This window comes from Camellia sinensis, chromosome 15 (genome assembly GCF_055761805.1).
Source record: "Camellia sinensis isolate YWXY chromosome 15, ASM5576180v1, whole genome shotgun sequence".
Classification (NCBI taxonomy): Eukaryota; Viridiplantae; Streptophyta; class Magnoliopsida; order Ericales; family Theaceae; genus Camellia; species Camellia sinensis.
In genome coordinates this window covers 128,602,804-128,674,892 of record NC_138975.1, presented here as the reverse complement: position 1 = coordinate 128,674,892, position 72,089 = coordinate 128,602,804, and the positions used below count along the sequence as shown (strand labels likewise).

The following is a 72,089-nucleotide window of genomic DNA, read 5'->3' as shown; positions in this document are numbered from 1 at the left end:
CAATGTTGTGGTATTGAAATTGAGACTTAGGAATTGATTCTTCTTGAATGTTATGTGTGTATTTTATCTCATACAATGTGAATACTTGTTGATTGAATGAAAGTTTGGTAAATTGACTATGAGTCCGGGTTAAGAGTTGATTTTGATGTTGTTGAATTGTGTTGGTACCCGCTCGGTGAGTCAATGTGTCCAATTGCCTTGTCTTGAGCTTATCGCCGGACGAATGTGACAAAATGTTTTTGGGTGTCCATTGGTCCTGCCTAATTGTAGTCGGTAAAAGTGGAAGAAATGATGATTTTGGGTGCCCACATTCTGCCGTATAATAGTCGGTAAATGTGGGGATGGTTTTGAATGAAAATGATTTATGTGAAAATTATACGGCAAGACATGGGCACCAAAAATCATCCGTTTTTCCATTTTTACCGACTACAATACGGCAGGACCGGTGGACACCTAAAACATTTTCCCACATTCGTCCGGCAATAAGCTCAAGACAAGACAATTAGGCACCTTGACTCACCACGCAGGTACCAACACAATTCAACAACATCAAAATCGACTCTTAACCCAGACTCATGTTCAATTTACCAAACTTTCATTCAATCAACAAATATTCACATTGTATGAGATGAAATACACAGATAACATTCAAGAAGAATCAATTTCTAAGTCTCAATTTCAATACCACAACATTGTTCATATGTTTTATCTCATCATTATTCACAACATCTCAAGATATCAAGAAAATTCCAATCTTAATACCATTTTCTTCTCAATTTGAAAACTAGGATTTTTATCAAATTTGGGAAGATGGTGTATATTAGAATTTCCCTTTAAAAAAATCAAATTTTATCTAGTACCAATCAGTAACGAAGCCAGGATTTTGGTTCAAAAGGGGAACCATTGAATTGAAATAATAACAAAAAATCATAATTTAACTTAATTTTTATTTGATGGTAAGAATAAAAATTAGTGCGATGCAAAAGTTAGATTTAAATATAATGTATGATGATCATCACGGTCTAAAAAATAATTACATATACCTTCATAAAATATGAAACAAAAATTATCTTAAGATGCACACACATAAAGAGATATGGTGAGGATAGAGAAAGAAATGAGAAAAAGATGAATAAATAATATACAAAGGCTATTATATATGTGGGGATATATTTCTGAGTACCAACACATGGCAAGGCGACGCTGATGTGTCAGCCAAGGTGCCACGTGTCCTGGTCATTATGCCGAGGTTATCTCGGCATTGCCGAGGTTATTTCCGAAGATATCGGAATCCGAGATAAACGAATAAGGGACAAGAGCCCTAGAATAAAGAGGAGACTTAGTCAAGATGAGAATAAATCTCTTAGGGAGTTTATCTTTATCTCTTGAGGAGTCCAAAGTAAGTACTGAATTAGAGTCCATAGAAGTGAGGCTTCTAGTGGGACTAGGATTAAGTAAACTATAAAAGAGAGGCACCCCCGTGGGTCTAAGGTACGCAATTTATGCTTTAAGTAGTGAGTTTAGCACTTGATTTATCTTTGAGAAATATACTGACTTGATCGTCGGAGTGCCCCCGGGTGGAAGAGCCACTGTCGGAGCCTTCTCTTTCTGTTACAGGTTAACTGAAGTTATCTATTCTGCCGGTGCTCTCTAGCTGATTACTAAACGGGCAGTGTGACCAGAAAATCACTCACACAATTTGGCGCCGTCTGTGGGAGATTAGAAGAATAGATGGCCAGTAACGGACAGAAGGAAAAGATTGGGGACGACACTCCTGCTGGGAGTAGCAGACCTATCGACCTTGATATTGAAGGAGACAACAATAATGCAGAAACTCGTGACCAGGGCCACGGAGAGAAAGACGTCGGCCAGGAGGGCGACATTTCGAAGAAGGCAGACCAAAACAAGTACTATAACGAAGATAACCTCTAGGTATAGAGGGATAAGTGCCTGCGGAGGGATGAAGAAGTAAAAGAATTGGCAAACAAGTTGGCAGACCTACAGTCGGTCGTCAACTTCATGATGCAAAACAATGTCATGTAGCCACTGTACCCGCTGCATGACACACCGATTCTAGCAACTAATACCCAGAAGGGAGGAAGGAAAACAATCCCCGAAGGCCCTCAGCACACCAAGAGCGGAAGGCACTCTCACCGACCTTCCAGGGAAATCGGACGAGAGGAGCCGAGATGAGAGGAGTCCCGCAAGACGTATCACACGAAAGACCCAGAGCCCAAAGAACATCGGCATGTTCAAGGGCAGGCTCTCTGCTTTGACACAACCCATGGAGAAAGATCAAAACGAGCCCACCACGAGGCCGAAAGTAGTGTGCTGAAAAGATTGAAGTCCAAAGATGGCCGAGCTCCAGGGAGAAGTAAAGAAGACTTGAGAGATTACCTCAAGAGGAAGCAACAGAATACTGAAGCCGAGGTAACTTCCCCGGTTAAGCCGAAGACACCATTCTTGGTGGAACTGGACAAATTTGAAGCACCAAAGAGATTCAGTATGCCGAGGTTCCAAATATATGATGGTAAGTCAGATCCCAACTTTCACGTTGGACTATATCTGAATTCAATGGTATTATATAGTGGGAACGAGCCGTTGCTCTGCAAAGTATTCCCCTCATCCTTCGGGGAGATTGCATCAGATTGGTTCCATAAACTACCAAAGGGAAGCGTAACGACTTGGGAAGGCCTGGCCGAGATGTTTGTGGCCAGGTTTGTGACGAACAAACTGTAGCCCTTAAGGGTCGACGCACTGATGGCTTTAAAAATCACCAAGGATCAAGGCCTTAGGGCCTACGCGAAAAGGTACTACGAGGTGTTCAATCGAATACCCGAATGCAACCAAGAGGTGGCGGTCGTGTCTTTCAAGAACGGCCTGAAAGATGACAGCCCACTACGGAAGTCTTTGGCAAAGACATTGCCAAAAAGTATGGAAGAACTCATGGCGAGAATCGAGAAGTACGCCAGAGCCGAGGAGGATACGTCGGGAAACAAAGAGACAAAGCAGGAGAAAGGAAACAGCTCGCCGAAGCGAAGCCGAGGTAACAATGGATCGATCAAACAAGAAACGGAATTGAGGGCTAAACAGGCAGTGACGACTATGTTCCGAATCCCGGTCCACAAAGTCCTGGATCAAATACGAAACCAACCCTATTTCAAAGCACCGACAAGAACACCAGGGGAATTTATGGGAAGAAACGTCAGTAGGCGTTGTGCTTACCACAATGAAGAAGAGCACCCAACTCAGGGTTGCAGAGCCCTAATAGCACACTTAGAAGACTTGGTGAGGCAAGGCCATCTGAGGGACCTTGTCGATGAAGCCAGGACAAGGGAAGAACAGGCAAGATTGCCTCAAGCACCAGCAGCTCCGCCTCCCCTAGCACAGCAACCACAGGTAGGAGGACCACGGGTGGTTAATGTAATTCACTCAAAAGTGAACGAAAACGACATACGAGGGGAGACCTAGAAGGTAAAACACCTACAGCACATAAACCAGGTCGGACATAAAAGACCTCGGCCTGAAGAATGCCAGGGACCGACGATAGCCTTTACTGAAGCTAACCTAGAGATGGTCCAACATCCACATAATGATGCCTTGGTAGTATCCCCCCAGGTTGGGGAGTGCCAAGTGAAACGCATCCTGATTGATCAAGGCAGCTCTTACGACATCATGTATGTTAGATGTTACAAAGAGTTGGGCCTTCATCCTGATGACTTGAAGCAATCCAATGGCCCGATGGTCGGCTTTAATGGAACGCCGACGTGGCCACTGGGTGCAACAAGCTTGGAAGTACAAGCCGGCACTAAGAAGATCAAGACAGAATTCATGGTGATTGACGCACCCTCCCTTTACAACATCATCTTGGGAAGGCCATTGTTGCATGCAATGGAGGCAGTTCCCTCAACATTGCATCAACTACTGCGATTCCCAACAGAGCATGGGATAGAGGGAGTTAGAGGCGATCAGCTACAGGCGAAGAATTGCTCCATGGCAGCAATGAAATCTACCTGCAACGTGCGAGAGCCAGAGAAGGCAGAAATTGAAGATGAGAACGTGGAAGTCCTAGAAGACGTCAGCAAAGAACCAGCCGAGAAGAGCGAAAAGGCACTAAAGAAAATCCTAGTCCAAGATGGGGATGAAGAGCGCTTCTTTCTTCTTGGCTCGGGCTTAGCCAAAGAAGAGAAAAAAGAGTTAGAAACTTTTTTTAGAGCAAATATTGAGGTGTTCGCTTGGACACCTTACGAAATGCCTGTCATTGACCCCGAGGTCACTTGCCACAAACTGAATGTTGACAGGTCGGCCAAACCTGTAATTCAGCGAGCCAAAAAACCGACGTTGATACACATCGAAGCAGTAGAAGAAGAAGTAGACAGACTTCTGGAGGCCAAGGCCATTAGAGAAGTACACTACCCAACATGGCTATCCAATACAGTGGTGGTAAAGAAGAAGAACGGTAAATGGAGGGTCTGCGTAGACTTTACCAGCCTCAACAAAGCCTGTCCCAAAGACAGCTTTCCCCTGCCCAAAATTGACCAGCTAGTAGATGCCACTTCAGGGCATTGAAGAATGAGTTTTCTAGATGCCTACAGGGGGTACCACCAGATCGCCATGTACCCCCCAGACGAAGAGAAAACCGCATTCATCACCCCAAAAGGCCTATACTGTTACAGAGTAATGCCTTTCGGGTTGAAAAACGCAGGAGCAACTTACCAAAGGCTAGTAACCAAAATGTTCAAACACCTAATTGGCCGAACAGTAGAGGTCTACATCGATGACATGGTCGTAAAGACCAAGGAACCTAAGGGTGTAGACACCCCATTTTTGACCGTCCTTAAGACTTGGACGTCATCGTTTGAACACTCGGTGATCATCCTTGTTTGTGTTCGTTTGGAGTTCCCGGAGGTCTTGGTTACGCGCCCTGCCTCAGGATCTCCGAACTTGACCGTTTTGTGTCTGGTTTTGCACTAAACACTTGTGTTTTGCCTTGGAGGGGCAGGGAAGGCCTTGTAAGGCATCCCCACACACCACCGGCAGTGGCTAGAGGCCACCGGCTGGTCTTTTGCTTCCATCGGCACATTTTGTTGCCGGTCGGCACATTTTATTGCCGGTCGGCATAGTTTGTTGCCGGTCGGCACTTTATTTTGTCGAAATAACTTTTTTGGGCAGCCGACCACTGTTCATCCACTTTATGGAGATATTTTGTGCCAGCTGTGATAGCTGGCACCAACTCTGCCTCCCTCCATACACGTGTATGGAGGGATCTCCCTCTAAGCAAGCTTGTTGTATAAGCTTTGCAAGAGGGAGTCTTATAAGAGGGAGGGTCTTCCTCTTTATTCTAGGTTAGAATTTTGGAACCAAAAACCAGAGCTTTGAGGTATAGATACACTCTATCTCTATATCTCCCTCTCCCCCCTCCTTTGTGTGTGTTTCCTTGGCCTAAAGGTGGTTTTTACCTTACTTTTGCACCATTACACACACTATTACACCTTACTCCGAGATTGAGGAACTTGGGGGGTTGATTCTTGAGTTTTTGGACTGGTTTTGATCAAAAGAAGAGGGCTAGACCATTTGTTCTTCAAGGGTTCTTCAAGGGTGAGCATCTTGCTTTATATTCCCCAAACTTGCAATAGTTTTTTACCTATCTTGCTTGCTGTTTTAGCTTTTGTGTATAACATGAAAAGGGCCTATATTTTCATGCTTTAGAACTTTCATTAAGGTTGTTTGGTGTTTTGAGTGCAAACTCACTCTATTAGGCCTTGTTTGGCCACTTTTGTTGCCTCTTTGGTTAAGCTTTGGTCATCTTTGTATTTTGATCTCTTCACCACTGAAAATCAGTGTATTTTTAGTATTGAAGAGGTCAGTTTGAAGTCTTGCATAGGGGGGGGGGACACCCCTCTCCTTTTATTGTCTTGTTTCCTTGAGTTGTGGCCCAAAAGGGTGGCATGCATGCTTGCTTGGTTTTTACTTTATTTCAGAACTTTTTGGGTGTTTTTAGGTCATGTGGGATCTCTGTTTTTGGCCGGATTTGTGCCTCCTTGTATGCTTGTAGCACTTGCTTTGTATTGCTCCATTTGGCCTAGAAATGTCCCTTGTGTTTGGACCATGATTCTTGTGTGTGTTGGCTTAGTTCCATGAAGCTTTTAGCATTGTTTTTCCATGCTTAAAGTCTGTTGGTTATCCATTTGGTCATGCTTGACATGTTTGTTATAGGTGCTATGTATTTTGGCTTGAAAGCTTTGAGCATGTTGACCTCTAGCATGCATGGTTGTGATCACCCTCATGATTTAACATCATTTAGGACATATTTTAGTCCAAGAACCATGTTTGTATGTGTGCATGCATGACCCCTTTTGTGTCTTGAGGGTGTGCCCTTTTATGCCTACATTTGAGCCTTGGTGCATACACTCATTTGGAGTCATTTTAGTTGCCATATTAGGAGGCTTTGGAGCCCCATTTTGCATGTAAAAGGGCTGCCTTTACTTGTCTTAGTCATGCCATGAGTAGTCATGTTGGTTGGGGAAAAATGTCTTTTTTTATGCCTTAACCTTGGGACCATTAGTTTGCTTGTTAGCATGAGTATTGGTCCACCTTTTAGACATCTTTTGGCCGCTGTTTTGGGATGGTTTAAGGTCTGCCCCTTTATGGTTCTAGGCCCCCATTGCATGCTTGTTTCATATTTGTTGCATGGTTACTTCATTAAGCCTTGTAGTATATTAATCCCATTGTCCAATTGGTCCATATTTGCCATCACATTTTGCACCTTGTATGCTTGACATTACACATTTGTCATGTTGGTTGCATAATGCTTGTTGTGCCTTGCATCTTGGTATCATGTTGCATTTTGAGCCATGTTTACATAACATTGCATTGCATTTACTTGGTTTGGGGTGTCAAACCAAGTGTGGGAATCAAAGAACATTCATACTTCAAGTGATGTAATGTGCCTCGATTCCCGGTCACCGGGGCCTTTGACTCCAACTTGATAAGGCTTCGGTTTTCATTTTGTTTGTTGCATGCGTCTTTATATCAAATGGCAAATTTGATCCTTTGAGCCACCATGCGCCATTGATGGTTCGAGGATCGAAGGACATGCCTCATTGAGTCCAAAACATGATAGGAAGTATGACCATGCTTACATGTGCCTGAAAACCCCATGCCATGCACTGTCTATTCTCTGTTTGCTGTCAAAACTGTCTCTGCAGGAAGTTTCTGCCGACCGGCAACATTCAGTGCCGACCGGCTATTTATTCAGTGCCGATAGCTTTATCTCCAGCCGATGGATATTGTACACGGCCGGTGGCTATTCCTCCCAGCCAATGATGTTCTGCAATGCTCATAGAAGGTTCTCTGGGACTTTGACAAGTTTTCAGAGAAGAAAAGGCAGTGAAAACAGAGGCAGTAGTGCTATGGCAACGAGTTTCCAGGCAAGTTGGATCGAACGTGCATTATTCACGCATTCCAAGGCGGGGGCTGCGGCCATCTTCCCTTGGCACCTTTTTTGATTAGACTAGAAGTTTTGTAATAATTATTCGGGTTGTATTATTATTTTGGTCCCTCCGAGTGAGGGCGTGTCTGTAATAAGTGTGTGTGGGTGGTGTGCATGTCTTCCAACCTCCACTTCTTTCTTCCCTTTTATTTACTTGCTTATGATGGTAGATTAGGGCACATTTATTTTAGCATACCTTATGCTATGCATGCGTGCATTCATGCATTTGTTGACATGCACCGGGCTTGGTACATCATACAAACTACATTGTACTTTTCAATTCCAAATTGAATGCATGTTACTTGTAGCATTTCATATGCCATTTTATGGTTAGCCGAGCCTGTTTAGATTGCATCTTTGCATGTGTTGCATTAGCCATTTTTAACATGAACTAGGATCATGCATATGATTACTGACTAGTTTCTGTTTTGGCTTGGAGTACTAGGTAAGCTTTTATGCTTTAGCATATCGCATGCGTGTGAGTGTTGCCATGACAGTATGATTACCATGAGGCTAGCTGCTTATGTGATATAACTGCTTGAATGCCTGTGGATGGAGGTTGAATTACCTAAATTGGAATAATGCATTGAAACTGTGAGTTTTAAGCCCACTAGATAGTGGCAAAATCATCTCTTCTAAAAGCCCACTTGAGGGTGGCAAAATCTGCATTTTAGCCTACTTGCGAGTAGCAAACCATTTTCAAAACAAACATGAAATGTTTTGTTCCAATTTGGGCGATTTGGTCTATACTTGTTTGCTGCGCGCGTAACATAGTAATTCTAGGCTAACAATTGGTTTAAGAATACATAAAGTTTTCAAAAACGGATATCACGGTTAGAAGAGGCCGGTCTTCGGACCGGGCGAAAGGGGGTGCTCATAGCTGACCTTCCCCGATCGTACCCAAGCTCCCGAGCCGAGACAACTCCGGTGATGACGGACATGTGGCCTTCGGCACCGAGTCAGGGATTCCTAAATTCTCCCATAAAAAATATTTAGGTGGCGACTCTGTATCTGGCAAAGCAGTCCATGTTTGGCACTACTTTTTCAAAAATCTGTTTCTCAAAACGATTTGCCAGATTTGGACTCTTTGGTTCAGATTTAGAACCGTGATACAAATCGAGAGTCCGAACTGTAGTGAGGGTCCCTCGCGGACTTGTTACAGTTTCTGGCGACTCTGCTGGGGACTTTAGAGAGCTTGACTCGAACTCGTGATATCCTGTTTTGATTTCACTTATGTGTTTCTTTGCATTGCATGTGCATTGGTGCGCCTAGGACACCGTGTTTGCCATCTGCCATTCCTGAACGGTTTGTTGGAGGCTTGTCTTGTCAAGGCATGACCATAAGGCTGATCGGTTATGGGCTCTGACAGCATGGGAACACAAACCCCGGTTTTACTGGGGCACCCTTTTTGACCATTCGACCTAGTGCATATTCAGAATCCATAGTGACCATTCCAAGCTAGGACAGGTTGCTTACCCGATTATAGGTTGTTTAATGCTGGCCTTAGTAATGGCTTCAAAGAAGCTGAACCATTACTTTCAAGCGCACAAGATTATAGTGCTAACAGAGCACCCACTGAAGTTCTTGTTACAACAAGGAGACTTAACTGGAAGAATAGCAAGATGGGCAGTGGCCTTGGGCCAGTACGACCTGGAGTTCGGGCCGAGAACAGCAATTAAAGGCCAAGTTTTGGCCGACTTCGTGGCCGAATTCATGTCAGAATCCATCGAACATCGGGCTCCGTTGAGCCAAGATGAACGATGTCCAAGCAAACAAGGAGAAGCCCAGCCAAAGGCAAAAGAACAAGGAAAAGAAAAACTCAGACCCTGCAGCATTTACATTGGCGACTCCTTTCGCCTGTTTGTCGATGGGAGCTCAAACCGACAAGGAGCGGGGGCAGGAGTAGTGTTAATATCTCCTGATGGGGAGATATTAGAACAGTCTATTCGATTAGGATTCAAGGCCTCAAACAATGAGGCAGAATACGAAGCATTGATTGCAGGACTAAAGCTGGCAGTGGCAGCAGAAGCAGATGAGGTAATAATTTTTTGTGATTCACAACTTATAATAAATCAGACAACAGGAGAGTTTGCAACCCGAGATGAGAGGATGTCGGCATACGCAAAGGAAGTCATCAGGCTGGCAGCCTTGTTTCGCAACTGCCGACTTCTGCAAGTTAGCCGAGATGATAACAGCCACGCCGATGCATGGGCCAACTCGGCAAGTTCAATACAAACTGGAAAAACAAGGAGAATAATGGTTGACTATTTGTCAAACCCGAGCATAGAACCACCGATCACAGAACAAGAAACAATGTGTGTGGACTTGGGACAAAGCTGGATGGATACGATTGTTGCATTCCTAAAAGAGAGAAAGCTGCCAGAAGACCATAAGGAAGCACACAAGGTCAGATTGAAGTCGGCAAGATTCAATCTGACAACGGACGGACATCTCTACAGAAGGTCCTTCACTGGACCCCTTTTAAGGTGCATACACCCTTTGCAGGTTGAAGATTTTCTATATGAAATTCATGAAGGGATTTGTAGAAGCCACGTTGGAGGCAGATCACTAGCTCACAGGGCCATTACCTAGGGGTATTGGTGGCCCTACATGTAAAAAGATGCAGAAGCCTACGTGAAGAAGTGTGAACAATGCCAAAGGTTCGCACATTTGATACACCAGCCAACTGCTGACCTGAACCCTGTATCCAGTCCATGGCCATTTGCCCAATGGGGCATGAATCTCATTGGGCAGTTGCCCCAAGCAACTGGGCAAAGGAAGTATTTGCTGGTAGCAACAGATTACTTCACGAAATGGATAGAAGCAGAACCTCTTGCCAAAATTCGAGATGTAGACGTCAAGAACTTCATATGGAGAAACATCATCACCAGATTTGGCATTCCAAAAGCAATAGTTGCTGATAACGGAACGCAGTTTGACAGCAAACTCATCAAGAACTTCTATGCGAAATTCAAGATAAAGAATTACTTTTCAACACCAAGTTTTCCCCAAAGCAATGGGCAAGCAGAAGCATCCAACAAAGTAATTTTGGATAGGATAAAGAAGAGGCTGCAGGCAGCAAAAGGAAAGTGGGTAGACGAGTTGTCCAATGTACTCTGGGCATATCGGACTATGCCGAGAAGATCAACAGGGGAAACCCCATTTGCCATGGCTTACGGCACAGAAGCAGTCATCCCACTGGAGATCGGCATCCCAAGGATCAGAACCCAGGGAGTAGAGAATGGGATTAACGACACACTTCTAGCCCGAGATCTAGATCTCTTAGAAGAAAGAAGAGAGAAAGCTGCAATTCAGCTCGCAGCATACCAGCAGTAGCTTACTAAAGCTTACAATAAGAAGATCAATCCAAGGGATTTTCAGGTCGGCGACCTGGTCCTAAGAAAAGTTGTTGGCAACAAGAAGGATCCCAGGCAGGGCAAGCTTGGCCCAAACTGGGAAGGACCCTACAGAATTATTTCGGTATTAGGCAATGGAGCATACCGGCTTGAAGATAGTGAGGGCAAAGCATTGCCAAGACCCTGGAACACTTGTAATTTGAAATTTTTCTATCATTAGATGTTCCTTGTTATTTTTTGCCGACGTCATCAATAAAATATTAGCAGAATTCTCAAAGACTTGTGAATTGATTAAAGATGCATACTGTTGTTTCTAAATAATGAGAACCTAAGTAGAACTCAGGTTCACATTGGAGGCAGAGACAAGACAAAATGGTTTATCTTCACTTGTTGAAATTTGTAGCAATTTACAAGTTGAAGTTAAATCGAAGTAATGCTTAACGCTTGTTGAAATTTGTAGCAATTTACAAGTTGAAGTTAAACCGAAGTAATGCTTAACGCTTGTTGAAATTTGTAGCAATTTATAAGCTGAAGTTAAGCCGAGATTATTGTCACTTATTGAAATTTGTATCAATTTATAAGTTGAAGTTAAGCCGAGATTATTGTTTATCTTCAATTGTTGAAATTTATAGCAATTTACAAGTTGAAGTTAAATCGAAGTAATGCTTAACGCTTGTTGAAATTTGTAGCAATTTACAAGTTGAAGTTAAACCGAAGTAATGCTTAACGCTTGTTGAAATTTGTAGCAATTTACAAGTTGAAATTAAGCCAAGATTATTGTTTATCTTCACTTATTGAAATTGATGGACAATTTACAAGTTAAGTTAAGCCAGTATGATGATTCAACATCTGTTAAAAGTTTACAAGAAATTTGTCTTTCCGAGGTGTGTCACCTCGAGAAGATTGTACAAAGAGGGAAAAGTATGTGAAAGACATGCAGAATATTCTAAGTATAGAATCATACAGAAGCAATAGAGAGAAGACAAGAGTACAAGCATTCAGAAAAGAAAAGTTGTATTAGCATTCAACAAGAAAAGGGCACATCGGCCACACAAAAGGCTTATATTGTTCCAAAAAATAAAGAAGAAACAAAATGCAATTAAACAAAAGAAAAAGCTAAGACTCCTCTCCATCAGTTGGTTGAATTTGAAGATCAGATGATTGTTGAGAAGACATCTTAGCAACCTTATCCGTCGTGACCTCGGCGTCAATTTCTGCAAGAGTGTCTTCAAGGTTTTTATCAGCAAGGATGGCATCGGCTGATTCCTTCTCATCAGCAGTATATTTGTTAACCTCACCGCCTTCTTCATCCTGAGTCAAGTCTAGGACTTGCTCATTTTGAAGAGGGGACTTGGCAACATCTTTGGATTTCCTTACCAACGCCTCATCCTCTTCCTCATCACCATCCTCAGACTCAGACTCGTCGACGTCTTGACTTGGAGGTTGAGCTGGAGGGAATGGAAGAGGAATGGCATCATCTTTCCTCAATGGTGAGTCCTCTGGGACATTAAGTTTCTTTAAAAGGGACATCCAACCAAGGGTGAAACCCTTGTTGCATGCCTCATTCACCTACTGTTCATAGGCCTCAGTAACATCGGCCATGCCTTGGGCATACGCCTTCTCGTCGGCATCTTTTATTTCAGCTTCTTTGGTGGCCAGGCCTCTTGAAGCTCCTTTTCGGCCTGGGCCATTTTTTCCTCAACTTCTCTCTTCTAAGACTCAGCCAATTTCCTGATGGCTTCAGCAGCCTCAGCCTTCTCTTCGGCATTGGTCTGAGCTTTTATTGCGGCCTCGGCTTAGTCCTCCAGTTTTTTCATCTTTGATTGAAGACCTTTGTTGGTCTTTTGGAGGGAAGATAACTCCCTCTTCATCTCGACAAGCCTCTCCCGATTCTCAAAAGACTGCATTGAGAAAGAGTGGGCATACTGGATGGCCTGAAAGAAAGCAGAGGTATTAGAGAATGTTCAAAGTACAAAATAAAAAGAAAGAAAGAAGAGAATTACCAAACAGAAGACATCTACCTGAACGGAGTGCTGAAGCTTCAGAGCGTAATTCTCATACTCACTGTACTGGGCGTTTCGCTCCAAATCGCCTGGTAACAGCAGAGCAGTGCTGAGCGCAACGCCGACGTTTATATCCTCGGCACTATCACGTGCCATAACAGGCTTGCCTTCCAGAGTAATTAAGGGGGCCCATGGGGCATCAGGTTTTTTTGATCCCGAGGTTGTGGCAGAGGAAGACCTTGGCTTTTTTGGGTTTTAGGATTCTGATGGTTGAGACTCAGAGCGCCTCTTCCCAGCAGAAGGCTGAGATTTATCACTCTCAGCCAACTTTGAGATCGGCAAGGTGTCTTCAGATTTAACCTGAGTTATCTTAGCCTTTGGTTGAGCCTTCTTTATTCTTTTCGGCTTCGGTGGAGGTTGGTTTTGTGTTGGCTGCTCATCAACAGATGATGGAATACTAGCCAGAAGATCTTTTGCAACAGGCTTAGGGCGACCCATCTCGGTAGTAAGGACAAGACGTCGCCGATGTTTTCTTTCTAATATTGGGACCAGGTATGGAGCCGAAGTTGATGGCTGATCAGCTGGATCAGATGTTGATCCTCGATCTGTTCGTAATGTGGATGCAGTCAACAGAGTTATAGCAGAGGGCGGAGAAAGGCTTTTCTTCTTCCTTTTGGGAACGTCGGGCAAAGTTGACTTGTATGATGGAATAAAATTGAGAAGCACAGGCGCTTTCCTTTTATGGACTGGCAAGTCCAGAAGTTTCTTCAAATCCTTGCTGGGAACAAAGGATTGGCGAAAATTTTTCGGTGGCTGACGAATAGCTGCAAGAAAAACAGACGTCAAAAACTGACAAAGTATTTAAGACTTTGAAAGAAAACAGGCAAAGCTGAATACTGGGTTCTTACCTTTGTCCTCTAAAACTAATCGGAGAAGAGGGTAGAGATGGATGTCCTCGTCTGGAGCAAACTCCCAATTTCCCGAGGTAATGAGATAGTCATCTCCAGCCCCCTTGTTGAAGTCTGGGAGGTCGGCTACGATTTTGAATTCTGTAGACCTCGGCTTAAGGTAATAAATGTAGCCTTTTTCTTTCAAATTAAGGGCACACATGGTATAGCAATACTGGATATCGGCTAGGGTGATCCTAGCATTTTTCTGTTTAGCTAAAGCTATGATGCCATTGATCACTCGGTAGGAATTGATTGCCAGTTGCATGGGGTTCAACTTATTATAATGAAGAATCTCACGAAAAAGGATGTTGAGTGAGAGCCAGAGTCTGCACTCAGTGAAAGCTATAATGGGAAAAGGCATCGAATCATCTGTAGGCATGATGGAGTCGTTATCTCCAGCCAGCCTCAGATGGACATCGGCAGGGATAGAAAATTCTTGCCTAAAATACTCAAGTTTGGTCGAGGTATCTACCCTATGTCTTCACATACCTATGATATCGGCCTGAATTAGAGGGGTTGGATTTCAGAGAAAAAACTGTCACGAGAGGGTTAATAAGACCTCGGCAAAAATTTAGGTACAGTACTAGTTTCAGTTTTTTCCTAAATCATGGGTTCTACACAACAAATCCCAAACCTAGATCTATGAAAGCAAGGGTTGAAGGCACGGATCTGGAAGACAGAAAGGCAAAGACGTGCTTTAGAATCAAGAACAGGAATGGGCTATCAAGAGCTTAAAGAATACGAGAAATAAATGGTCAAGAATAGTAACAAGAGTGTAAGAAAGTGGTGAACAGTAGGTATTCAAGATATGGGCAAAATCAAAACCATTTGAATATATATGTTCAGATATGTGATTCGCAAGATTTGAAACAATAATGGCAACAAGAAATAAAGAATATCAACAGAATTGAAAACAAAAGGAATAGTGGCTTACCAGAAAAAAGTGAAGCCGGTATGAAGATTGCCGAAGTCAGTCGACAGTAACGGATGCAATGAGAACGACGAAAGCTTCACAGGAAGGGAGAACGGAAGGCAGTTGCAGAGCTTGAAAACTGGAACAATGGCGTATCCGGAAGCTAGAGAGAGAAAAAGCGAAGAGAAATCGAATACAAAAGTGAAAAATGAAGAAAGGGGGAAAGGTTTTTGTTAAAAATTTGAAACGGCAGCAAAAACGTAATCAATATGCCTAAAAGAACGTATGCGTCAGACGGCGCACATGAGAGAGAGACGGCTTGCAAGTGCGTCATGAGCACGGTTCAGTAAGGTGGAGACGCCTGAATAAAACGGTTGGGTAAATGATACGTGACAACTCACACGCGTGAAAAAATTCACTGGAATTCTTGTGTGCTGAAGAAAACATGTCGGCCATAAAATGATCTCGGCTGAGGAATTCTTGAGCCGATGTACAGAAGGAAGTACCGATATAGGTTCCATCACCTCAGAATGCCGAGGTAATAGAACCTATGAGGCAGTTGTGGGGATATATTTCTGAGTACCAACATGTGGCAAGGCGACGTCGATGTGTCAGCCGAGGGGCCACGTGTCCTGGTCATTATGCCGAGATTATCTTGGCGTTGCCGAAGTTATTTCTGAAGATATCGGAATCCGAGATAAATGGATAAGGGACAAGAGCCCTAGAATAAAGAGGAGACTTAGTCAAGATGAGGATAAATCTCTTAGGGAGTTTATTTTTATCTCTTGAGGAGTCCAAAGTAAGTACTGAATTGGAGTCCATAGAAGTGAGGCTTCTAGTGGAACTAGGATTAAGTAAACTATAAAAGAGAGGCACCCCCGTGGGTCTAAGGTATGCAATTTATGCTTTGAGTAGTGAGTTTAGCACTTGATTTATCTTTGAGAAATATACTGACTTGATCATCGGAGTACCCCCGGGTGGAAGAGCCACCGCCGGAGCCTTCTCTTTCTGTTACAGGTTAACTGAAGCCATCTATTCTGCCGGTGCTCTCTAGCTGATTACTAAACGGGCAGTGTGACCAGAAAATCACTCACACAATATATTACTTGTTTTTTTCACCATTTTGAATAATTGAATTGCATGGTAATAAATTATCAGTTGTCATTAATTGTGAAATAATTATATGTCGTATAAGAGGTAATATTAAACAGTAACAAAATATCAGTGATATATAACATTTCTCTACTATAATATTTATAAGAATTTTTTTTAGCATAATTAAACATTTAAAGTGACAAATTAAACATTTTTTTATAAAAAAAAAAAAAAGAAAGAAAGAAAATAGTGATATAAAAATTTCAAGATATTATTTTAAAAGATTAAATTGAAATATATATTTTTATTAGAGACAAAAGAATAATTTTCCAAAAGTTGAGAGGGCACGTGACCCCTCTAGACCTCGCGTGCCTCCGGCCCTGGTACCAATACTGATACTAAAACTCCCATTTCAAGACTTCAACGCTTCAACACTTACAAACGCTAACAAACATGGTGAACAGAGACCTTACATATAATGCATGCACCATCATGCTCATGAACTTCACTGATCAACGTAGTATTGTATTTTATACCGACACTAAAGCTTTCCAAAATATTCCCAAACACATCAATCCTCAGTCCTACAGGCAACATAGGCTGCTGATTTTGAATGTTGGCTGCAACCCAAAATTCTCCTAGTATAGTCCTTTTAATGTTGTCTGGATTTCCAGGCAAGTATGTTAGAATTTCAGCCGAGTTGGCTTTGGGACCTTTGACCCAAAACCTTCGAATTCGACTCGTGATCAGCTCTGTGACTAGGATGACTGCCCCGTCTTTGCTCACGGCCACACCGATTGCTCCAGAGAGGCCTGTTAGCAAAACTGTTACTTGATTGGTTTTGGGATCGTATTTCAGCAATCGCGCACTTGTGTCGCCACTCTGGATAATTTTTGCGACGTTTCTGAAAGATTGGTGCCAATAATTATCCATATGCATTTAGTGTATCTAGTGATACAAAATTCATTTATATATAAAATTTCTCTTTTTCAGTATATTGTCAATTGTATGACAAATATAGAAGGATAAAATGCACGGTCTTAAAATGTATTTCATGTGCCACTTGGTCCTCTAATATTTTATTTTGTTGATTTTGTCCTTAAAATTTTTAGTTAAATTTTGTTCCAATTTTAGATGGTTGTCTAAATCATTAACAAAACTAATAATAATAAAATTCACCTATGGTCCTTAAAATATGCATTCTGTGTCACTTTTGTCCTCAAAATATTCAATTTTCTCAATTTCGTTCATAAAAACTATTTATGAACAAAATTTTAAAAAATTAAAGACTTCAAAATCAAATGCATATTTTAGAGACTTATATTTAATAATCATTTCATTAGTAATTTAGATAACACATTTACAATTGGAGTAATTTGGTTCAAATTTAAAGATAAAATTGATTAAAATTAAACTTGAATAATCAACTGACACAAAACATATATAAAAACAACAATGATTTAGACCACTAAAAAATACATCACTAATAGCACTAATGTATTGGGAATGGCAAAAAAAATTAAAAAAAATAAAAACAAGGCATAGAAAGTGGCTGGGGCCCACTGCCACATCATTAGTGCTCCCTTTAGTGATCCCTTTTTAGTGCTCCCAAGCATTTTTCATATAAAAAAGTAAAGAAAAATGGAACATGGATATGAAAAGAGTACCCAAGTCGAAACACAGCACTGGCATCTGTAAAATAGACAATTTTGGATACCGGGTCAACATCCAAAGCATCAAGAAAGGCAAAGGGCATTCGTTTGACACCGGTGGCAAGTTGTGTTGCTAGTCCTCCACCAGCTCCGACCGCCAATAAGCCAAAGTAAGGGTCAACGATGTAGAGCTCACCAGTCATATCGTTGAAACCCAGGCCTAATGGCCTTCCACATATTGATTCTAAGTTCTGGTCATTTGTGCCATCACACAATTCCTTTGTCCTGAGAACAACAGTCATGAGTGCAACAAATAGTCAAAAATACATTGTACTTCTAATTTTAACAAAAGGGCCTCTGTGGAGCTTTTGCGACAATAATTTACTGACACAAAAAGATTGCATATTTGTGACAGCGTAAGCATCCCAACACGTTGGAATAACTTAATTTTTCTCTCTAGCAGCGTAAATTTTTATATGAGTTTGTGGTCAATTATTTCACATAGGGTTTGAGCCATCACAAACAATATAGTCGCCCAAAAAAATGTGCAACAATTTTTGTAATTGCGAAAAGGCAGTTATTGCGATGGAAAAAAGTGTCAACGCTAATATCCTCAACACAAAATATCATTTTTCTAGTAGTGAGTACATGGTACTTTTAAGGCCAGTCATGAGTTTTTGAGAGCCTAAGGCAAAATAAAAACGGAAGCCTATATTCAAAAAGAAATAAAATCACCTTATTTCGTATCACTACCGTCGATTGATACCAAAATAGATATCAAAATGTATTCATACAAAAAAAAAAAAAAAGTTACCAAAATTAGGAAAACTTTAATCAATTAAAATGTATATTGGATATGAGAGGGTGATTTATGATCTAGAGTTGTGCCGAGGTAGCGACCGAGCAGGTTGAGAGCCCAGTAGCGCATGGGGCCGAGATGATCGATTATTCGCCCAGAGATGGTCTGCCAGAACTTGGGCCGGGCAGAACTTGGGCCGAGTGCGTCCCGCCCCAGGCCGTAAAGAAGCGGCTCGGCAAGGCAGTGCTCGGTCGGACCGGGATGCTCGGTCCGAGGATAGCCGAAGCCAGACAAGCCGAGTGACCGGCGCCCGGAAAGGCGTGGTCAGCCGAGGTTACCGTTTGACCGGCAGGAAAGCTGACCACAGGGGATGCTTCGAGCTAGGCTTTGCCGAGATGCCGCCTAGCCCGGTCCTCCTTGGTCTTTGCCAGGGAGGTGCTTGGGTATGAAGCACGGCACGGCGCAGCAACGCATAGAGCAGTTCGGCTGCCGAGCTCCAGCTGTGATGGCGGGCAGTTGAGATTAGGTGATGTTCAGCAAGGTCTATGCTGACAGATGGGATAAGCGGAGCCACATGTCAGGAGATGACTGGGAGTAGATATGGGGCACAGAGGATATATAAGCATGTCTGCGCCCCCCATACGCGACGGATGAACATTTTGTAAGGATTTTCTTACACTAAAACACCTCCCTCTCTCTCTCTCTCTATCCTAAGGTGTGTGCTAACTTGATTGTCGAAGGGTTTTTCCGGCCACACACCGCCGGGTAGCTCACCCATACTTGTGCGCAGGTGATCGGACGTAAACGGAGCTTAGAAGAAAGGAGTACGGGCTTGCCGGAATATTTGCTCCCCGTACAATTGGCGCCGTCTGTGGGAAACTTGACAGACAAAACCTTGTCTTCCAGGTTCATCTGATCGCCGTCCATGGCGAACAACGATGAGTTTCCGTTGTCTGCCATAGATGGAGCTACCCCAGAGTTCACCCAAAGGAGAGAAGGCCCTCTCGCCATCCATCCAATGGCGGACTTGGGGACGCCCACTGGAGGACAGTCAGGAGACGCGCGGGACAAGCGCGGAAGAAGTCACGGACATTCACGGAGTCCAGACGGTCACCGGCGGAGGAGAGACTCACACGCTAGGCGACTGGAAAGTAAGTTGAGAGATCAAGATGCTGTCATCCGGCGAATGGCGGCGGAGATGGAAGATCTCAAGCGGCATGTCAAAGGGAAGGGTGTAGTTGGAGCGGGAGACCACAGTGAGCGCACCCCATCTCGCCGTTCAGGCGGTCAGAGTCAGCGACGTACTCAGTCCATATCCATTACCAGAAGTTACCAGGTTGGTGATTCCGACGTAGGTGCAGAGAAGTCTAGCGCGCAAGACAGCACCTACAAACCCTCACGTCCGGAGACGATGTCGAGGTACTCTTACTCTGCTCAGTCAGAGGATTTACGGGTGGTCTTAAAGGAGCGGGCTCGCCGGCGCGAAGCTCAGAGAATACCTGCCTTCCAGCGGCTATCGTACGGGGTTCACGCCAGCGAGGAGGTCGGAATGCCTCCACCCCGCCAAGCAGTGCCAATTTTCGAAGATACAAACTTGGCTAGGCTGAGTGCCACCCCTTTTTCCCTGGATATAGAAACAACACCGCTTCCGGCAGGCTTCCACCAGCCTAAGTTCACACTTTACGACGGAAAAACCGATCCATACATGCATGTGAGCCACTTCCGACAGGTTATGGCCAGACATAGGCGCAATGACGGACTTATGTGCCTAATCTTCCCGTCAAGTTTAGGCGAGCTGGGCTTAAAGTGGTTCGAGAGATTGCCGGAAGGGAGCATACAAAGGTGGCATCAGTTGGCCGAGGCGTTTGTTACACGCTTCAAAACCAACATAAAGACACCAAATGAAGTCGATCATTTGCTAAGTGTCAAGATGGAACCGAGCGACACACTGAAGGTATACAACTCAAGGTACTGGGAAACCTTCAACGAGATCTTGGATTGCCCGGTCAACCTTGCAATCACGCAATACAAGCGTGGTCTCCCGGTCGAACATAGGCTGCGGGACTCGCTTACCATGCACCAGCCGACCTCTATGGGCCAGCTCATGCAGCGCATCAATGAGCACATCCGAGTAGAGGATGACGCGTCAGCCTCTACCGTGAAGGCCACTCCGGTAGCAACAGACAAGAAGACAGCAGGCAAAGTGCACGCAGTTGGGCAAGAGTCCAGCCGCTCAAGTGACCGAGCAGAGGAATCGAACCGTGGTTCGAATCGTAAGAACCGGGGTAGAGGACGTCGGAATGACCGGGATGACTACCCCCGAGATGATGTAGCGGACGCAAACAGAAGGATGAAGGCAAGGACTGGCATAACCACGGTCTTCAAGATTCCAATCTATCGCATACTTAGTGAAATCCGAGACGAGGAGTATGTCCGGTTTCCTGCTAAGTTGGGCGATGGACAAAAAGGCTATAATCCGCGGTATCGTTGCACGTTCCACTGGGAGAGAGGCCACCAGACTGAGGATTGTTTGCCTTTGCGGCAACACTTGGAAGAGCTGGTTGCGGCCGGGCATCTAGACCTTTACATTGATGGCGGCGTGAAGCCGAATCAGGCTCCGGTCGATCCCAGGGGACATGATGACCGAGATGCACCACCACAAGGAGTTATTAATGTCATCCACGGCATCGTGGAACCGGAGCGTGTCTGCGAACTCTGGGGCATGATAAAAAAGGCAGAGCATATGAGGGAAGTTTTGTCGGTACAGCCTGCCATCAAAAGGGGGAAGACTGAAGAAAAAGACGTGATTAGTTTCACCTCAAGGGATCTAGAGCGTATCTAGACGCCGCACAACGATGCCCTAGTAGTAACACTACGCGTCAAGGACTTTGATGTTAAGCGGATCTTGATCGATCAAGGAAGCTCGGTCAAGATCATGTACTATGATGCGTTCAAGCAGCTTAAACTCCGGGAGACAGACTTGGCTCCGGCAACTTCGCCACTGGTCGGATTCAACTCGCAACCAGAGTGGCCTTTAGGAAAGATTATCCTGCCGGTCAAAGCGGGATCCGTGGTCAAACAAGTTGAGTTTTGGGTGCTGCAAGTGCCTTCGACGTACAACCTTATCCTTGGAAGAGGATGGCTACACGCCATGCAAGCCGTGGCATCAACTTTTCACCAAGTAATGAGATTTCCCTCGGCTATGGGGGTAATCGAGGAGATTTGGGGCGATCAGGTCATGTCCAAGCAGTGCTTCGTGGCGGTCAACGGGAGCCGGGCTGCCAAAGGATTCGTTCAAATGATTGAGGGACCGAAGGACCTGGGTGTCTTGGATGATGTGGGCACCGAGGCCGAAGATAAGGCAGTTGAGGAATTGGTTGAGGTGCGAATTGATACAGAACAGCCGGACAAGTTCTTCTTGCTCGGCTCAAGTCTCACAGCCATAGAGAGAACCAAGATGGTTGAGTTTTTGGTGGCCAACATTGAAGTCTTCGCATGGTCGCCTTACGACATGCCTGGCCTCGATCCAAGTTTTATCTGTCATCACCTCAACGTCTTCCCTAGAGCAAAGCCAGTCATCCAGTGAACAAGGAGATCGGCACTACATCACGCCGAGGTAGTTGCAGAGGAGGTGAAGAACCTGCTTGAAGCACGAGCAATCCAGGAAGTGCACTACCCTCGGTGGATTTCTAACACAGTTGTGGTGCCGAAGAAGAATGAAAAGTGGCGAGTTTGTGTCGACTATAAGACGGTCAACCGAGCTTGCCCAAAAGATAGTTTTCCTTTGCCGCGCATTGACCAGCTAGTGGACTTGACGGCTGGACACAATAGGCTCAGTTTCTTGGATGCGTACCGCGGCTATCACCAGATCGCCATGCATGGGCCTGACCGAGAGATCACCTCTTTCACGACTCCAAAGGGAATCTTCTGCTACCAAGTCATGCATTTTGGTTTGAAGAACGCCGGGGCAACCTTTCAGAGGATGGTGACCAAAATGTTTGCTCCTTTGCTTGGCCGGACAATGGAGGCTTACATCGATGATATGGTGGTAAAGAGCGACATGAAGCAAACCATTTGTCCGACTTAGCCGAGATGTTTACCATTCTGAAGAAACACAAGCTGCGCTTGAATGCGTCAAAGTGTGCCTTTGGCGTGGGATTCGAAAAATTTTTGGGGTTCCTAGTCACGAACCGAGGCATTGAAGCAGACCCTACCCAAATCAGAGCCGTACAGGAGTTGAAACAGCCGAGCTCGGCTAAGGACGTGCAGCATCTGGCCGGGATGGCCGCCGCGCTTAATCGGTTTATAAGCCGGTCATCAGATCGCTGCCGCCCTTTCTTTCAAGCATTGAAGTCAAAGTTCTCGTGGGACGCAGAGTGCGGCCGAGCTTTGGCCGAGCTCAAGGAATATCTGTCTACTCCGCCACTATTGGTTACACCAAAGCCGGGAGAGGAACTCTACCTTTACCTTGCCGTCTCTCAGCACGCGGTCAGTGCGGTGTTAGTCCGCGCTGAAGGAATCAAGCACTTCCCAATTTTTTATGTCAGCAAGACCTTGCTGCCGGCTGAGACGAGATATTTGCCGCTGGAAAAGCTAGCGCTAGCGTTGATGATGGCTTCGAGGAAGTTGACGCATTATTTTCACGCCCATACCATTGTCGTACTGACCGAGTTTCCCCTCAAGGCATTGTTTGAACGGGCGGACTTTTCAGGCCGAATTCTTAAGTGGGCGGTCGAGTTGGGACAATTTGATGTGAAATTCCAGCCGCGCACCGCTATCAAAGCTCAGACCTTGGCAGATTTCATCGCCGAGTTCACACCTGGCACTCATCCGGTTTGCCCGATCGATATTACCGTGGCAGATGATGAGATGCACGCAAGCCCATCCGAGATACAACTAGTTGGAGGAAGTAGCGACGCGGAGTTTGCGCGCACCTGTGAAGCACCCTCAGTTTGCACGGTTATACCACCCGGTGATGCGATGACAGAGTTGTGTATCACCAACCCATCCACTCTGTCCGGTCCTGCATCACCAAGGGGGGAAGAAATTGAACCACACCGCTCAGAACCTGATGATTCGCCTACGGACTTGTGTATTACAGATCAGCTTGTCGAGTCCGATGTCGAATCATCAAGGGGGGAAGGAATGGATCCACACAGCTCAGAACCTGCGGCCGGTTTACCACCGCAACCTGATGATTCGCCCACGGACTTGAGCATTCTAGAACTTGCTGAGTCCGGTGCCGAATCACCAAGGGGGACTGAATTGGAACCGGTTTACACCGAGCATGAAACCGCACAGCTGAGCAGTTGTGATCCCATTGCCCTTCGCAACTCTCAGGACCCATCCGACTGCTGGAAGCTTTTTGTGGGGGAAATGTGGAAACTTTTTGTTGATGGTGCGTCCAACCGTCATGGTGCCGGCCTAGGTATCGTTCTTATCTCGCCGGATGGCCTAACCATTGAACATTCTATCACGCTTGGCTTCCCAGCATCTAACAACGAAGTTGAGTACGAGGCACTTCTCGCCGGGCTCAAGAGCGCCATTCAAATGAAGGCTGCCGAGCTCCTAGTATACAGTGATTCCCAACTTGTGGTTAACCAAGTCTCTAGGATTTATGAAGCAAAGGACGACAGGATGGCGAAGTACCAAGCTCTGGTCAGGGAATATATCAAGCAGTTTGAGGCAATTAGAGTCCAACAGATTGGCCGAGAAGAAAACAGCCGAGCTGATGAACTGGCCGGTCTCGCTTCCATGGTGGATAATACTTTTCCAAACCCTCTTTTGATTGACTTTCTTCCGCGGCCAAGCATTGAACACGTCGGGCAGACAGATGTACTCTGCGCCGCGCTCGGTCCTTCCTGGATGGACCCCTTGATCTTGTTCCTCAGAGACCGGACTCTTCCAACTGACAAGAAAGAAGCACACAAAATCCGGGTGAAGTCAGAGCGGTTTTGGCTCTCTCCATCTGGCGCGTTATATAAGAAGTCCTTCACTGGTCCTTATTTAAAGTGCGTGCACCCGAATAGTGTGGAGGCCTTCTTGTACGAAATTCATGAAGGCATTTGTGGCAACCACATAGGGGGCCGGTCTTTGGCATACCGAGCTATTTCGCAGGGATACTGGTGGCCGTGCATGCAGGCCGACGCACAAAAGTACGTCCGCAAGTACGAAAAATGCCAGAAATTCGCCCATCAGATCCATCAGCCTGCTAGGGAACTTATTCCCCTTACCAGTCCTTGGCCCTTCGCCATGTGGGGGCTAGATATAGTGGGGCCACTGCCAACAGCACCGGGCAACCGGAAATTCTTCATCGCGGCCACAGATTACTTCACGAAATGGGTTGAAGCTGAACCCTTGGCAACCATCAAAGAGAAAGACGTGAAGCGGTTTGTCTGGCAGAACGTGGTCACACGGTTTGGCGTCCCCAAGATTTTGATCTCTGACAACGGCATCCAGTTTGACGGTCGCCTATTCAGAGGATTTTGTGAAGATTTGAAGATAGAATTCTACAACTCCACCCCGGCTTACCCGTAGTCCAATGGTCAAGCCGAGGCATCGAACAAGACTATACTGGATGGGTTGAAGAAACAGCTGGAGAAGGCAAAGGGAAAATGGGCTGAGGAATTGCCCAGCGTCCTTTGGGCATACCGAACAACCCCGCGGCGATCTACCGGGGAAACTCCATTTGCTTTGGCTTACGGCATGGAGGCGGTCATACCTTTGGAAGTTGGAATGCCCACCCTTAGAAGCGAGAGTTTTGAGCCCGAGCTGAACGCCGAGGCTATTGCCTTTGAGCTGGACCTAGTGGAAGAGCGTCGGGAGAAGGCCCTCATCCATGTGGCCGCCTACCAACAAGAGCTCTCAAAGAAGTATAACAAGACGGTGCACCCCAGACCGTTCAAAGTTGGTGATTGGGTTTTGAGGAAGATTATGGGCAACACCCTGGTGCCAGGAGAAGGCAAACTAGGGGCAAATTGGAGAGGACCCTAAGAGATCACCGGTCTGGCGGGCAAGAGGGCTTACCACTTGGAGGATTTAGAGGGAAGAGCAATATCCCGGCCATGGAATGCGGCCAACTTGAAACTGTATTATTTTTAAGCTTTTACTTTCTTCTCTTGTGCAAAGAAATTTTTTGGCTTGTGCAAAGAAATTTTTTGGCTTGCACCACAGCATGTAATTCTTTTTGTCAATTTATAGAAGTAATTTTGCTTTAGCACTTGGACTGTTGTTTTAATGTTACGGACCGAGATGATTTACTCCGGTTGGAAGCGTTGGTGTCTCGTCCAACTTCGGATTCCCAACCGAGATGATATACTCCGGTTGGAAGCGTTGGTGTCTTGTCCAACTTCGCATTCCCAACCGAGATGATGTACTCCGGTTGGAAGAGTTGGTGTTTTGTCCAACTTCGGATTTCCAATCGAGATGATGTACTCCGGTTGGATGAGTTGGTGTCTTGTCCAACATCGGATGCCTAACCGAGATGATTTACTCCGGTTAGAAGAGTTGGTGTTTTGTTCAACTCCTGATTCCTAACCGAGATGACTTACTCCAGTTGGATGCGTTGATGCTTTGTCCAGCTTCGGATTACCAACCGAGATGATTTACTCCGGTTAGAAGAGTTGGTGTTTTGTTCAACTTTGTTATTTCCAACCGAGATGGTTATTTCGGTTGGTTATTTCGGTTTATGAATTTGTTGCTTTGTTCTGCTTAGACCTTCAACCGAGTTATGAATTCCGGTCGACGAGGTGTTTCGTTCAAACAATGGTTTATACCGAGATGTTTTGCTGAAGATAGATTGGATGACAACCATGCAAACATTTGGCAAAATTTGAATTTCTCATTGATCAGAAAATCACTACAAAAGGTGGGGACAGAGCCCGGTTACATCAAAAGCGTTCAAAGCAAAAATATAAAAGAGAAAAGAAAACTAAACTAGGGGGGAGAGATTGGTGAACTCGTCCTCGCCAGCATCGAGGTTGATGGTTGGACTTACGTCTTGGGCACCGAGCTCAGCATTACCGGGCTGCTCTTGCACCTCGGCCTCCTCTGCCTCGGAATCTGTCTCACCGTCTCCATCTTCAAGCCCTTCCTCGGCCTCAGCTTGCAAAGCGCTGAAAACGTCGTTTGCATAAGGCACGAGGTAGACCGGTAGCGAAGCTGGAGGGGGGTTGGCAAATACGTCAGTGTCAGATCCCTGGCCGAGGTGTTCGCAGGCGGACTTCCAGCCGGCCTTGAAGTAGATGTCTTGTGTTGCAAAGACTTGCTTTTTGTAGCTCTGCTCGGCCTCGTTAAAACCGGCGTTGTTGGCAGCCCGGCAAGCTTTCTTCTCCGACTTCTTCAGGGTGTCCACCTCGGTTTGGAGCTCATTTTGTTTTTTCTCGGCCGCATTCAGCTGACCAAGCAGTTTGTTATTATCAGCATTGGCCATCTCGAGGGAAGCCTTAGCCCGGCCGAGCTCGGCTTGAAGGCTCTCGACCTGGCTGGCTGTGTCGTTGGCCTTTTGCCGAAGCCTGTGGATGCGCTCCAAGACGAGATGTTGTTTTTGAATGGCCTGCAAAAAAGCAAAGTTGATTAGAAGGGGGACCGAGCAGAAAGGGAACCGCGCAAACACTTGTGAAATTTTCAAAGGAACATCGACTTACCTTGGCCATAGACTTCACTGAAGATTTGACCAACCGGGTGTCGGGGACGTGGTCGCTGCCGACCACATCGCTCGGTAGTAGTAGGGCTTTGGATAGATCGAAGGCGAGCAGATGCTCTTTGTCAGCCTTGATCAAAGCCGTTGCCGGGATATCTTGACCACGGTGCTTCAAATGTGGACGCCAGGCCGGCACTGGGGCGGGGGCGTCAGCTGGATGCTCTGTGGTAAGCTCGGCGACTAGCTCGGCGGACGGGTCTGCCCGGGCTCTTTTACCGGCATGACGTGCAGAGGGTTCTCGGCTGGATTGCCCGGCCGATTGAGAGGCAAGGGCGACCACAGCGCCACTAGATTGACCGGCGGCGGGTGAGCGAGTTACGACGCTCGGCATCTCGGCGGATGTGGCAGTGAGCAGGTTTTTGATTCTGCTGCGCTTGGCCATTTCTTGTTCCTCGGTCAGGCGAATAAGGGGAACGTCAGGAAGGGAAGGATCTGGAGGCGGCGAAGGAGCGCGGAGGAAGTCAGTTACTCTACTCCGGCGCGGAGCAGAATACCTGTAGGTCGGTGTGTAGCCGAGTAGATCGTTGCAATCTCGGTGGGGGTACCGAAGCACAGTCCGAATTGCTTCGACGTTGGGAAATTGATAGTTGTCTTGCAAGGCTTGGATTGCTGCAAAATAAATAGGAAAACCGGTTAGTTACAAAATAAAGAGTTAAGCTAACCGAGCAAAATTGAGTAGCTTACATGAAGAACCGAAGCCCTTGTTTATAAACCAGCCCGGCACCTCGGCCGTTTCGTAATTGCCCGACACCCAGAAAAAATCGTCGTCGTGCAGATCTTTATCCGGGGTGCCGGTTACAATTTTTTCCTTGCCCGGTCTTATCTTCAAGTAATATGCAAGGCCGTCGCCGGTGTGACCCATTGTGTATTGCCTCAATATCTCGGCTAGACCTAAGTTGGTGCCTAGCCGATTGTTCAATTCGTGAAGACCGTTGATAATTCTATAGGTATTGGTGGACACTTGTGTGGGTGCCAGCCCGGTGCGACGAAGGAACTCGGTGATAAGAGGGTTAAGCGGGAAACGGAGGCCCCCTTCGACAATTGAGAGCACGGTGAAGGGGCATTGGTCAAGTCTGCCCCAGGGTGTGGTCTCCTCTTCAGCCAGTTCGAGATGAACATCGGCCGGGATGCCGTAATCCTCTCTGAAAGCAGCTAGCGCGGCCGGAGTATCCACTAGGAAGCGAAATTTCCCCATTTGTGGCCGGCTTAGTGTATCCCGGCTGAGGGGTTTGGCACTGGTTATTGGATGCTGCTCGGTCCTAAGAGCCTCAGGAATGACAGTGGTCCCCTTGGACTCTGCAGGAAAAGGATGGTAAGTGTTAAGTGTGAGCGCGGTCGCGCAAAAGGAGCTGGATTTTAGCTCGGTCATTAAGATTTCCAAACCACCTCGGTTGTCTACTCTATCTAAGGAGCCCGGTCGCCCAAGTTGACCAGATGTTAGCGCGGTTGAGCGACCAAGTCCTTTTGTTATCTCGGTTTTTGCTGGGGTTGAGACAAACATGTTATTTGCTCGGTCAGATTGGTTTTTTGGATCAAAAGAAGACCAGGAGCCCGGTTCGCTCCAGTTCTTCAGTGTTCTTCAGGAAGAAGAAGAACACCAAGAATAGTGGGAGGCTTGGGACGGATTCTATGGCCTATGCCCTAAGAGCTACGTTTTTGTGCCCTAATGTGTGTAATATGAAAGAAAATAGCGACAAAATAAGGGTAGAATGACTTACCAGTGAAGGACAGGACCTAATCCCTCAAACACGAAGAATGGCAGAAGAGGCCAAGTCAAGAATGCTAGAGCTCTGAGGTCGAATATCGAAGTGGCAGTAGGAGGAGTTGGAGTTTGGGGGGGTCTTGTATGTATAGGCAAGAGGGAGTCCGCCCAAATTCAAATTCTAGCAAAAACGGCGGGTTGGCTGCCCGATGACCAATAGCAGGCCGCCACGTGTCCCCATTTATGGCTACGTCAGGACTGAAGCGACGGGTTGAAAAGACGAAGAGTCAACCGAGCTACTTTCGACGAAGAGGATGTCAGCCGAGGAATATAACCGGGCAAGTTTGCAGACAATTATGTTAACTAGCCCGGTCGAGGTTTGGCATCTTGAAAACCGGAGAAATGTTATCTCGGTCGAAGTGAATAATCCCAGTCACGCTTTCGCGGACGGAATTAAGGGGCAATTGAGAGGGTGATTTATGATCTAGAGTTGGGCCGAGGTAGCGACCGAGCAGGTTGAGAGCCCAGCAGCGCATGGAGCCGAGATGATCAATTATTCGCCCAGAGATGGGCTGCCAGAACTTGGGCCGGGCAGAACTTGGGCCGAGTGCGTCCCGCCCCAGGCCGTAAAGAAGCGGCTCGGCAAGGCAGTGCTCGGTCGGACCGGGATGCTCGGTCCGAGGATAGCCGAAGCCAGACAAGCCGAGTGACCGGCGCCCGGAAAGGCGCGGTCAGCCAAGGTTACCGTTTGACCGGCAGGAAAGCTGACCACAGGGGATGCTTCGGGCTAGGCTTTGCCGAGATGCCGCCTAGCCCGGTCCTCCTTGGTCTTTGCCAGGGAAGTGCTTGGGTATGAAGCACGGCACGGCGCAGCAACACATAGAGCAGTTCGGCTGCCGAGCTCCAGCTGTGATGGCAGGCAGTTGAGATTAGGTGATGTTCAGCAAGGTCTATGCTGACAGATGGGATAAGCGGAGCCACGTGTCAGGAGATGACTGGGAGTAGATATGGGGCACAGAGGGTATATAAGCATGTCTGCGCCCCCCATACGCGACGGAGGAACATTTTGTAAGGATTTTCTTACACTATAACACCTCCCTCTCTCTCTCTCTCTATCCTAAGGTGTGTGCTAACTTGATCGTCGGAGGGTTTTTCCGGCCACACACCGCCGGGTAGCTCACCCATACTTGTGCGCAGGTGATCGGACGTAAACGGAGCTTGGAAGAAAGGAGTACGGGCTTGCCGGAATATTTGCTCCCCGTACAGGATATGTGTTGAATTAATTGTTGTTTATGAATGTGGTTGAATTGTTTATTAAATATGTTGTGTATGAATGTTATTGTGATTATTCCACTAAAATCTAATAAACAAGAAAAGTAAAAAAAAATTAGGACAAATTTATTTATTCCACTAAAATCTAATAAAGAAAGAAAATAAAAAAAAAATTAGGGGCCCTATTTTGGACCACTAACATTTTGTATGTGTATGTAGTGTTTCTCATTCCAGAGCGACCAACATTTTATATATATTTTAATTTCAAATGGGTCAAACCATACTTATAAACAAATATAGGCTTAACATAATATTTTTGGGTCCTTTAGATTGGTCTTAAAACAACAAAGATAATTTAAGCCTATTTATATTTGTAATATATTATAATACTTTTCTAAATTTCAGGACCCTATTTTAGGCTAATTTTTTGTGACATAAGGCACAAGCCTCAATAGCCTTATCCCAAGGCCGGTTCTGGATACTTTTAATGTACAATAAGCATCCGTAAGCCAATGTTAAAATATTAATTTTCCTTCTATTAGGCACGCGACTTTGTCCCATTTTTCCAAATCCTTTCCTCACACACAACAAGAAAAATTAGGACAGAGAATCCAGTGCATAAGATGCGAGATAATAAATTAGAAGAGGTATTTTCCAAGTAATTATAAGATTACCTGCGTGGTGATGTGGTAGCAAATTCAACAAAACCAATGTTTGGACCTCCATACTTGAGAATTCTACCACCAGCCACACCAGTGTAAGGTCCTTCTCCCTTCAAGGCAAAAGCAAGAGACTCAGGTTCAGTGGCTGATGGAAGTTGGAGCCGGTAAAAAAAGGATGGGAATTCATTTGAAAGAACAATATGAGGGAATGAGAAACAAACTATGAAAAGTGAAAGCATGGTGGATATGATTGGTGCAAAGCTTGATTTGGCTTCCATGTTTGGAGTCAATGATCATATCACGAAATGAATCAAGCTAGCATTTATAGTTTAGAGAGAGGAAGGAAGATAGAAAACCAGATGTATACATATATACCATTGAATTTGTGTTTGGATGAAAAAAATTATTATTAAAAAAAAAAAAAAGTATCATATTTTAATTATCTTTTGGCTTTTTTATTTTTTTATTTTTATTTTTATTTTTTGTGTGTGTTAGACACACAGTCCAGCATTATTTTATGGCCCAGGCCAACAAAAAGCATGACAAATTTGCCCTTTTAACTCCGATAAGCACAAAAGGTGCATATAAGATGGAAGTTTCATGTGTCCCATGAGTTTATTACTGATTTCTTTTTTCTTCAAAAATCTAAAATTCAAATATAGCTCAAAATAACATGATAGCATCAAAATTCTTGGCAAATGGAACTTGCAAACACGCACCTACACAATAAGGGTTTACTACAATGAAATGATCATCCATCAACAATTTTTTTGAAGAATGATCATTTTCTTACCATATTGAATAATAATTCTATTTATAATATTTTTTTCATTTTATTTTTAGTGAACCAAATGTTAAAATGAATATTTTGACAAAATAATTATTGCATTTCATTTCATTCTAATGAACTAAATGAACCATAAATATCAAATTAATTTTGTTTAAAAAAAACATGGTAAAGTTGCACAATAAATGAATTCTTTTAATTAAAAAAATCAATACCAAGCCACAACATTGTATAGCAAAGGACACTTAAGCCACCAACTTTAGAGATATTATACACTATATCCTATACAAAAATGAAAGGCAGGCCATTTACGCTGAAATTAAGGAATTCCTAAAAAATTTCTTTTTTATAGTCTAGTCCTAAGAGTTAAACAGTAAACAATTGTGTGAGGATCATACCCACTAACCATGCAAGACAATTCTCAAAGTTAATGCATGACATTTTAAAAAGGTAAAATTATGCTAGTAGTCTCAGTAATTTGTATTTTGTATTAACTTAATTATTATAATTTTTTTAAAATGTTATCAATTTCATATGATTTCAATAGGGGATTTTTTATTTTTTATTTTTTTGAAATCCCACAAAATCAAGTTCCATCTTAAATTTGATTAATTTAAAAAATATGGGAAGGCAAGGGTATTTTATCCGGCCCAAAGTACGGCCCCAAAAGGCCTAACCAGGCCCGCTCAATTGACACCCAAAATCGTCCCAACACGCGAAACCATCTCTCTCTCTCTCTCTCTCTCTCTCTCTCTGAAACATTAAACCCTAGTAACCGAACCAGTAGAAGCACAGAGAAACCCTAGTCACCCTCTTCACAGACGGAGAGAGAGAGAGGGAGATGGGGGGAAGCGATAGCGAAGTAGAGAAGTCAGCGCAGAAGGAGAAGGAGAAGAAGAAGTTGTTAGCTCTGGCCCCCATTGCAAAGCCCCTTGCTGGCAAGAAGCTGTCCAAACGCACCTTCAAGCTCGTTCGCCGAGGTATATGTATATGTGTATATATATATATGTAAATCCAATTTTGATGCAATTCTCTTGATATTTGTGAATAAATAGTTTTTAAGTAAAAAAAAAAAAAAAAATAGGGAAAATTGCAAATCAGTGGTAGCTTCACAAAATATTTACAAATTTATGAAAAAGTTTATAGCTTTAATTATTATAGTAAAGTTTACCACTGATTTGCAATTTCCCTAAAGGAGAAAAAAAAAAGAAAAATAAAATAAAATGAAATGAGATATATTCAAGGTCCTTGTTTAATTTGATGTATTGAATATCAGCACTTTTTTGTTTTTTGTGTTTTTGAAATTACTTGGTGTTTGGTCCTTCAGCTGCAGGACACAAATGCCTGAAGAGAGGAGTTAAGGAGGTTGTTAAAAGTATTCGCCGCGGTCACAAAGGGTCAGTCACCTTAGATTTCTAGTTTTGTGTAGAAATTGTTAATGCTTAGATGTATTGTAATCAGCAAATTTGTTGCTTGCTGCAATCTAAAAAATAGTACTTTCTTAGCTTTTGACCATAATGGGAAAAAAAAAAGAAGGGTAATTTGAAAAACATGACTGCTAATGTGGATTGCTATTTGGAGATTCAGGGATTGGACCATTTTCTTCATAATTTTCTTGTTGATTTTGTGGGTTTCATTGATGTAGTTTTGTGAGATGGACTTGTGGTTTTATTCTTCTTTATATTTATATATTTTTTGCATTTTTAATGGCTCTTTTTTTTGGAAAAAAATAATGACTTTGGGGGCATGGTTACTAGGAAAGGGACAACGAAGGTGAAAGGACATATTTTGGATGGGCAGTAAAAATAGATTAAAGTGTTGCCTACATAGAGTGGGTGGCAATGGCAATTGGTGAGATATAATGAAAAGTTAAAGGGTAAATATTGTGGGTGGTTAAAGGAGCCAGAGGGCCATGGCAACTAATCATTACAGTTTAAACAATACAAGAGAAAATCTTAGTTTGTTTGGTCTGTGTTATGTTTTATGTTTTTATGTTTTTTTTAAAAAAAATCCATAAAACATAAAATGGAAACTTGCTATGTGGTTGTTTCCATTGTTAAATCTTCCAAGACAAAGGGTGAAAGTCGCAACATGAAAAAAGTGTATTGACTTGTTTTCGAAAAAAATTGGAAACACTGATGAACGTCCATTAAAAACTTGAACCCTTTTTCAGTTTGAATTGTGTTAGCGACAAAGAAGGACACCTTCTCTTTCTTTCTTTTTTTTCACATTCAAAAACCTCTCTTCCTTTATCTCTTGAACATGGAACTCCAACTTCTTCTTTTTTTTATAATCCATGTTATCTTTGTAAATGCAGATTATGTGTTATAGCAGGGAACATATCTCCTATCGATGTCATCACTCACGTTCCAATCTTATGTGAAGAGGCTGAAATTCCCTATATATACGTGTCATCAAAAGAAGTAAGTTCCACCCATTTATACCATATGTCTTCTAGTTTCTATTCCCACACTAAGGATGATAAGGATTTTGTATTCCTTTTTATATATCTTGTTTTCTGTCTTCATGTAGTATGGTCTAAGGATGGGTTTGGACATTCCATGGAAGAGAAATTGTCCTGCAGTAATTTACTCTGGATTTTGAAACTAGTCTTTTCATTCTTCCCAACATATCCAATTAGTATAATACCATAATCATTTTGGTGTTCTTTTAAGATGATGCCATTTTATTATTATTATTTTTAATCTGATTACTTCTGGGTATGACTATTGTCTGTCTTCATTTTAGAGGGTAGGTTATGTACATGCTGAAATAAAGCTAGTGTCTTTCCACTAGAGGATAAATTTCTCTGATCTGTCTTACATCCAGTTAATCCCATTGGAATCAAACTATATCTACATCATAGTATCTTTGAGTATTTTGGAATTTTGACTGTTTGATATTTTATTTGGATTTGAAGATATAATGCACAAGGACTTGAGTTACATCTGGTTCATCTTAGTGACCTGCTATTTACGTTTTACCTATCAGTATAATGTATATCCTACAAATGTCAGCATCTAAATTACCGTTTATTTATTTCAATTCATTTATTTTCCCCTCAAGTGATGAAATGATGATATGGTTTGCTTTTTATGATGGGTGAATTACACTAACGTTCCCTATAGTTTAGGACTTGTGTCATTTTAGTTCCTGACTTTTCAATTGTGACACATTTGATCCTAAATTTTGAATATTATTCCAAATAAGGACAATCAATGATACCATTGGATTTTTCAAGGGCAAAAATGTCAATTTGAAAAAATATAAACTAATTTAACAAAAATAAATTTCAAAAAAATATTTTTGAATTTTTAAAAATTATTTTTACCCACTAAAGGTAAAATTAATAAATATTTTAGACATTTATTTATTTATTTTTACTAAATTAATTTTTATTATATGTTTGGATGATAATCATGTAATGGTAGTTGTTTTTGTTTTCATTAAATTAGTTTTTATTTTTTCAAAAGTCAAGCATGACAACAATTTGATATCATTATTAAACCATTCCATTAAATTTAAAAATTCAAAACTAAAAACATTTCATATATTAAATATAGCGATTATCCATTACATGATCATCATCCAAACGTATAATAAAAATTAATTTGGTTAAATAAATAAATGTTTAAAAGATTTATCAATTTTACATAATTTTATCTTTGGTGAGTAGAAATAATTTTAAAAATTTTAAAATATTTTTTTGACATTTATTTTTATCAAATTAGTTTATATTTATCAAATTGACAATTTTGCCTTTGAAATTAAATAATGGTATCTTCAATTGTTCTTATTTGGAACAAGATTTAAAATTTAGGATCAAATGTGTCACAATTAAAAAGTCAGATACCAAAGTGACCTGAGTTTCAAACTATAGGAACTATGAGTATAATTTACCTTTCTAATCAATATACTTTGCAAAATGAACGTGCGTGCACTATTTCTATTTTATTTAGATTGAGAAATATTTGTTATTCGGTTCATTTTGCAAAGTGCACGCACGTTCACTGTTTGGACTTTAAGAACGATCGTACAATTGGAATAAAAATAAAAATAAAAATAAAAATAAAATAAAAAAACCTCATTTTCTTGTGCCATTGAAGAATTGAGTGCTAAAATCATAATAAAAATATTTTGCTTTTTTGTTCAGGATCTTGCAAATGCCGGAGCCACTAAGAGGCCAACATGCTGTGTACTAGTGCTAACGAAGCCAACCAAGGGGGAACTTACCCAGGAGGAACAAGAAAAGCTTAAGTCAGAATATGATCAAGTTGCATCAGAAGTTTCTGAACTTGCTTCCTCTATGTTTTGAAGAACAACTAAAAGAACTAGCCTTTTGTTTCCCATTTACTGATGTATACTGTATTTGGCTGGTATATCCGTGTCATATTTATATATGTTTTGAAGCTAAGCAGCAGGAAGTGCAGTTCCTTTTTGTTTTCATTTTTGTGTCGTGGATGATGTGAGTGAAACCTGGCCATTACACAAAAAAGTTAAAAAATAAAATAATTGTTCTGTTAGAGTTCCTCTCAGGTGGGGTTTTTGTTTTGCCACATCCCTATTCTTAATTCTCAACCCCCAACATAGGCATATGAAGGACAGCCATCTACCGACAATGCTTGCTTCGAATCAAAATTTGTTCTCTCGCTTTGGCCAAAATTTTTGGATCCCATTTATGTACTTATAAAACCAGGGCTTCTGGAGGATCACTGGTTGTCTATCGATAATGCTGAAGATCATTTATGTAAAATCAGGAGGATCACTGGTTGTCAATTCCCATCAGCATCCCCTACAGTCATCAAAGAAACTGATGTATATATAAAGTCTATCTAAAGATCTTATTTCATAACTATACAAATTTCTCACAGATTAAATAATTTCCCCATTCTATATATTACATTTTGTATACAAAGTCCTTTTAAACTCAAAGAGTTCTGTGGCATTGCAAGAAATTGTTAAAGGAGTTGGCACGATCACAATGACAACAGCAATAAAGAGTATTCCAGTGTGCTGCAAAATGGGATTTCTAGCAAGGAAATCATTTTTGGGATGACAAAGTCCTGAGCAAAAAAATGCCGAGGCCACCAATGGCCAAAGTTAGAATTAAAGGAAGTGCAATCGATTCAACATCTGTTGTTCTGCTTGTCACATCTGTTCTTTCTTCAAGCGACCTCTCTCGCCGGTACTCATGTAAAAGGTTGCTCAGATTGTCTAATTGATGCATGATTTGACGCTGACCCCTTGCAACAAGTAATACCTGCTCAGGAAATGGTTAAGCAATCAGATAAAAAACTGAAGGGAAAAAAAAGGAACAGAAATTGAAAAATGCGTGAAGTTTATATTAGAAATCTATGGTCCGAATTAACATCTTCGCTAGAACATGACAATTACAAGTATAATGCCTCAAGTAGAGCTCCAAATTTTACTAAAGCTGGATATGCAATTGAAATTTGAGTAAGACTCAAATAAATGTGTAACTACCACAGTAAAAAGGTTAAACTATAATTACATATACAATTTTACATTGTGGAGTTAGTTAAACTAACTACGAATTCTAGATACGAGTCACATCTTTTTCTTATTTTCATATAGCCAAGAGCGAAGAAGGAAATGAAATTCATTCCAGTACCTCTTCCATCAGTGGAGACTCCTTTACCAACTGGGAAGAAGATGAGGAAGTGGGTATCATCGTTCCAGTGAATGAACCGTTTAAACCAGCCATGAAGAGAGGAGTTGGGGCACAGCCATTGCAGGTTTCAGCCTGCAAAGCCAAATTTTGTTGGCTAGCAGAAACTTTCCTGACGGCGAACTTTGTATTTAGTTCTTCAACACGTGATGTAAACTCATCCATTCTCTCATTCAGAGTAGAAATTTGTTCCGAGAGTTGGGTAATGATTCCCTGAAACAATCAGAAGAAAAATCAATACATTTGAGAAATGAAAACCAAAAAAAAAAAAGGACTTTTAAGAGTGTGGAGTGGCTAAGATCCAAAGAAACACCGATTTGAGGAGTAGTAGATACTTCAAGTTGACAAATCCAACCCACATCGGAGACCAATATGATAGCCATTGAGGTTCCATGTGCTTCAAAGTAAAATATTTTATTGTGAAACTTTTATCTGTAAAAAAAATTTTGTTTCCTTTTATGTTTTGGTGTTTGGGTGCAACTAGAAAATATTGCAATCACAGTGCCATGGCTGGGTCAGTGCTCAAAATGAGGTAGATTCAACAAGATTGTTTTTTTTTTTTTTTTGTTAAAGATGACCAACAGCCAATTGTACAAAATATTGACAGCAGAGCTTGACCAGAGTGCAGTCCATGGCACTGCACATGTTGTGGGTCACATTCAGTAAATGACTTGCGGAAACAAAATCAGCAAGTCATTTTTGGTGAATTTCGGGTAAAACATTATACTTAAAAAAATATTTTACCCCATTATAAGTAACCAAACATTATTAAACAAATTTATAATAATAAAAAATAAAATAAAATAAATTGTATGTTTTACATCCAAACAAACAGAGCCTAAAACAAATAGGTTATCAAGACATAGATAAGCCCACCTGGTTAGCAAGTGATGCTGGTGAATCTGGGGTTCTTCCGTCATATCTTCTATTATTAACAGCAAGCTTAGTCAACTTGGAAATATTCTTCTCACGTAGTGTTGAATATGAGTGTGAAATACCACTGCCAAAAGGACACCACAATGATTATGTTTTGACAATTGATGACAAAAGATTCGCTACAACCAGATTTTGAACAACTGCTTCTCACAGCTTAAGCCAGTTTGCTCTTTGCAACAAAATTAAGGGAGTACCGGTTGAGATACTTCATTCTTCTATCTGCAGAGGCTCGGGAGAGAGCTTCTTTGGGGCTTGAAGCTAAATCATCATCAATGCTGAGCTTTGTCTTCAGATCATCTGGCAATGCCTGTGGGTTGAATTGTTTAGGACAAACCATAATTAAGAAAGTGCATATTCAGTCAAAAAGAGCCGTACCATAACATCATTTATGAGCTTCTCCAGTTGAATTTGTTCTATGTATGTGCGAGGAATATAAGATCCATCTAAACCAAGCTGCTCTGCAATAAATTTCACGCACAAACGATCTTTTCCTTGCACCTACAAAGATTTGAAACATGATTCGTTTTGCATGGTTCAACAGAATACCAAAACCCACAGTTTCAGTAGAGAATTGACGTTTAATAAAGAATAGAAACAGGAATAATACAACTGTCTGTTTTTCTTAATGTTCAAAACATTTTCTGTGAAAACTTCTCGGGAGTTCTGCTTTCTCCTCATGGCTCACACAATTTTGATGGATGTGAAGTATCATCAAGCCTTCAGACTTCAGGTATTAAAAAAATCCCACACTTACAAAAAAAATTAAATAAATAAAAACGAATGTAGTGAAATTCAAACCAGTTTTGAATAAATGAATAAATTTGATACCTGAACATACTTCCGATTAAGTTGTTCTAACCAATCGGTTTTCACACATACTCTGTCATCAGAGAAGACATGGCTGCTTCTTTTCAAAATGGTTGCTATTGTATACCCTAAAGCCATCAGTCCACCAAGAAGACGCACACTAACTTCAAAAGTGATTCTTGGCGATATGATGAATGGACTATCTGTAACCCATTCCTGAAAGCAACAAGTAAAATTGGTCAGGACTTGGGAGAAATAAAGTTTTATTCTAGTTCTAATCATTGCTGCATATCAACACATTTTCCGGAATAAATTATTTTTTTTAAAAAAAGCATAAACATTAACGCTACATTTGATTCGGCGGAAAACATTTTCTACCAAAAAAAAATGCAGAAAATGTTTTCTCAGGTTTGGTTGCAACCTATACTAGTGGTTGTGTTGGTGGTGGTGGGGTTTAGACGATGAGGCGATGGTGGGGTAGTTGGGAGGTGGCGGATGGGGAGGTAGTGGATTGTGGTGGTGGCGGCAGCGCAATAATGTGATAGCATTGGTAAGAGTTTAGTCCAGAAAACGTTTCTGCATTTCAAAAGTGGTAAACATTTTCTGCATAACAAGCTTTGTTTTTCATTGACTATGAAAAATGTTTTCTGTTTACTTTAGTTTTCCATCGTACCAAATGCCAAGAAGAAAATGTTTTCTACCAAAACAAATGAACGCTAGTTAAATCATGCCAACACTTCTTAGCTGGCACTAAAGCACATAATCACTTCAATCCTATATCTGATACATTAATTGCACAATTAATTTTCTTTATTAAATATTGTGGAAGGAACTATACAATTATACTGTTGTGAATTTTTACAGCCCATGCAGACGTACACTCATTAGCCTCAACTCCCTCCAGTGTTAAACCCTTCATGTCTACATGGATGCATTGTCCAAGTAAGAACCAGGGTGATGTAGAACAATTGAGAACACTCTCTTACATGGGGTGATAAAACAATGGGGTTGTGGATTGAACATGAAAAGATGGGATTTTTGGAGCTGTTTCAGGGTTGTTTGGGCATTGTGAATAATACCTATTAAAAATAACGTAGGTTTGTTATGTGTTCTTGCAGGCACTAGGGTTGAGTAAATTGGGGTTGTGAAACAGGATAAGATTCCTAGGTTGGAAAAGGGCTTCAAAAAATCCAATTCTGGAGTGTTGTTAGCTAAAAATGCATAAATTAGAAAATAAAAAATATAACACAAAGAAGAAGAAAAAATTTTAGGCTGTGCTTGGTGTAACTCTGGAATCCTAGGTGTAGCTCTGGAATCCTAGTTCCACCCTTATACGCAAAGCTTCTGTTTGGATGGAATTTTCAAAAACTGATTCTAACCTCATATTTCACAACACATTTAATAGAGATCCTCCCAGTCAATTTTCAAAAATTTTGGGTCTACCCAATCGTCCCCTCGAACGTCCGGCCAACTGACCAAAACAGTTTTTTTTTTTGGAACTGGCACCTGTTATCTGGAAAAAAAAAAATATTATTATTTGTTTTTGATATTTTTTAAATATAGAAATTATATTTTTTAGACCAAAGTGACAAATTTTTTGGACATTTATTTAAAATTAACAAAAAAAAATTAAATAAAAATTAATGCCACAGTAATTTGTAAAAAAATAAAAATTAAAAAAAAAACACATTTTTAAAATCAAAACTAATTTTAAAGCACTACCTGAATATTTTTTTGAACAAATAATAATATTTCTTTTCATATTTTAAATAAAAAATATTTTCGGAATTTTTTTAATTTTTTAAGTAAAAAATTTTATTCTTTTTAATAATTATTTTTTTGAATTAAATTTTAAAAAAAGTTTGGTTATGAGTTTTGAATAGAATTTTCAATAGAGTTTTCAGTTGTGTATTTGGTTATGAGTTACAAGTTTTTAAATTAAGTTTTAAAAACTCTCTTCAAAACTCATAACCCAACAGCTTTTCTGATTTCATATGTCATATCAAAAATTCAAAACTCTTTTCAAAACTCATAACCAAACAAATTTTCTCTTTTCAAATCATAATTCCAAAACTCACAAATTCAAAATACAACTCTATTCTCAAATCATAATTTTAAAACTCTACCAAACACTACCTTAGTCATCGCATCTACATTCCATAGGTATCAAAGCTAGAATCAAAATTGAATCACACAATCCACACAAGGGCTTCAAAAGCTTCACTAGCATTACATACCTTTATATAGACTACAAGACCTCCTAATCCAACTAGGACTTGGATGCCTAAATGGGAAATTAGACCTTGGACTTCTAAAAACTATCCAACAAACAAGATCCATATTTAAAAACCAATTATATAGCTTGACTCATAATATGATTCATGTCTAGAATACTGTAAAATTATCAAAATACACCAAACTCTTTAAACTTAATAAAAAATTAGTAAAAACTGGCTGCAGTAAGCTAGATGTGACAAAACCCCTATTGACACTAAAACTTAACCACCCAAGGTCCCAAATGGGGACCCGACTTGAAGTCAACCACTTTCCAATTTTTGCCACCTTTTGTATTTACTTTTTCTTGAACTCTTTATGGCCAAGGTCTTTCAAACTCACAGTCATGGCTATGACAGTTGAACATCTATGTTAAAATATCCAATTAGTAGCAAAATGAGAGACAGAGAGACAGAGAGAGAGAGAAATTTCTAGCCACATAAAGAAGTGGTGAGAACATTTTAACTAAAAGCCAACATAGAAATAACAAACAAAAGGAAGTGATTTTGTGTAGCATACTTAATCATTGGCTCTTCCTAAATTAATAGGTAGATATAGTTCTTTTTTTTAAAATTATGTGTGGAAAAAACAATGCATGGAAGTTAATGTAAGTTGTTCATCACTATACTTGAATGGGTTATGAGTTGCTTTTGCAGTTTTCTTTAATCTTGAGCATATGATTAAGGCCAAGGTAATGGTTACGGAAGGGGGAACAAAAACCAGGAAAGTACCCTCCCTTCCATATTTTAAGTAAGATTTTAGTCGATCTCCATGAATATTTTTGTTTCTACTAATTAACAGTTGATATTGACTGGTCGTGTCTATAAGACCCTAAATGCTGTTTACAATTTGCATCAATATTTGAGGTTAATTAGCCAAACACAATTACTATTCCAATATAGAAGCATAGGTTCTCAATGGTCAAACCTCGAACATAAGATTGTATTTGCCATCCCTGTTCCTCATCCTCAGATAAGATTGGCATGCTTCAGGATCTTCACCAGGTGGAAGAAGGTATATATCATAAGTTTCCTCTGTGGTTTCCTTGTAATCTTCAGAAAGAATGGCCTTGATTTGCTCCACAGTCACAGGCCTCGTTGACTACAGTAATAGAAAGCACTCATTCAATGCTAGATGTAGAACAGTAAAAGACAAAACTGTTAGACCAGGCACTAAGGATACAACCTGGGATTCTCAATTTAGACAGTAATTGAATGTCAAACCTTTAAAATATAAGTGGGATTCTGAAATCCACTGAACGGATTGAATTTGTTGATGATTTTTATATGAGCAGTCTGAAGATCTGGCTCAATAAAAGCCTTGTACATCGGATATACCTGTGTGAAAGGATGTTGATGAGAACTACTGAGGCAATTCAGTCAAAGTATTTTAAAGAAATTTCTGAAAATTGTAGGAGTCAAGAAACCGTTTCAGAGATTTGTTGAATTATTTCTTCAGGCTCTTGTCCAGCACGTTGAATGTCCCTTAGAACCCGCTTGACTAGGTCAAAGTGTACTCCACCAGTAACAGAAACACGAAGATCTAGCAAAGGCCGTAATCTTTCACTCAAGGCATATATGCCTTCAACAATCACAATGTGGGAATTAGGGACTTCCATTGTCCTGTAGAAATATGAATTTGGTTCCAGTACATGAGTAGAAAACAAACAATTGAAACCTTTGTTGAAAATTTAAAAAAATGTACATATATATAACATATTAACATAGCACATGATAGAAGTAGCAACACATGAGATTTTATGTATGAACGCATGAGGACGATAAACACCAGCCCAGAAATTACAAAGTCTTCCCAAAGTGAATGCATGTACATGCTAAATACAAACGCATGGTAAATAACTGACATAATTCAAAAGGGGGAAAAAACAAAGAATAGGAAAGATGGCAGATAATCAGATAATAATTATTCGAAGGTAAATGCTGGGTTCACTAAACATTTTCAATCAAAGACCAAAAATTAGCTCAACTTTCTGTGCCTGTTGCTTCTGTTATTCAAAGGTAAATGCTGAGTTCACTAAACATTTGCAATCAAAGACCATAGAAGCAACAGCTTATTTATGTACCCTTAATAATCAACATAGTTTCTATACTTGTACTCTTCATATAACCAGCCACAGAAAGTTGAGCTGGCGAGACGCCAACACCCATCCATCGAAAACAATTATGTTCTCTCATCTTTATGGTGGGTTTGAACACAAAAAGAAATATGCTTTATGAAATATGCTTCATTAACACACACGCACATGTACTCCCATACCACCCACCCAAAAAAATAAATAAATAAATAAGACAAAAAGGGAGTAAATTCCAGCTTTATGAAACGGAGAGATTCCCAACCTGTAACCAATCCGAGAGCTGGACTTAAAATCATATATAGGAACCTGAACAGGCTTCCCTTCTTTTAAACCATGGATATTCTCAAGCATTGTGTCATAATCCGCCAATCGTGGGTCTATTTTCAAACATGCAAACCATTAGAGTTCTGAAAGTGCTCATTTATCTTTCAAACATTTGTGTGTGATGAAACAGTTCATAATCTATCTGAAAATAATACAAATAGCAAAGCATACTCGATTATGACTTTGAGGGAAACTACAAGAAGGTAAACTGCATAATATATGTAATTGTAAAAGATGATAGGCACATGATCATGCACATCACTTTGCAAGCCAATTGCATTTTATTATTCAAATGTAGATAAGAGTCTCATTAAGTCAACTAATGTTTCCAATTCTTACGTACATGAGTCATTGGCCAAATCTACTAAGTTGGAAAGGCCATTTAAGGAATGATCAAAATTACAATGGCAGATTCTTGTTTGCAGTCAAATCCCATATCATCCACACTGATAGTCCTCTCTATAAGCCAATAACCTTTTGAACTTATCCTCCCCCCCTCAATTGTGAGCCTAAAGTTCATTTACTGACCTGCAAATTGTGCTTAAACACATGAATTCGGCTTGTTAGTGGGTTTGTCCAATTACTATAAACATGTAGATTGTGCTTCCATTCTTCACTTCTTTTTTTGTTTAAGTTGGCTCAAAGTTATGTTTGTGACAATGATTCTAACACACAAGAAAACTAACAAATTTATTGCTCATGTCCTAAATATGTTCTCTCTCTTTTGGGGTTTATTTTTTTTGTTGGATGTTATTAAGAAAAGAATTTAATGTTACCTCCAAAATATTACACTGAAAGGCATCCCACATTCCAACAAGAGATGAAATTTCATTCTCATTGAACTCAAATGCCTCTGCACAATAAATTGAGTAAGACACAGGTGAGAAGACCTGCCCATGGAGTTAAGAAGGTGGGACAGGAATCAAGTGATTCACACAAATGTGGAGAAACTTTGACCCCTTTTCATTTAGCGGTTGCTCATACAGAAAGGAAGATCAAGCATAGGCACGCGAGGTGTATCCCTCTGTAATTTTTTCAGCATTGGATTGGTTCTTAGAAAGATTGCTGGGCCTTTAGGCATTACTAATGACGTATATAGGGTTTTTCTCAACCTGGGTCAAAAATCTTATTCTGAATCAGATAAGAAATCACCAATCAGTCATAATATCAGATTGGAACGAATCACCTGTCCTGCTTAACAGATCACATTAGATGATTCCGGATCTGATCAGAATCCTATTCGTTACAGGCCTGATTAAGCTTATCCACTTACTACTCAATAATTCACTCAACTGCAAAACAATAAAGCTTCTATACAATAAAAAAACAGACTTACTGACGACAAAGCCTTGTCAAATCCACTACTTTCTTGATTTGTACTTTCATTCTGATAGACTAACTATAGAAGTAATTGAATTTCCTATACAAAATATAGAAGTAATTAAATTTAAAGCTCAATTAAAAAGAATTTTGGTTCCCATGAAAAGAAGTGTGGAACTGACATAATTCAGTAACAATGCTTTCTAAAGATTACAATTACATGGTATGATTGGATAGAGTAAAGCCCTAATGGAATAACATTTAGCCACCTGTATAACATATCTGGAATCAATATATCAAATCCAAATTACTTACAAGGAATAGGACATGTAATAACTTGCTTTTCTTCATACTTATTTTTATGATTCTATTTATTTCATGACAATTGCCTGAATTACTAGTTACATAACAAAGCAAATTTCAACTTTTTGAAGGAGTAGTAATAGTTGTTGCCTATGGACTTCCCTTTAATATTCATCAATTTTCAGAAACATAATATGCAGGAAGTCTACATACGTCATAAAAAACTAAAAATGTTTCAACGTATTAAAGATGAATTCTGAGATGATGCATTTCCTTACAGATTCAAGAATCAACAATTTAAAGGACATGAACGCTAACAAATCCTCACTAATCAGCCAGAAGAACTTCTAAGATAAACTTAAAAACCAGTAATGATTTCACCATCAAAGTTGCCATCAATAATACGGCTAGAATCATTGTAGTTGTCCATTGTTATGACGGCAATGCTGGGCATAAAGTTGAGCAACTTCTCCGTAAAGACAGTCTTTCCAGCCCCAGAGGGACCTGCAACTCCAACTAAAATTATCCCCTCATTCTTTTGAGCCAACAACTGGCATGCACGGATTACTATGAAGAAACCCTTCTCAAATGAAAGAGGATCTTGGATCGGAACAATCTCATACCGATCAGAGTCCTTTCTTTTAACCAACTGAACTTGATCCCTTAATAGGCCAGACCGCCGCCTAGGTGATTCGATATTGGACACAGTATCTTGAGCCATTAAGTTGTGTTTATGCTATTTCTCTATGCTGCAAAAAAATAAAATAAAATAAAATAAGAAAAGGAATTACCGAACCCTGATTTTAAATTGTGATTTGTAGAAATAAGAATCAAATCAAAGAATAATGGCAAAACTCCAAACTTTCAAAGGATGTAGTTAAAGAATTTTGTAATCGCCATATGAGAAACAATTTGTAAAGAATTTTGGTACTCTTTTCAACAAACAAAAACTCTCTTTAGGTTTGGAGGCAAAGCATGAAATGTTAGTGTTAGGACTAGCCATAGGTTGGCAATTTCATGACTAGTACGTGCAAATCTAGGTAGAATCCAAGCCACTACCATGAGAAGATCGCATTGTACTACTTATGACAACTTGAAAGTTTGAAGTGTTATGGGAGATCTTCATCATCATAGAAGAAGTACTATGAAAGAGCTCCCGGCATGAAAAATGCTTTGAACAAGAAGAGAACCAAGTTATGACAGGCAAAGGCCATAAAAGCCTAAGTTTGTCAACTTGGTCAACTATGTTGTAGAGCGTGGTCAATCATAGTATGGTCCAGAGAGTGGGTTTAGTCAATCTCATAGCATGGTTAACCATCCTGATGATTGTGGTTGACCATGGTGAAAGTCTTGAGAACCTAAAAAGTTCATACCACAGTATGGTCGACTATCCTAACGGATGTGATCAAACATGATTCCTATTGATCGACCACGAAGACTAATGATAGACCACACCTACAAAATTTTTGAAAAATAATAGTTGTTAACTAGTCATTGAAGGGCTATGGCTATATATACCAAATGCCTCCATTTGGTATTTCTATATGAGAAAAAGCTATTAGAGTTTCTATATACTCTTTACACTCTTTACATCAAATCTCAAGGAAGCCAACACCCTTGTGTGAGTAAGCGTGAGCATGAAGGACCTTCCTTGCACCTTTTGATGGAGAGCTTGCTCCTTGTGGAGCCTTGGACTTCTCATTTTGAAGGTATAATTTCCCATCCTATCCTTGTAAGACTTTATTGTATGTATACTATTGCCATAACACGTAGAAACACCCTTGTAGCTGCAGGTGAGCTACCTTGTAAAGTGTTTTTAGATTTGTATTTTTGTGGTGGTTGGTTTTGGGTTAAGCCAAGAAAAACTTATTATTTGTATTTATGTATTTGTTGTATAGGTTGAAGGTGATCCTAGGAAAACCGTTTGAAGTTGTAAAGGTTTTAAGTTAACCTAGAGAAAAACCAATTTGGTTTAGTCGATTACGCTGGCAATGTACGCCTGGAGTGAATGTAGGCACAAGGAGTATGTCAAACCAAACCACTATAAATCTTTTTGTTCATCATTTTTACATTTCTTGCACTTCTATTTTATTTAATTTGAAATAATGTGATGAATGTTTATGAAGTGATAAATCACGATATAATTGTCCAATCAACATTATAAGGAATTCTTTGTTAACATCAAATAATATTTGAAGTTGGACAATTACGAAATGTTCAAAGTATTAAGTGACACATGGCCTACAACCTAATAAAATTTCAACTGAACATAACATAATAAATTGAATAACAGGAGGGCAGCTATGTGCATCAAATTGAAGTGTAGGGATGCAGCCGGGTTTGGTTGAAGATCAAGCTTGGTAAATTAGCCACATATGGAGGGTGGCAACCTGACCTTATGGGAGAGAATTTTTGTTTGAAGGATGAGAGTAGCGGTGCCTACACTTCTATTTTGGAGTAATGGATTCATCTGAGTTAATAGAGAAATTTAATCAACAGGAAATAGATGTGGCGATGTCTTAGAGACCCAATGAAAAAAAAGGCATTTGGCTATAAAGAAGCTCAAATCCAAGTACAAGTGGCAGAAGTGTTTGGATATTTTGAAATTTCATTGCGACATGCGTCCTGACCCTTCAAAGCTGTTTAACATCATGGCTCCCCATTAGGTAGGCAACACAGTATAACTGTCTTGTAGCCACCAATTCACAGCCTCAAGTACCTAAACCGAATCTTTGACTCACAGCTATTCTAGGACTTGGCATTACAAGTTGGCAAAAAAAAAACAAAAGTAATCTTTTGACTGACCTAGTAGCTCGCAAGATATCACTCAATTAAATGCATTTTCTGTCATTACTTATTATACTAATAACGTGAAATCTGGCATTTACTGCATGGCTTTAAGTACTATAATGATCATGGTATTACTAAATTGGAAGAAGGACAATCTAATATCATAGAAATATGTCAGTAGGAACTAGGAAGTCATCTTTAGCTATAACACAAGATTATATGACACTTAAAACCTCAAACTGATAACACATATACATGTAACCATTTTTTAATTTTTTGTATTTTAATTTGTACTAAATTCCAGCTCTCTTAGCTGGAAAACTTCTTCTTGGGCAACAAAGAAAAGTATAGCAGTGCACGGATTGAACCCTTAGGCACAATTCTGTTGCAGAGAAAGGGAACAAAAAACTACAAAATAAAATTTTATTCTAAACCTATGATGTTCCATTAATATGGAGATGAAAACAGAAAGTTCACTACCTAACCAAACCTGTTAAAAAACATGACTATGTCGAAACCTCAAACACAACCATGTGACATATACATATATATATATATATATATATAACAATATCAAAGAAAAACACTGCAAATAAAAGTGAATTATTGAAAAAGCATGTTGAGAATTAGAAAAATACAATTAAATAAAAACCAAAACATTACTCACACAAACTCTAGTACTGACCAATCACATGCACTGAGTAAACCATGATAGCAATAGCAATAACTAGGGATACATTTCAACTGGGAAGTCAATTCAACAAAAAAATCAAACACAGAATAATGATCTTAAAATTAATAATTAACCAGAAAAACATGTTCGCAGTGTACAGTTATCCATAAAAACAAGTTCAGCAATTTCAATCATGCGAAATCTAATCACTGCAATGCATTTTCAAAATTTCAACTAGAAAATAAATTCAACAAACAAATAAACACCCAAAATAATTCAAAATTAATAATTACCCAGAAAAATATATTCACAAACGACTATTATAGAAAGGTATTCAGCAATTTCAATCTGCTTGTAATAAGTCAGTCCAAAGTCGGAAAAATACCCATAAATTAAATTTAAAAAATAAAATATGTTCCTACCACAAATCTCAGTCAACAAACCTTGACTCGAACACTCAGTCTGCCCAGCCCACCTCTACTCCTGTTTTTTAGGATTTTCTAGAGAAAGAGGTCAAAAGTAACAATTACCCAGAAAAATATACACAAAAACAAAAACACCCATAAAAACAAATTATAAAAAAAAAAAAACAAAACAAAACAAAATTTCTACAAAAATTAGTAGGGGAAAGCACCATAACATAACACCAATATATATATGTAATTATCACTGTGAAATATAGGGTATGGGGCTCTGCACCTCTAAGCTGTTTGTGCTCGAACCCAGAATTTTCTTCTCTGGGAAAATTGAGATTGGTTGGTGCTTTCTCGGGAATTGAAAGGAGAGTATGGAGATTCTTCTGTCAGTGGGTTTTGCACGAACACCAGAGAGGATAAGCGAGTGATGTTTTTGTCTTTGGGCCGGCGTGAAGGATAAGCGAGTGATGTTTTTGTGTTTGTGCCGGCGTGAAGTTTCGGCAAAGACTCCCGTCTTGATTTTTTTTTAACATTTTTCTTTTATGTTAATTAAAAATAAAATCCCCTTATTAGCTTCTACATTTTGACTGTCACTAAGTCCTAGCGTGGGAAGGCTAAATAAGTGTATTTTTTGACTTTTTTTATATTATGTGTAGAAAAAGTAGAGAGGAGATGTTGATTGATGTGACCCAAAAAAGATAAAAAGATGAAATAAGTGCACTTTTTCCTTTGTAGCCAAACTTGACCTAATAAATTAAAAATCCTATAATAAATATGTACCTCTTGAGGAGATTTTTTTTAAAGGTACCTACTATTAAAATTTTATAATATAAAAAATATTTAATATTTTCATAATGTTCAAGATCCTTCGATATCGATTCAAAGAAAATTCGATCTAGAGAATTTTCTGTTTAGATAAATTCTGTCAATTACTCTGAACCTCCCAAAGAATTTCTCAAAGAAAATTTACACAGCAGCCAAAATTCCAAAAAATTTCCAGAGAAAATGGGTTGGGCAAAAAGTGGCTTTGAGTCCCAATTCTATATCATTTCCCATATATTTTCAATTCTGATTGAATCAATTTTGCAACCTGAACTTTACGATCCTAATCAATTGCTAGTAGTGAAACCTTTTCAGATGCTTCCACCATTTTGGGTAGGATTTTTGCTAGTAATTTCTAAAGCGAGTATTCATCATCCAAGCCGTTCTTAAAAGATACGACTGTCAGCTCCTGGTTACAAACAGGAATTCGGTTGAGCACCTCGTAATATCTCTTGGTATAAGCCTTGAGGCTTTCACCATCGCTACTGTTCAAAGCCAGCAGGGAGTCTACCCTTAGTAGCTAACAAACTTGGCTACAAACATCTCGGCCAAGCCATCCCAACCTTCATAATTCCTTTCAGCAACTTATGAAACCAATCAGATGCTATCTCTCCAAAGGATGTGGGAAATACCTTGCACAACAACTACTCATCCCCGCTCCACAAAGCCATTGAATTTAAAATACAAGCCGACATGAAAGTTTGGGTCTGACTTACCATCATATAGCTGGAACCTCGGCATATAAAATCTCTCTGGAGCCTCAAAAGTGTCCAACTCCACCGACAATGGCATCATCGGCTTAACAGGAGAGGTGATCTCGGCGTTCATTTGCTTTCTCTAGAGGTAGTCCCTCAGATCCTCCTTCGATCTACCCAGAGCTCGGCTATCAACAGATTTCAGTCGCTTTAGCGCACTACTCCCAGTGTAATTATGCATCCGTTTCGACTTCTCTTCATCTGCTGCATCAAAACAAAGGCTCTTTTCCTGGATATGCTGAGGTTTTTTGACATAGGTCCCCTTGATTTGTGGTGTCTTCTGCGACTCACCTCTCACTGACTCCACTCACCCGACATCCCGTGACGACTGATGTGAATGTTCCTTTTCCTTGCCGTGTTGCTGGACTACTGGGATTGCTTTTTGCCCTCCTTTCTAGGTATCAGTCTTGGTCGCTGGTACCGGCGTGTCCTGCAACCGGAATGGCAGTTGAATCACGTTGTTCTGTATCATGAAGTTGACAACCAACTGCAGGTCTGCCAACTTGTTTTCCATCTCTTTCATCTCGTCGTCCCTCCTCTGGCATCTATCCTTCCATGTCTGGAGGTCGTTTTCATTGTAATACTCATCTCGCCCACGCTTCTTCGGGGCGTTATCCTCTTTGTCGACGTCCTTCTCTCCAAGATTCGGATCATGTGCTCCTTTATTACGGTTTTCCTCCCGACGTTAGGGTTTATATGCTCACCACTTTCACTATGGATGTCGTCCCCAATCTTTTCTTCCTGCCCATTGTTGGCCATCTATTCTCCTTAAGTTCCCATAGACGGCGTCAAATTGTGGGTGTTGATTTTCGACCACACAACCAAAAGGGGAACTCAGTTGGAGAGCACTGGCAGAATAGATTAAGCCCAACAACCTGTAACAAGAATATGAGAATTTCGCGATGGTTCGTCCACCTGGGGGCACTCCGACGATCAAGTCAGTGAACAATATCTCTCACAGATAACAAATAGTGCTTAAACTCACAAGAAAGAACTTACCTCAGACCCACAAGGGTGCCTTACTTTTATAACCAGCAGTGACTTGATCCCTTTAGAAGCCTTACTTCAATGGACTCAGGCTCAATGCTCATCCTAGACCCTCAGTTAGATAGAGATAAACTCTTGAGATTTATCCTTCTCTAGACTGAGATCCTCCCTATTTTAGGACTCTTGTACCATATCTACTTATCTCGGATTTTGGTATCTCCACAGGTAACCTCAACCCAGCCAATATCATCTCGGCAGCATGACCAGGCCACATGGTACCTCGACTGACACTTCGATGTCACCTTAGCCACGTGCTTTCATTTACAAAATACTTCCCCACAATAAGCCAACAGTTTCACTTTCTTTTTTTCTCTCATTTTCTTTCTCAGTCTCTCTTGTTTTCTTACTCTTTCTTTTTTATTTGATCTATTGCACTATTTGTTTGATTGCATTTACGGACTCTATTTGTCACGACCCAAACCCACCCCCGAGGGTTTAGCATCGTAACTGGCCAGTAATCCGTGATTACCAAAGGCCTGCTTAACAGTAATGACAATAATACAGTATAAAGAGGCTGGCGGAAGCCAATCAGTAATAAAAAGATGTCCAATGAGCTGTGAAAACCTGAATGAAAAAAGACTACCATGAACCAAACCGCATTCATAGCCATATACCAAAAATACATGTACAAAGTAACAAACGGGTTGGGGCCCTAATCCCCTCATCATGATTGTACAGTCCAACGTCTTAAACATTCATTACATTGGCAGGGACAGAAAGAGTGAATCCGAAACACCCCAAAAACGGCCTTAGCTCAAGCAGACTTGGAACCTTGAAGTGAGGCACAATGGTTGGCTTGACAAAACATGAGCTTAACTCGACGCTTGTAGCTTGGGTCCGGTACCTGGCCACCTACATATATATATAAACTGTGAGCTAAAGCCCAGTGAATAACAAATGTGTAAAGAGTTTTAGAATGAATGCCCTTTCAGTATTTGAAACAATCATTTACATCAGTAGATCAGTCATTTAATCAGTGACTCATAATTCATGTAATATCAGTCATTTAGAAATCATGAAAGTCATACGTGGTACATCCAATAACAAAATATACACTTGGTCTTAATAGACCGAACAGTCAACTGATGGCCATCGATACAGTAAACAGTAGTAGTTCCAAACATTGAAACTGACAGAGATCTCTGTAACAGTACAGTAGCAGTAACAGTAACACTAATAGTAACAACCAGTTGCTATGGATGCCACGAATACAGTTCATAAAATAGGGCAGACATTCATTCGATAAACAATGTCACTTCAGAATACAATACAGTCATTCGTTCAAAAATAATTATAATTGAACATATCTTTACAACATTGTTACTCACAGATTACTGGGCTAAGGCAGGCTAATCAGCGTCCTTGGTGCCAAACCTACACAGTTGCAGAACGAACACACTAAATTACACACTCGGGATTAATAACTTAGCTCATATCTTGCTTTGGTGTGGTTCTATATCATTATCCTCATTATGAAGCCTTAAACATGGCCTAGGAATGCCTAGGATGGGATGAGGATGCAAAAATGTACATAAAAATATTTTTCAAAACTTTACTGAAAACAAGGGTCTCGCTCGAGCGTAAACTTCTTCGCTCGAGCGAGATTTCTGAATGAGAGAGGTCGCTCGAGCGTAGATTCTCTCGCTCGAGCAATCTGCAAAAATGTGAAAAGTACTGGTTACTGAAATTCTTTGCTCGATGCTCGCTCGAGCGTGAGACACAGTTCTTCGCTCGAGCGTAGGTCTTGTCGCTCGAGCGTGCGTCCGCACACGCAAAAACTTGAGAGCTTGCAATTTACGCTCGAGCCAGCATTCTGTCGCTCGAGCAGAAGTCTAAAAGAAAAGGTGGTCGCTTGAGCGTGGAATTCCTCGCTCGAGCGAAAAAGCCGAATTCTGGGTTTTCCAGATTTGCTCCTAAACTTCAAACCATGAATCAAACATGTCAAAATTCATCCTTTTGGGCCAAATTTTCTGGAAAATACTTTGAAACTCATAATACAACATGTTTTGAAGATCATTTTATAAAATCAAAACCCAAAAGTATGCCAATTGAACACAAATTTCAACTTGAAATAAAGGAATTTAATGTAATTATGCCATGCATGCCTTTGTTTGAATTCAAGGCCCCCAACACATGGTCTCATGAGACATTCCTCCCAAAAACATGATGAATCCTTAGATTACAACTATAATATGAACATGCATGTGTGAATTCCATGAAAACAACTTCAAATTTCTTGATATGATCATGCATGCATGAATTAACTTATCTTCCTTAAATTCTAGCTCAATTCTCCCATTAATTCACCTATTTAATTCATATACAAGTCCTAGATGGCTCAATAACAAGATTAAAAGGTTCAGCGCTTACCTAGGCTTCTCGATCAAGCTTCACCTAAGCCAAAACCTTGAGCAATGTAGACAAATCTTCAAAATTTTCTTCAATTCTTCTAAATTTCAAGCAAAACTCTTGTTGAATTCAATTTCCCTCAAGTCTCTCCCTCTCTTACGTGTGTGTACAAGGAGAAGGCCAAAGATGATGTGTCAAACATATATGAAATGTAATAAGAGTTGATCTTGTACTAACCCACACAATGGCAAAAATGTAGATAACCTATATTCAATTAATTTAGCATTATTTATTCTAAATTAATCATTCCAAATTGAATTTTAATTAAACCTACCATAAAATTTTATAATTCCTAATTAGCATATAACACAAGTCAATTTCTGAATCGGTCGCTGATATGGCTTTCAATTCGCAAACTGAAATCAAAACATGAACAGTTCGTTTCATATCAAACAGATAGAAATGCAATTAAACAACACATTCACACAGTCAAATTGGGATTTCATCTTAATCATTTACTTATCATGCTTGATCAAGAGTTAACACTAATCAAAGGTGAGGGTTGTCACACTATTAGTGGCCAATACTTATAGAATGAGTTTGTATTTACTGTGACAATTAGAAAACCAAAACCTATTAAAGATCTTAATTGATTGTTTGGTATGCAAAACAGTAGTTTTTGTTTTTGTGCAACAATATCATATCTCAGCACAATCAATATGAAATTCCATGAAACACATTGTTACAACCCAAACATGTCCCTATAGGTTTAGCATCGTAACTGACCAGTAATCCTTGAATTACCAAAGGCCTCTTAATAGAATAATATATAGTTAGGGGCTGCAGAAGTAAATATATAAAATATACATAGTCCATTGGACTGTGAAGACATACATGGGATAGACAATTTTAAACTTTCATAAACTTACGAGTGACGTCAAAAGTTACAATATTTACACGTAACTCTATGTACATACTAACAGAAATCTTGACTGAAAATCAAAGAAACTAAGCCTAATACATTCACAAAAACAGCCACTAAACTTGACTTAGTCCGGAACCTCCTTGGGGGGCACAAAGGCTGGCTGACAAAAACTGAGACTCCAGGTCCTCAATTTTGAGCCTGGTCACGTACTTGATCACCTACATACATAATATAAATAGTGAGCGGGAGCCCAGTGAATAATAACAGGGTAAAAGGTTAAATGAATGATGTCCCATAACTAAGTTTGGACATAGAATAGATTTATATTCATATTCTTGTTTGAGTCATTGATAGAAATCAGAATTCATGCTTGATCATACATAGTTCATCCGTTAACGCTAACAGATCATAAACAGAGCATCATAGATTATACTTGTCAGTTCCATAAAGAAACCTCCGGTAGGGTATGGATAACTTATCAGTTCTATAAAGGACCTGCTGGACTGGGAACGAATAACTTGTCAGTTCCATAAAAGAACCTTCAACCGGGTGCAGATAACTTGTCAATTCCATAAAGGAACCTCCGGTCCAGGTACAGATAACATACTTGAACCACAGAATTAATGCCACAAATATTGTCAGAATTGGACAATCATTCATTTTACAGAACATAACATTACATAAAACAAATCTTATTCCATATACAGAAAATACATAAAGTTGAACATAGCTTTACAAAGTTGTTATTCTCATATAACAGATGGCTCCAAGAAAGCAGACAGAGTAAGCAATTCAGAAATTTTGTAGCGTGTGACCTACACAGATACAAAATGAATACATACTAAATTACACACCCAGAATCATCAACTTAATTCTTTCTTGTCTTGGTGTGTTCGTATTCCTCTATCCTCATTATGGTGCCTTATACTTGGCCTAGGAATGCCTAGGATGGAATGAGAATGCAAAAATGCACTTGAAAACACTTAACAAAACTTACTAAAAATAGGGTCCTCGCTTGAGCGTAACTTCCTACACTCGAACGGATATGCAAAATGTGAGTGGTTGCTCGAGCGCAAGATCTGTTGCTCGAGCAGTCTGTAAACTTTTACAAAAGTGCTGGTTGCTTGATTTTTCCGCTTAATACTCGCTCAAGCATAAGAGACATGCCCTCGCTCGAGTGCAACTTTTGTTGCTTGAGCGGTCTGCAAAACAAAAGAACTTCTGGGAGTATACATTTCATGTTCGAGCTGACTTCTGGTCGCTCGAGCATAGATTCATTCACTCAAGCGTAGGAGCAAAATTCTAGAATTTCCAAATTTGCTCCCAAGCTCAAAACCCAAATTCAAATTCTTCAAAACACATTCTTTTGGACCAAAACTTAATAAAACATTGAGAAATTCATAGTACATGATGAATTACAAGCTATTTTGCAAAAAATCAACCCAAAAGCTATACCAATTGTAATAAACAAAACTTGAAACTTAGATAACATAACTTGCATGCAATGTCATGAATTCCAATCCTCCAAAAGATGATCAAAAGAGTCATTAAGCTCAAAAACAAGTTGATTTCTTTGAACTTAACTAAGCTATTAACATGCATGTGAGAATTCATGTAAAAACAACTTCAAAACTCCATGATATGCACATGCATGTATGATTTGAGCTACAATCCTTTAATCCTAGCTCAATCTCATGTTAGTCCACCTTCTTTACTTGAATTCTTACAAAAACTAACTCAATTTCACAACTAAGGGCTGAACCTCTTACCTTAGATGCTGAACTATGGTCTCTTAAGAGTTATTTGGTTGGAATTCCTAGCCAAATCTCCAAATTCTCAATCAACTCTTATGTTGAAGCCACTCTCCTCTCAGTCTCTCTCTCTCTCTCTCTCTCTACACGTTTAAACTCGATCAAGAGCAAAATGGAGTGCAAAAAGTGTATATGAGGTGTTTGGTGGCCTTATATAGGCTTGGCAAATAGCCTAATTACCTTGTTGATCAACTAATCAATTGGGCATTAATTTATTCTAATTTAATTCGTTATGAATTGAATTTCAATTAAATCTACCACAAAATTCTGTAAATCCCAAATAACACATAAATCAAGTTAATTTCTGAATCGGATACCGATAAGGCCTTCAATTTACAAATCGAAACGAAAAACATGAACAGATTTTCCTACGAGAGACAGATAAAAGTACAAATAATGCATCACACATGAAATTAATTCAAGATTTTATCTCAATAACTTATTAGACATATTAAATCATGGATTAGCGTTAATCATGGGTTGGGGTTATTACAGTCTTCCCCTTTTAAAGAGTTTAGTCCTGTAAACTCAAATTACCTTCATTTTGGAAGAATACCGAATTCAAAGGAAACAACTCAGGGTGTCTTCTCATCATGTCTTCTTCTGTCTCCCAAGTTACATAGGTTCCTCCATGATTCTACCAATCAACCTTCACTAACAGAATTTCCTTATTCCTCAATCTTTTGATTCGGCGGTTAACAATCTGTATTGGCTTCTCTTTGTACGTATAGTCATCTTTCAGAAGCACATGAGTCGGGTAATTCTTTTCATATGGTCAGAGTCATCGAGAAGCATAAGCAAATACCTTTATTAGAGGCATAACTGTAAATCTGAAACCCATTAGTACCATTAGGTAAAGTCAAAATCAGTACAGTCACTAACTTGTTTTCAACTCTTGAAAAGCTAATTCACGCTAATCATTCCAATCAAATGGTACATTTTTCTGTGTCAATTGTGTCAAAGGCATGGCAAGTTTTGAGAAATCTTTCACAAATCTTCTGTAATAATCAACAAGCCCTAGAAAACTTCTAACTTCTGACACGTTGGTTGGTCTTGGCCAGTCGACAATGGCTTCAATTTTCTGTGGGTCTACTGATACACTATCCTTGTTGATCACGTACCCCAGAAATGCTACACTGTAAAGCCAGAATTCACATTTGGAGAATTTTGCATACAATTTCTTTTCCTTTAGTGTCTGTAAGGCAATTCTCAAATGATTCTCATGTTCTTCCCTGCTTTTAGAATAAATCAATATATCATCAATAAACTCATTAAGGAATTGTTTGAACACTCTGCTCATTAAGTCCATAAATGCTGCAGGTGCATTAGTTACCCCAAATGGCATGACTAGAAATCCATAATGCCCATTTCTAGTTCTGAATGTAGTTTTCTCTACATCTTCTGCCTTGACTTTTAATTGGTTATACCCGAATCTAAGGTCAATTTTAGAAAACACTTGGGCTCCTTGAAGTTGATCAAACAGGTCATCTATTTAGGGTAATGGGTACTTGTTCTTGACAGTTACTTTATTCAACTCACGGTAATCAATACATAACCTTAAGGACCTATCTGTCTTTTTGGCAAATAACATTGGAGCACCCCAAGGTGAAGTGTTCGGGCGAATAAACTTCTTGTCTAGTAGTTCTTGGAGTTGAGTTTTTAATTCTTTTAGTTCAGAAGTGGACATTTTATAATGAGTCTTGGAGATAGGTTACGTTCCAAGTATTACATCAATAGTAAACTCAATTTCCCTATCAATTAAGTCCCCGGGGAGGTCAGTAGGAAATACATCAGGAAATTCATGGACTATGGGTATTGTCTCCACTTTAGTACCATCCGAAAACTCTGCCAACACACAACACAAGGAGCCCCGACAACCCTTATTTAATAATTTTCTGGCTTTCATAAATGAAATCAAGTATGGTAGAGAAACAACCCTATTTTCAGCAAAAACAAATTCAAGCATACCAGGTGGTCTAAACACAACAGATTTACTTACACAGTCAATGGTAGCACAGTATTTAGTCAACCAATCCATACCCAGAATACAATCAAAATGATCAATGCTCAGGGGTAGCAAATCAACATACAATATCATTTCACCAATTACAATATCACATGCTGGATAAACATAAGCACATATCATAGAACCTCTAGTCGGTGTAGACATAGATAATAAATAGTTCATAGGTTCTAACGGTCTAGTTAATTTCCTAGAAAAAACATGCGATACAAATGAATGTGTAGAACCAAGATCAATCAGCACATAAACATTTCGAGCATAAATAGAAATTATACCTGACACCACAGATTCGGTGTTCTGTACATCACCGGGCACAAGAGCAAATACTCGACCCTGCTTTAAGGTTTCCTTCCCTGGTGTTAGCTTTTGTGTTCATTTTCGATGCCAAGGCAGATCCGGTTGAACTTATTGCGGGGTGATTGGTATTTTCGAGCCTAATAGGACATTCCCTCATCACATGGCCGGTTTTACCACACCTGAAACAGGCACATGACGCTCGATAACAAACCCCTTTGTGTTTTCTACTACATTCTGAGTAAGTCGGTACAAATCCACTACTTTGGCTTGAGCTACTGTAAAATTCCATATTTTGTTTTTTTGAGAATGAACGACCTCTTTTGAAATTAGACCCCGATCTTTTGCCTCTCCAGTTACTTGTTGGGACAAGAGCTTGTTTCTTTGCTGCCAAAATGGCTTCCGCCATCAATGCTCTATCCAATACATTCACATACGTAGGTAGGTTGAGGACTCGTACCCGATTTAGTATATCTAAATCCAATCCACCTACAAATTTGTGGGCTTTCTTATTGTTCGTGTCCACCATGTGAGGAGCAAATCTGGCTAACTTAGTAAACTTAGCCTCATACTCGGCTACAGACATTCTATCTTACTTGAGTTCTTGACATTCTGAAACTTTTCGATCTCGAAAGCACTATGGAAAGTACTTGTTATAGAAGATTGTATTAAATTGAGCCCATGTCATGTTCTCATTACTACTCTGGACTAGCAACCACCATCTATGGGCTTTATCCTTTAAGGTACATGTGGCCAAAAAAACCTTTTGAGTCTCAGAGTAAAGAAAGACCTCAAATAACTTTTCGATCTCAAGTAGCCATGTTTCTACCTTCAATGGCTCAATGCCACCTAGGAAAGTTGGTGGTTTCATTTTCATGAACTTCTGAGTCAAGTTGATAATGTTGTTATTGTCCGATTCAACTTGTTCTGGCGGAAGCGGAGGAGGCAAAGGTTGTTGCCTCTATTGTTGCGTTATTGCCTCGGTCAAAGCTACTAGCATTTGTTCCATTTTGTTCATTCAAGCTTCGGATGATTCAGCTGTTCTATCACTTATTGTGTTTTCCATTTGCGATAAGTAAACGGAACATTATAGACATAGGCAAAAAGTCCTTTTACAACATTCAGATCGTTTGTTTCTATTTCTTGTGGTTATAATCAGATTTAGTTTTCACTTTCAATGAACACATACTTACACGTGCAGATGGAATGCCCCTACTTCTTACTAGGACATCTTAAGCTCATATGGACTCGTGTGTGCGGTAAAACACGTGCTCTGATGCCACTTTGTCATGACCCAAACCTGCCCCTATAGGTTTAGCGTCATAACCGGCCAGTAATCCTTGGATTACCAAAGGCTTCTTAACATAATAACATATAATTAGGGGTTGCGGAAGTAAATATATAAAATATACATAGTCCATTGAGCTGTGAAGACATACATGGGACAGACAATTTTAAACTTTCATAAACTTACGAGTGATGTCAAAAGTTACAGTATTTACACGTCACTCTATGTACATACTAACAGAAATCTTGACCGAAAATCAAAGAAACTAAGCCTAATACATTCACAAAAACAACCGCTAAATTTGACTTAGTCCGGAACCTCCTTGGGAGGCACAAAGGCTGGCTGACAAAAACTGAGACTCTAGGTCCTCAATTCTGAGCCCGGTCACGTGTTTGATCACCTACATACATAATATAAATAGTGAGCGGGAGCCTAGTGAATAATAACAGGGTAAAGGGTTAAATGAATGATGTCCCATAACTAAATATGTACATAGAATAGATTCATATTCATATTCTTGTTTGAGTCATTGACAGAAATCAGAATTCATGCTTGATTATACATAGTTCATCCGTTAGCGCTAACAGATCATAAACAGAGCATCATAGATTATACTTGTCAGTTCCATAAAGGAACCTCTAACCGAGTGCAGATAACTTGTTAGTTCCATAAAGAAACCTTCGGTCTGGGTACAGATAGCATACTTAAACCACAGAATTAATGCCACAAATATTGTCAGAATTGAACAATCATTCATTATACAGAACATAACATTACATAAAACAAATCTTGTTCCATATATAGAAAATACATAAAGTTGACAAAGTTATTACTCACAGATAACATATGGCTCCAAGTAAGCGGACAGAGTAGGCAATTCAGAGATTTTGTAACGCATGACCTACACAGATACAAAATTAATACATACTGAATTACACACCCGGAATCATCAACATAGTTCTTTCTTGTCTTGGTGTGTTCCTACTCCTCTATCCTCATTATGGTGTCTTAAACCTGGCTTAGAAATACCTAGGATGGAATGAGGATGCAAAAATGCACTTGAAAACACTTAACAAAACTTGCTGAAAACAGGGTCCTCGCTCGAGCGTAACTTCCTACGCTCGAGCGGACATGCAAAATGTGAGTGCTCGCTCGAGCACAAGATCTGTTGCTCAAGCAGTCTGTAAACTTTTGCAAAAATACTGATTGCTTGATTTTTCCGCTTAATGCTCACTCAATGCTCGCTCGAGCATGAGAGACATGCCCTCGCTTGAGCGCAACTTTTGTTGCTCGAGCGATTTGCAAAACAAAAGAACTTCTGGGAGCATGCATTTCACGCTCGAGCTGACTTCTAGTCACTCGAGCAGAAGTACATGCACTCAGAGTGGTCGCTCGAGCATAGGAGCAGAATTCTAGAATTTTTAGATTTGCTCCCAAGCTCAAAACTCAAATTCAAATTCTTCAAAGCACATTCTTTTGGACCAAAACTTAATAAAACATTGATAAATTCATAGTACATGATGGATTACAAGCTATTTTGCAAAAAACCAAACCCAAAAGCTATACCAATTGTAATAAACAAAATTTGAAACTTAGATAACATAACTTGCATGTAATGTCGTGAATTCCAACCTTCCAAAACATGATCGAAAGAGTCATTAAGCTCAAAAATAAGTTGAATTCTTTGAACCAAACCAAGATATGAACATGCATGTGAGAATTCTTGTAAAACAACTTCAAAACTTCATGATATGCACATGCATGTATGATTTGAGCTACAATCCTTTAATCCTAGCTCAATCTCATGTTAGTCCACCTTTTTTACTTGAATTCTTACAAAAACTAACTCAATTACACAACTAAGGGCTGAACTTCTTGCCTTAGATGCTGAACTATGGTCTCTCAAGAGTTATTTGGTTGGAATTCCTAGCCAAATCTCCAAATTCTCAACCAACTCTTATGTTGAAGCCATTCTCCTCTTAGTCTCTGTCTCTCTCTCTACACGTTTAAACTCGATCAAGAGGAAAATGGAGTGCAAAAAGTGTATATGAGGTGTTTGGTGGCCTTATATAGGCTTGGCTAATGGCCTAATTACCTTGTTGATCAACTAATTAATTGGGCATTAATTTATTCTAATTTAATTCATTCTGAATCGAATTTCAATTAAACCTATAAATCCCAAATAACACATAAATCAGGTTAATTTCTAAATCGGATGCCGATAAGGCCTTCAATTCGCAAACCGAAACGGAAACATGAACAGATCTTCCTATGAGAGACAAATAAAAGAACAAATAATGCATCACACATGCAATTAATTAGGATTTGATCTCAATAACTTGTTAGACATATTAAATCATGGATCAACGTTAATCATGGGATGGGGTTGTTACACACATTAATACATATCAATGAAAGAACCATTTTGCTGTGCCGCACATTTCCAAGCAATGTAAGGCATGGAACCTTCCCCGAAACCCATTAGGCTTTGAAAGTTGAGCATAGAACACAACACTAGGAGTCACCCTTGCCTGTAGCAAATATCTATGACATTAGTACATAGAAAACCAGAAAAAACAACAAGAAGCCACCAATTCAATAGACAAAGAGTGTTTTAAATTATGCAATTTTTTAAAAGCTTCATACCACCGGAGCACTTTGGTAAGTGGCAAATATGACTAGAGAATTTTCTGTCAAGAAAAATTTTGAGAATTTCTCTGAACGTCCCAAAGAACTTCTCAGAGAAAATTTACATAGTGGCCAAAATTCCAGAGAATTTCTCTGGACAGAAATTCTCTCCAGAGAAAATAGGTTCGCCAAAAAGTGGCTTTGAGTCTCAATTCTACTCAATTTCCCATATATTTCCAGTTCTGATTGGACCAATTTTGCAACCTGAACTTTATAATCCCAATCAATTGCTAGCAGTGAAACCTTTTCAGATGCTTTCACTGGCACATTTTCTGCAACAATATCATATCTCAAAATATTCAATATGGAGTCGTTGGTGTCAGAGAGATTCTGGTAGCGGAGGACGGCGAGCTCGAACTCCAATTCTATGGCGTCGAGGCAGTAGGAGAATGAGATGGACGCGAGGCTCAAAGGAATCTTGAGTGGCCATTGAAGGGAATGAAGTGAAGTGAGGCTTGGATTTGGAGAGAGAAAAACGAAATAAGGAAGGCAGAGAGAGAAAAAGAGAGAAAGAAATGAGGTTTGATTTGAGAGAGTCAAATTTTTCTGTGATATATGGGTGTAGGGTTGAGGGACCTTAGACATCATAAAATAATTGTGGATCTCTTCCATTACTAAAAATAGGAGAGGGACCTTGGACTAATTTTCCTATCTCTTTACAGGTCATTTGAAAGGATGAAAATGATAAAGTTATATAGTTGAAAAGATTAAAATGTATCAATTTATAAACGAATGGAAAATAATATTCGCTAATAATTAAAAGGTTTTTGATGTAATTAAACTTTTTATTTTTCTCAATTGCATGTGATATTCAGAATTTGCATTTTCAAAATTAATTTTTTTTCGTGTTTTGTTATTTTTGGTGAACTTTTTTTTTATATTTTATTCATTTTTTGTTAAATACACCTAATTTAAATGTATTTTAAAAATAAAATATGTATGGATAGTTAAATAAATAAAAATATGAAAATGTATGAATTTTCATTTTTTATATATATTTAGTGAATTTTTAAAATATTTTTTCACAAATTATATATATTTTTTAAGTTTATCTAAATTAAGTGAATTTCAAATTTTTAATTAAAATATTAAAGAAATTTGTAAAAAATTTAAAAATAGGAATTCAAAACTTGATGAAATTTAAAAAAATTTCAAATGTAAACAAAGCAGTTTGTCCGGCTTTCTCCAATTTGAAGGTTTGATTTGATTTATGAATAAATTAAGAAATAAATTATGGAGAATTTGCCCATAAACCCCTCTTAGCTTCCTTTCCTTGTTAAAAGGACAGGGGAAAAAAAAAATTGTTTATTTTCAAATTATAAAATTTGTTATTTGAATATTTTATTTGACCATTATACTTTCTCTTTCTTCCATTTCTTTTATAGCACTCTCTCTCTCTCTCTTTCTTTACTGACTCGATGGTTGTTCATCGTCTCCACCATCTTCATCGTTTAACAATGTCGCTCATTCTCACCGTCGACCGGCAACTACCATTTTTACCATCAAACCACCACCATCTCAGATTTGATACCTACGAACTTATATTTGAGATCAATAACTTCATATTAGAGATAAAAAAAAAATTAAAAAAAAACTTAGATTTGACAGAAAAATGAGAAATCAAGATATTGTAATGAAAATTTAAGAGTTTTTTGTTTGTTTGTTCATAGATCTAACTATGATTCGTTCATTTAATATGTACTCTATTTTCGTAACAGTAAAATTTTACTATGGTTAATAACATATTGATCTACTTAATTACAGTAAAAATTTACTTTGAATCATAGTAAATTTTACTCTTATTCAAAGTAAACTTTTACTCTCTCTCTCTCTCTCTCTCTCTTTTTTAATTACAAAGTAAAATTTTACTCTGAGTCAAAGTAAAGTTTATTATAATTCAAAGTAAAATTTTACTATGAAACAAGATATGATGATGGCTTTACAGAAGAGTTTTATGTTATGAACTAAAGTAAAATTTTACTGTTGAAAGAACAGAGCATCATGAGAAGAAGAAATAGATATAGAGAGACAGAGTTTGAAAACAGAGGATCAAGAGAAGAAGAAGAAGAGAGAGAGAGAGAGAGAGAGAGTGAAGGATCTTAGATTTGAGGTTTGCGGACTGTCGTAAATTGTCATTTTTTGGTGACGACAATTGTGAATGATCTCAGATCTGAAGTTATGGATGCAAAAAATGATGGTGGTGATGAAAACAATAGAGAAAGAGTTCCATGCTGAACGGTGCTGGTGCTGATGGAGAGCAATGATGGCACCGATAAAAAGAATAATAATAAGTGCGAGACAGAGAGAAGAGATATTGAGATATAAGAAAGTGACTACAAATTGATACACACACACACATGTATATATATATATATATGAGGGTATTATAGTAAAAGAAATAAGTTTTAAAATACTAGAGAGATTTGAAAGGATCTATATAATTATTGTCCTTTTGAAGGACAAGTTAGACACTGAGGGATCTATTACCAAATCCCCCACAAATTATTACTTACCCTTTTATGAAATTTAGAATCAAAACGATAAAAAATCTTATTAACTAAACTAGACTGAACTAATAAAACTCGATTTGATAGTTTAGAATCATAACTTTTGTATATTTTATATTAATAAGATATTTTAATTTTTATTAGGTAAAAAATTATATTTTTTAGATTTATACGATGTCATTCAGTTTTAAATCGGATCCATAACTATAAAATTATGAACTGAACCATTATGTTTACTTATTTTAAGAATCAAGATCAAACCATTCATTAAGAAAATCAAATCAAGTTATACAATTTAGCATTATCTTGCATTAGTTTAGATCGAATTAGATTATAATTTTTTTTTCCTTGGCCCTACCATATAGCATTATCTTATGTTGTTTCTTTCTTTTTTTTCTTTTTTTAATTATGAATCAGTAAAATAAAATTTTCTTTCAAATTAGTAAGAGTGGAAATTCTTTAGAAATAATTATAATCACATGAAATAAAAATAAAAATAAAATAGAATAGAATATTTCTCACCTAAGGGCTCGTTTAACAAGATGATTAGGACTAAATTAGCCTACTAAAAAATAAAATAAACTAAAAAGTCAAACAAATAAAATGTAATATCTAAATCATAATTATTTTACTTTTTTCTATCAAAGTTATCAAAAATTCTTTCAAAACCAAAAAAAAAAAAAAATTAACTAAATTAAAATCTATAACATATATAAAAGGATGTAAGAGTGGTGTAACACTACTGCTTGTTTGGTGTAACGCGATTGCTTGTTTTACATATAACAATGGTAACACGTTGATCCTTCCTTAACAATGACAATAGCCACGACATCTACAGCCGATTGACCAACCAATCGGAGGCCACCATCTCTCCCTTCTTGAATCTTGCACAAAATGCATACACCGTTATCACCGTTTCAGGAAGACCACAAGCAGCAGGAACCTTCAAGAAAGGATAAGATAGATTCAAAGTGCGTATACATGCATGATGTGGCTGAGGGCCCATAAAATTTCTCCTTTTGCTCTTCCAGCTTTTCGTATTAAAAAATATGAAAAACCGTGAACTATGAATGCATTAGCAATGCCTTTTCCTTTTCTTTTCTTTTCTTCATGCAATGACTTTTGTTATTATTAGTATTATTATTATTATTACTCTGCTGCAACCTAAATGTTGAAGCATTAATTGCATAGATAATTTTTTGTTATTCTTTACACATTAGTGGTTACTCATTCTTCTAGATTAACACATTTCTTTATCAAGGAAGTCTCTGTCTACTATGCTAAATCCTATGTGGTCTACATCTTCAAGTTATTCACACCTATTCAGCCAAGTACTTGCGCCCCCTAACCAGGTTGCCATATCCCATAATCCCGATATGCTTTCACTGCTCGCACCTCCACTTGGCAAGAATTCTTGCAAACAATGCCAGCACCTTTGTAAGACGTTCCCTCGTACCCCTCTACTACTGTATGCGTGTGCCCTGTACGCCATACCGTGTACCTAATATGTGCTCCGTACACGTGTCCTATAACGACCCCATCACGTATAATGATTAGTACTTAATTAATTAAGAGGTTTTGAAATTTAATTGCCGAGGATTATAATTTAATTTAGAATTTGTGAGAATTGTGGGATCTGATTCATATATGATTCTATTAAAGAGTTATTTTGAAATTAAAAATAAAGGGTCCAAATAGCTTAAGGAAGTAAAATTGAGAAGTTGAATCAATTTAATTTTAATTATGGACCCATTTGGGAGTTTAATTAAATATTCGATTCAATTTAGTAAAATTGAGATTCAATTAATTAGGTCCTGGTTAGAGTTGATTAAGTCATGAGGATTGAGGATTGTGGTTACTATAAATTAAATTTAATTATGATGTGCCCAATTTGAATATGTCATTTATTGATGAAAATTTTGAGTTTGATCAGAAATTGAAGGATTAAATGATCTAAGAAATCAAAATTGAGGGTGGAAATAAATTTAATTTAATATTTGGAGCCTTTTGGAGACTGACCAAAAATTTGATTCTAATTGATAAAATTAAATATAATTAATTGGGCCTTAATGGAAGTCAAGCTAAACTAACTAAATTATGTGGGATTTATGATTTGTTATAACTAATTTAACTATGTGTTGATCAAGATTTATTAAGATTAAGTGTCAATTAAATTAATCCTAAACATAAATTAATTTATGGACTAAACTAGAATTGTGGGTGTGGGTGTGGGTGCACTGAGAAATTTAGGTGGGTGTACTGAGAAGTCTAGTTATGATTTGTAAGTGTATGTGCACGTGTAAGGAGGAAGGCATCTAATGATATATATAAATATATTAATATATTGGGGAAGGCAACTAATGAGATATGTAAATGCATTAATATATGAATTCTGAAATGGGAAAACAGAGAGTTAGAGAAAAGGGGAGAGAAACCGTGAGGGAGGGAGAGAGAGAGAGAGAGAGAGAGGGGGCTCAACTTTGTGATCAAGAACCCATGTTGCTAGAACAAGAAACAAAGGAGGAGAAGAAAAAAATTGGAAGAGGAGCTCTAGTTTTTTGGGAAGAAGAAGAACTAGCAAACTTAAGGTATAGAATTTATGTTTAAATTATATAGAATCTTTACATTATGCTTGAAAATAAAGGTGAATTTGGACTCAAGATCATGTAATTAATAGGAATTAGCTAGAAGATGAAGAAAATTAGAATTATGTTCATAGATTATGGAGATAAATTGGAAATTAATTAGTTAGAGTTTGATTTCTATTATTCTTCACAAATTGAAACTCATCCTTGCATGCATGTTGGAATTTCAAGGTTTTAGATTTAATTCATGTGTAAAAGATTGATAAGTTTAAATTTGGGTTAGATATGAAGGAAATTAATAAAAATCTAAATTAGAGCAATTGAATAATGAAATTATGATTTGATTTTGAATATAGAAAATTAGTTAGTTTCAATCTTAATTTCATACCTACAAATACTTTCCTAAGAGTCATATACCTTCAATTTCATGTAAATTAAAAAGGAATTAGTAAAAGGGTGATGAAATTGAATTAGATTCAAAATTATAGAAGTTAATTTGAAATGGGTTAAATGCATGTGGATGGTTATGGAAAATAAATCAGAAATTAATTATTTTGGGTCTGATGTTGTGATTTTGCATGAAATTAAGCCTCATTGTTACATGCATGAATAAATTTTACAAGTCTAATACTCTAATTATACATGCATCATGGATTTTGAAGGATTTGGATTAATTCAATCTCAGATTTTGAAGAGAAAAAAGAAATGTTTTATGAACATCAAGTTTATGGAAAATTAGAATTAATCCTAATGCTAGTTAAAGCTTTGATTTTATAATTAGATTTTTAATCCATGCATGTAGTGTGATTTAAGATTTTATTTAAATTAAACATATTTTGATTATGAATTAAGTTGAGGTTACAAATTAAGTTGAGTTTAAGATTATGGAAATTAGTTGGAAAATTTATAAGAAGTTTCATGACTCCAATTTCATGATTTCTAATTGAAAGTGTTTATTTAATTATACAATGGTTTTTCGTTTTTGTGTAGCAAAAGTACATGTTTTGAGGCTTTGAATACCAAATTTGAACTTCAATTGCAATTTTGGAATTTCAGAATTTGCGTTGTCCGCTCAAGCGAGGGAAGTCTCGCTCAAGCGTGAAAATCGAGCTCCCAGTAGTTTTTTAAATTTTGCAGTCTGCTCGAGTGACCAAAATGGCGCTCGAGCGGAGACCCATTTTCAGTATATTTTGGAAAATTGCATTTAGTTTACATTTTTATTCTCATCTCTTTCCAATGCATTCTAGACATGATTTATGACTCAATAAAGATTAATAAGCTACCAATCAACATGGATTAGTTAGTTGAAGAATGAATCATTGATCTAGTGGTAATTGTTTAAGAAGCCAAGTAAAAGATCAATCTATTTGGAAGAAGGACTTAGTAATGAAAGAATATGTGAAATAAGAACCTGGCTTATTTGAATGAGAAAGAATCAGCGTAGTAGAACTTCGGACTATTTAAACGGAAAAAGACTAGAAAAGTCAAGTTTGATCAAGGAAGGTATTTCAATGTGTTTATGTTATGTGCTTGTGTAGGTCACGCGCCATTGTCTGCCTGATTTATCTGATATGTCCAGTCTGTCTGATTCGCTTCTGCAGCTATTTGTGAGTAATAACTTAGTAAAGTTATGATCAACCGTATTTATTTTCTGTATGATAAAATGAGATCTGTTTTCTGAAATGATATGTTCTGTACAATGAATGATTGCCCAATTTCTGATATGTATTCGTGACATCCTTAGCATGGTGATATCTGTTGGCTGTTACCCGGTATCGGAGGTTCCTTTATGGAACTTAATCTGTTAGCACTCTGTTACCCGTACCGGAGGCCCCGTCACGGGGGCTCAGCATATTTCTATTCTGTTACCCGGATTCGGAGGTTCCTTTATGAAACTGGTTATTCGTAACCTCACGTGTATATGTTTTGTTCTGTTCTGTTGATGCCAATAGATGTATCACGTATGCTTACGCATGACTTATGATTTTTGTCTGTATATGATTTGGACAAATTGTGACTTTGATATGAAACTGAATTATGATTTTTGAATCTGTACAGACTCATTCATTGAAACCCCTTTACTCTGTTATTATTCACTGAGCTTTCGCTCACGGTTTATATTATGTATGTAAGTGAGCCGGCGCGTGATCAGGGCCAGAGTCGACAACCTTCATTTATGTTTTTGTCAGCCAATCGTTGTGCCTCCCGTGGAGATTCCGGATATGTCAAGTGATTGTTGCTATGTGATTTAAAGTTTTAGTTTTGTTCTCTTGTTTGGTTAAACAAGTCTTGTGTATTTTGTAAAAGATGCTAAGTCCTTTTTGTCGGATCTGTATATATATTATGACGTAGGGACGATGTGTATGTATGTATATAAAAAAATTTAAAATTTTTCTGTCTCATATAAGTTTGCACAGCTCAATGGGCGTTGTATATTTGCTATTTGCTTCCGCTAGCCCCTAATATTATGTTAATCTATCTCAGAGGCCTTCGATAATCCCAGAATTATTGACCGGTTACGATACTAAACCTATAGGGGCGGGTTTGAGTCGTGACATGTTCTTTTGCACTTGCTTGTGCGCCTCTGTAACAGTTGCTTACTATTTGTCTTGCCTAATTTCACCAACCTTGGCCCTGATTCGTGACCGCGCCATTGAACCATCACTCCTGAGACTGTTGGTCAAAGGCAAAAGGGGTGGCATTTATTGCACCGTTTTTTCTTGTGTCATGCAGTTAAAATGTTAGCATAGCTACTCAACTGATGTGTAAAGAATATGGAAAGGTTTCTCTATGCCATTAATTCAACTTTTGGTTGTCAGCAAAGTAAATATTATTCTTAACAAATGGTATTGGAGCTTTAGGTGGGTTTTTTCCCCAATAGTAGGCATGAGGAGATGACGTAGCAAAGGCTAGGTGCATCATGTGGAGAGCCAGATATAGGTTCCAACAGTATGAATGATTTTTTTTTTTTTCTCTCCTTGTTCTTCACCTTCCATTTTCTTCAGACTCTTGATAATTCTTGTATTAGCAATTTTGGTTTTACTTTTTATAGCATATATTAATGTGTGCTCCGTTTCCTTTTTACGATAAATATTAATGTTAATCGCATGAACTCAAGTTTCTATGGTTTCAAAGGATTAAACTTGGCAAAAAGATGTTGTATAAACACACTTCAAGCCCTTTCGTTGTGAGAATTGTACATGTTTTTTTTTTTTTTTTTTCTTTCTGAATGGCAGTAGTGGATTGTTTTTCTTGCTGCATTTGACATTAGGAGAACATATTTCATTGTTATTTCTCAATGTAAAATGCATTGGTGTCCAACTACTAATGTAGGGTAGTCATTTTGTTTTCATCTCTTTAGTTATAAATTATTCTGCTGCTGCCTTGTGGGAGACGCCAGGCATTTTAGGGCCTATGCTGATATTTTGACGTTACAACATGCCAAAGAAGAGAAGAGATCGATCTATGTCTTATGATAGAGCCAGGGCATCTCCTTTTTTAGTATCTCAAAATTCTCTTCTTAACGCGTTCATCCCACAAATGGTTAGACTAACAAGCCGGTCTTGCTCATAGAACAATGCCATATGGTATTTCGCTTCTATTTATCATTGTCAACCGAACTTGAAAAATTATGCGTTCTTGTACTTCATGTAACCAAGTTTCTTGGAGTCTATTTTTACACTACAAGAAAATACACCTTTGGCGACTAAATTTTTAGTCGCCAAAAGTCTCTTTTTAGTCGCCAAATGTCAAATTTCCACTTTCCCCGACAAAATCTTTTAGTCGCCAGGTTTGTCGCGAAGAGACGGTCGGCAATACCTTTGGCGACTAAAAAACTTTTAGTCGGCAATACCCAGGTCTTCAGTGACTAAGATTTTAGTCGCCAATAGTCAATTCCATTTTTGGAAATTATACCTTTGGCGACTAAACTATTAGTCGCTAATAGTGAATTAATTTTTTTATTATTTATACATTTGGCGAATA

At 39.2% G+C, this 72,089-nt stretch overlaps 2 protein-coding genes across 7 annotated transcripts; one reads left to right on the top strand and one right to left on the bottom strand.

Moving 5' to 3' along the window:
• The first annotated feature begins 32,016 nt into the window (after window positions 1–32,016).
• Window positions 32,017–35,830, top strand: LOC114306999 (H/ACA ribonucleoprotein complex subunit 2-like protein). 2 transcript variants are annotated; one of them, XM_082909413.1, is made up of 4 exons: window positions 32,017–32,364; window positions 32,712–32,781; window positions 33,702–33,807; window positions 35,538–35,830. In XM_082909413.1, exons 1-4 carry the CDS (start codon window positions 32,226–32,228, stop codon window positions 35,697–35,699), a joined length of 477 nt encoding a protein of 158 aa, XP_082765539.1. In that variant the 5' UTR covers window positions 32,017–32,225; the 3' UTR covers window positions 35,700–35,830. The 2 variants fall into 2 exon arrangements, with proteins under 2 accessions (XP_082765539.1, XP_082765540.1); XM_082909414.1 differs by lacking the exon at window positions 35,538–35,830 and adding an exon at window positions 33,917–34,262 and having other exon boundaries at window positions 32,053–32,364.
• Window positions 35,831–36,200: 370 nt separating this feature from the next.
• On the bottom strand, window positions 36,201–49,603 carry LOC114306997 (Phosphoribulokinase / Uridine kinase family). Of its 5 annotated transcripts, none has more exons than XM_028252329.2 (13): window positions 49,295–49,522; window positions 49,039–49,095; window positions 45,514–45,881; window positions 43,448–43,562; window positions 42,517–42,712; window positions 42,314–42,427; window positions 42,018–42,191; window positions 38,838–39,032; window positions 38,385–38,507; window positions 38,204–38,316; window positions 37,950–38,073; window positions 37,017–37,286; window positions 36,201–36,644 (listed from the first exon to the last, which is right to left on the bottom strand). In XM_028252329.2, the coding sequence occupies exons 3-13, from the start codon at window positions 45,851–45,853 to the stop codon at window positions 36,426–36,428; spliced, it is 1,983 nt and encodes a 660-aa protein (XP_028108130.2). In that variant the 5' UTR covers window positions 45,854–45,881; window positions 49,039–49,095; window positions 49,295–49,522; the 3' UTR covers window positions 36,201–36,425. The 5 variants fall into 5 exon arrangements, with proteins under 5 accessions (XP_028108130.2, XP_082765538.1, XP_028108129.2 ...); XM_082909412.1 differs by having other exon boundaries at window positions 45,514–45,876; window positions 49,295–49,500; XM_028252328.2 differs by having other exon boundaries at window positions 49,018–49,095; window positions 49,295–49,457.
• Between the last annotated feature and the right edge of the window lie 22,486 nt (window positions 49,604–72,089).

Coding starts and splice junctions, on each gene's coding strand:
- LOC114306999 (XM_082909413.1), top strand. CDS start 32,226: ATGGGGGGAAGCGATAGCGAAGTAGAGAAGTCAGCGCAGAAGGAGAAG. Junction 32,365..32,711: donor CTTCAAGCTCGTTCGCCGAG/GTATATGTATAT, acceptor TTGGTCCTTCAG/CTGCAGGACACAAATGCCTG. Junction 32,782..33,701: donor ATTCGCCGCGGTCACAAAGG/GTCAGTCACCTT, acceptor TTGTAAATGCAG/ATTATGTGTTATAGCAGGGA.
- LOC114306997 (XM_028252327.2), bottom strand. CDS start 45,853: ATGGCTCAAGATACTGTGTCCAATATCGAATCACCTAGGCGGCGGTCT. Junction 38,317..38,384: donor AGCTCATAAATGATGTTATG/GTACGGCTCTTT, acceptor TTCAACCCACAG/GCATTGCCAGATGATCTGAA. Junction 36,645..37,016: donor AGTCTCCACTGATGGAAGAG/GTACTGGAATGA, acceptor TTTCCTGAGCAG/GTATTACTTGTTGCAAGGGG.